At 45.3% G+C, this 72,089-nt stretch overlaps 1 protein-coding gene across 2 annotated transcripts; it reads right to left on the bottom strand.

Moving 5' to 3' along the window:
• Positions 1–20,158: 20,158 nt before the first annotated feature.
• Positions 20,159–59,932, bottom strand: LOC148502456 (uncharacterized). Of its 2 annotated transcripts, XM_088449871.1 has the most exons (7): positions 59,842–59,932; positions 57,552–57,622; positions 55,676–55,773; positions 55,464–55,554; positions 51,279–51,376; positions 31,664–31,772; positions 20,159–21,723 (listed from the first exon to the last, which is right to left on the bottom strand). In XM_088449871.1, the coding sequence occupies exons 3-7, from the start codon at positions 55,730–55,732 to the stop codon at positions 20,384–20,386; spliced, it is 1,695 nt and encodes a 564-aa protein (XP_088305997.1). In that variant the 5' UTR covers positions 55,733–55,773; positions 57,552–57,622; positions 59,842–59,932; the 3' UTR covers positions 20,159–20,383. The 2 variants fall into 2 exon arrangements, with proteins under 2 accessions (XP_088305997.1, XP_088305998.1); XM_088449872.1 differs by lacking the exon at positions 57,552–57,622.
• Positions 59,933–72,089: the final 12,157 nt, after the last annotated feature.

Raw genomic sequence — 72,089 nt, 5'->3', positions numbered from 1 at the left:
GTGTCCACTCCAATACGGTCCATCCGCAACAATAATTCCATAAATAAGGACGACACTCAGGGGATTTTTGTAAAGCATATAAAAGTACATTGATAATTCAAATTAGATCCATCAATGTTTCGGTGTTGTTAACACCGTCTTCAGGATGACACACTGATGTACAACACATCACACATACATGATGACACCTACAGCAATTATACAAGTGGCTTGTGACTTGTATAATTGCTGTAGGTGTCATCATATATGTGTGATGTGTTGTACATCAGTGTGTCATCCTGAAGACGGTGTTAACAACACCGAAACGTTGATGGATCTAATGTGAATTATCAATATACTGTTATATGATATATATATATATGTATAATCCCAAAAGCAGCACTCAGCGGTCTGGTTTAAATAATTCAAGATGGCACAATAGGTGCTGCAACGTTTTGTGCTTTATTTGCCCGACGTCAGGCTATACTTGTTCATTTATATAGCCTGACGACGGGCAAATAAAGCACAAAACATTGCAGCACCTGTTGTGCCATCTTGAATTATTTAAACTAGACCGCTGAGTGCTGCTTTTGGGATTATATATATATATATATATATATATATAGTGACCGCGTCCCAGGGACCCCAACTTTAAATAATTGGGGCCCTATTCCTCTGTTTCTGGGTCCCATCACATATTATAGTACAATGCTGGGGGCAGGTAGCAGTTGGGGTAGAGGGGGCTAAGAGTATGCAGTGGCTGTCACGAATAGGGTTTCTCGGCATGGTGGGCGACGGGTATTGCCTGTGAGGTCACTGTGGCGGGGGGCGTCTGGCGGTGGCGGTGGTGCTGGTGTGTGGCGAGGGGCATTGGCTGTGCATGGTTCTGTGCGGGCATGCTGTCACGTTGGGCTGGTGAGGCCTGGCAGTGCTTCCGTTCCGTTTGGCATGGGCGCCACCATCTTGCCTCCGGCCATGTGATTTGCTCGCCCAATCCTGGTTTGTCACATGCTCTCTCTGGCCAGTCACGGCACAGCACTTGGTATTTAGGGAGGTTCAGAGCTTCACTTCATTGCCAGTGCAACATGTTTCTCAGCATAGCTGAGAGAGAGTTCCCTGTGCTCACCACCTGTTACCTGTGAAATGCTACTTGCCTGCCTGCTTGTCTGATCCAACCCCGCTGGACTACCCTGCATCCTCCATTACCTTTCCCTTGCCTGAGTACCTGAGTCCTGCTGTTCACCCTGCACCTAGCCTCCACTGACACTCTGCTGGATATTTCTTCCTCAGTCTGCATTCTTCATTAATCAGTCACCACCTGGACAGTTCCCCTTGTCTGCCACTACCTGGACATTTCTATTTAACCAGTCACTACCTGGACATTTTCCATTGCCTGTCACTAACTGGACTTTCTCCTATTTGCCTCACTACAGCTCCAAAGTGCACTTTAGTGCTATACCCGGACTTTCTGTTTACCACATTCATGTCTGTTAAGCCACTCATTAAAAACTCCACATTTACTTTTAAACCTTCTTCAGTGTCTGCTCCTATTACCAACCCGGGTCCACAACAAAACCAGAACCTCACAGTAGCTGGGGTAGAGCTGGAGATAGAGGCAGGGAGAAGTGGGGGGTAAGGGCCGGCAGTGCTGGGGGCAGGGAGGAGGTAAGTGCAGACAGCAGTTGGGAAAGTGCTGGGGGGCAAGGATGGAGCTAGGGGCAGACAGTGCTAGGTGTAGTGGGGTAAGGGTAGAAATCAGCTGGGGCAGCATTGGAGCAAGGAGGGGGTTAGGGGCAGGCAGTACTGGGGACAGTGCTGTGGGGGTAGGGAGGTGATAGCAGCTAGGACAGTACTGGGGGCAAGTATAGCATTAGGGGCAAGCAGTACTGGGGGTAGGGAGGGGGCAAGGATAGATAGCAGCTGGGGCAGCATTGGAGCAAGGAGGGGGTTAGGGGCAGGCAGTACTGGGGACAGTGCTGTGCGGGCAGGGAGGTGATAGCAGCTAGGACAGTACTGGGGGCAAGTATAGCATTAGGGGAAGGCAGTACTGGGGGTAGGGAGGGGGCAAGGATAGATAGCAGCTCGGGCAGCATTGGAGCAAGGAGGGGGTTAGGGGCAGGCAGTACTGGGGACAGTGTTGTGGGGGTAGGGAGGTTATAGATAGCAGCTAGGACAGTACTGGGGGCAAGTATAGCATTAGGGGAAGGCAGTACTGGGGGTAGGGAGGGGGCAAGGACGGGGTTAGGTTAGGAGTAGGGAAGGGGTAAGGGTAGATAGCAACTGGGGCAGTACTAGGGGGATGGGGTAAGGATAGACAGTAGCTGGGGCAAGCAGATGCCTAGGGACAGGCAGTACTGGGGGTAGGCTCTAACGCACTGCAGGCACAGGGGACACACACTATTGCAGGGGATACACATATCCCTACCATACAGGGTCACAGCCATAAGCCTTAACCGTCTCTCCGGGCACAGATACAAGGCAGGGGAGTGTAGGCAGGCATGGGGGGGGACGCATCATGGTGCAGTGACAGAGAGCAGCGCTTTCCTTTACGGAGGAGGAGGGTGGCTGCACTGCACTGGGTGAGTCAGGCCAGTCTCCGAGGCATAGGTACATGCTGCTGGTGGCGGCTAATGGGGTCAGTGAGCCCTGTAGAGGATGCAGAGGCACCTCTGGAGACTGACATGAGCTGGAGGAAAGAGACCAGCAGATCAACGTACTGCGCTGGCAGGCACAGAGAGGGGAAGGAGGATACTCCAGGCTGCGATTGCCTGAAGAGATGAAGCCAGTGATTGGCTGGAGGCACTACTGCTGCTTCTTCCGGGGAGTGGGTGGAGCTGGTCGGAGCTGCCTGGAGATTGGGTGAGGGGTGGGGACTAGATGAGGAAACTCCACTGGCAGCTATTGGTTATGAGGACGCCGCTGGTGACAATTGGCTGCACACATTGGCCGTTTTTAAAATTGGGTTCCCCAACAGCCTGTAGCGCGTAAAAACACGCTGTAGTGCGTATTTTGCGATCCCTGAGATATACATATATATATATATAGTCCACGTTATGCCGGCACTCAATGGTATTATACAGTCAACTCAGGTGCCAGTCTTAATGCTATAATCAAAATCCACCAAAAAATAACCCAAAAATAGACGGCAATCAGAGATTTGCAAAACAAACAATATGTATTCCATATAAGCCTTCAGGCCAGGTAGGCAACGTTTCGAGGTATAACCCTCTTTCTCAAGCCTATAGCATAATAACAAAGGCAGACAAACACAAACATCACTTACCCCCTTAAATGCCTGCCGCTGAGTCTCTCACACCGCGCGCAATTCCCGAGAGGTCCGGTGCCCGGAAGTGCGGTCTGACGTCCTTCCGGCACCTGCGTTCCACCTTTGCCCAGCAACCGGAGATCACTACACAGGAACACTTCCTGGTTAAGTCCATCTCCGCCACAAAAGGGACGGGGATCTCGCTCGTCATCGGTCATATCAGCGCACCCTACCAGGGACCATCCTCTTCAGGGAATGCATCTGTGGATTAGAGACACAGTAACAGTCAATAAAATTAACTCACCATAAACCAATAAAGTTACATACATAAAACATTGAAACATAAAAAATCATTGTCATTAGACAATGATCAATCCCAATCTATAAGGGACCAGGGAATGAGACAAACGACAACCTGACCATAACTAGCTGCAACTCCACATTAGAATAACATACTTATCATCTATATATTAATCGACAGAAACAATTACAGAATGTTCCAATTAATTTTGTCGTTCAGACCATTGGGTCATATAGTGTCCAGTCTAAGGATCCATTGAGCTTCTCTATTTAATTAGACCCTCGAGCGGTCACCACCTCTAGGTGATTCCTTCACATGGTCAATAATCAGGTATTGGAGAGCTGACAGAGGATGACCAAAATATTTGAAGTGGCGCGCCACAGGTTGGTCGGAATCCCTGCCCACCAGCGCTAATTTAATAGAAGAACGGTGCAATGCCATTCTTTCATGAAACTTACGGATAGTTTGTCCTATATAATATAGGCCGCAGGTACATATGATAATATACACAACGAAGGAAGAAGTACACGTCAAGACATAATTGATTTTGTAACTCTTTTCCAAATGGGGATGTTGAAAAACATTGCTGTTAATCAAATATTTACATGTAACGCAATTGGTGCACTTATAACACCCAGGAGCCTTCACATATGTATTAGGTACCAATGGAATATTTCTACCAGTGATATCTGTATGGACCAGTAAATCACGCAAGTTATGGCCCCTTCTAAATGCTGCCAAAGGTCTACAATTCTTCAAAAAAACTGGTAGATCATATCAGTGGCCACAATAGGCCAGAGTGCATGAGTTGCTCTCTTAATAATTGGACTCGCTGTGGTATAGTCACTGGTCCATGGTATCACTTGATTGGTGGCTCTATCTCTGGGTTGTAGTAAGTCCTCGCGTTTCAACTGCATGACTTGTTGTTTTTGTTCAGTCAGCATAGTTATATTATATCCCCTCTTCACAAATTTGTTGATCTGATCATCCAATGCTTCCGATACTTTACAAGGGTCACTGGTGATTCTAGCCACTCTCATCATTTGAGAGAGTGGAAGGCCCCGTTTTAGAGCTTCCGGATGATGACTGGAGGACATCAAGAGTGTATTTCTATCCGTATTTTTTGTAAACACCTCCGTGTGTATTTTACCATTCTTGACCCTAATTGTGACATCCAAAAAATGCGCCAATATATATATATATATATATATATATATATATATATATATATATATATATAGTGCAACAGTGCAGCACTCCTGGCATCTTAGGGGTCTATTCATAAAGAACATGAAGTGGCTACTGAAAAAGATCACTATATATCGCATCTCATTGATATGATATATAGTGAAGTTTAGTAGCCATTCATTTATACTTACCTCCCCGGAGTCTTCGGGCGCTGTCCAGTCCCTCCGCGATCCCTGGAAGCAGTGAGCCTGATATGCCTGCTTCTCACTGTGCATGCGTCGGCGTCTGAGAGCAGCAGGTCAGGTCAGACCTGCTTCGAATCACGCTTGGCAAAAAGGGGCGGAGCCAGCGCAGGGTGCCAGGCAGACAGCAGGGAAGTAGCTCTGTTCGGCTTGCGGTACAGAAGACGCCATCCTCAGATGGCGAATCTGTACCGCAGGTGAGGAACGGAAAGCTGAGCTTTCCGTTCCTTTATGAATTGCACTCACCATACAAAAGTATGGTGATGCGATTCATACACGAAGCTGTGGTGACGCTGGAGAAGGAATAGCCTTCTCCATGGTAACTTGCTGCATGAATTACTGACACACACACACACCTCTAGCAACAGTGAGTAGGAGGATTACCTTCTATCGCAGCACACAGGGGAGGATCATCAGGAAAATCAGTAATTTTTCAGCACCACGTGCTAGTGGTATCACCGCTACTGACATCTTGTGATCTCTGTAGGAAGAAAAGAGCTACAGTATGAGACTGGGCACCGTGATAGCGCTGCCAACCTCCTCCACACCTTCCCAAAAGCACGTCCAGCCATCGCTGTCTACCATGGTACGATAGAACACCATGCACGGCGGAATCTGCCACCTCTTCACCTTAACACGCATTTACACAGCCGCTTCCCAGCGCCACTCGCTGCCTGTCTGGTGGTGATCTCTCCACGGTTTGGACTCCCCTATATAGGTCACTGGTTGCAGCGGCTGGGCACGTAGTGGCGTCATGCCTTTCCAGGCAACAATCAGTCTCCCCTCTGAGTTCTAGCTAACTGTGCTTTCTTCACACAGCACAATGTTTGGGGCAGGCAGTGTTGTTATGTAGGGAACACACATATCAGTGATTGCCCCCCTCGGCCAGTATCCCTGGCGAGTGCCATCTTGGCAAAGGGGTAGATACGCCCCTGCCTCAGGGCCCTCTCATGCCCTAGACAGCTCTCAGTTTGCCAATTTCTCCCACTACCTCAACCTCCACCACCCCCTTACACACACACAAATTCTTCACCAGCATGCACAAATAGAAGCACACATGCAAGTCACGCACTCAAACACAGACAGACGTTTCCCTCCATGTTCTTTTACCTTGACAAGCAGCAGAGTTCGGTCTCTGGAAGGGTCAGCCCTGGATTTGCAGCAACTTTTCCTCTCCCTCTGACAGCAGCAGCCAGTGTCGGACTGGGACTTGAAGGGCCCACCAGGGGAATGCAGTTGTAGGAGCCTGTGCTTAAGAGGAGTGATCTTCCACCAAAGAAGGTGTGGCCAGCCATTAAAGATGCTTGGCTAACCATTAGACAAATCTTTGTGTAGTTACTATAGAAGGGAACCGAGCCCCCATGTTGATCACTGGTCCTGCACCACCAGGCAACTGACCATCTAATAGAGTAACAGTCTACAATTTGAGGTCTGACACCTAGAGGAGGGGGTGGGCCCACAGGCAGTGCGGCCAGTCGGGGATTTTCTCTGTACCCCTATGGGCCAGTCCAACCCTGACCACTAGGCTATCTAGGCTATCTCACCCAATCCCTAATCCTACTGGACTCAGTGAAGAAGGGCACTGCGAGTTGACATTAGAGGAGGAATGATGCTCAGTATACCCAAACACATTCCTCTGAGAACTTAATTGATTGAGATGTGTAAAATTACCTGACTATGAAACAATATCTCCCCCTGGAAAGCAGCGTCTTAGTGGAAACTGAAATAAGGCAGATCTTAATAGAACTTATGTCCAATATTTTATTTTTAGATCTTTATTGCCACAGGTAATGGTCCTTATAAAATTAATGTACAACTGTTTAATAGTACATTTATTTAATGACACATAATGACACCATTATTCAAATGCCACTTGTGGGCCACATTAGGTTCATTGCATGTAAATGGTAATTATGTTGAGCAGGTCTCATCAATACATTTCGGGTCACCAAAAAGGGGGGGCAGGTACAAAGTACAGGGTCCGGGTCTCCGTATGGGCCTAGGAATGCAGGGGAAGCATAACCAAGCTCCACTGCAGTTCGCACCCTAACACTCCATAATAACTAACACCATGATGGTTGTGAAGCGGTGCCCAGGCTCACCCAATGTCTTGGCAACCCTAACTATAGCAGGAGAAGCATATGAGTAACAGACAATTTTTGTGTGTGCTATTTACAAAGACGACTATTCTGCAAAAACCGCATCGTAACTGAAGAAATCCCTGGCAAGTGTAATAAACTCATTTTTTATTTTTCAGTATATACAAAAGTTCCATATTATACAAATTTCATATAAATAACAATGAGGAGGTACTTTTCCATCATTATATGGACAACCTCTCCAATACATATACAAAAAAGGGACACCACCCTGCTTTTCTTACTAAGAAGAGAAATAGGCATAAATATGTATATGGTACTTTAACAAAGTCCAAAAACGAATAGGTCAGCATATACCATTTAGTAGCAATAATGAAGATGATGGCATGACAAAAAATGGCAAGCAACAAAAGCTGTACTTAGATGTGCACGATACGTAGCGTCATACTACACACTGCTCTATTCCAAATAAATGTATTTTAGCAACCTCATTTGGAAAATAAAATCTGTTAAGATAAAGGTCGGGATGTTCTAAGGTTGCAGTGACCATTCCTCCAGTCACCGCAACCTTACTAATCGCATATTAGTACACACACACACACACACCTCTAGCAACAGTGATGAGGAGGATTACCTTCTATAGCAGCACACAGGGAGGATCAGCAGGAAAATCAGTAATTTGTATCGATTAGTATCGCAAAGGACAGCTCTTGCGATAAGAGCTGCCCTTTGCGAAGCAGCCGACGCCGAGTGATGGGGTCTCCTTGGGACCCCGCCTCCTCCGAGACCCAGGAGCTTCCTGCTGGTCATCTGTGCAGGAAGCCCCGGTCTCCTCCTCCTCCTCCCTGCACCCGGAAGAATATTAGGAGGAGGAGGAGGCGGAGGACCTAGGAGGAGCGCGGGCCGATGACCATTGAGAGCAGGTGAGTGGGGGCCAGTGCTGGGCATCGGCGGTGAGGCATTGGTGAAGGGTCTGGAGCGGGGTGCGGTAAGAAGCCCATAGGCTTCTATAGGGTAACGCCAGCTTTTCCTGTCGTTACCCTCTGCACCGATGAAAGGGCGCCCGGGGCTTAGTACATGTGGAATTGCGGTAAAAATCCAGAAAACTGTGTTTTTACCGCATTTTTCTTTTAGTACATCCCGCCCATAATATGGCAAAATAATGGACTTACCACATGTTTGGAAGAGATTATTCTTACTACTGAAGGCAGATTTCATGGCGGGCCAGCGTTCAGACAGATCAAACAAAACACCAGGTCTAGTCAGTTTTAGATAGGAAAGGTAGGAGCTTTTAGCCTCATGGAGACGGAAGACATGAATTTAATACCAGCCAATTAGGACAGAGCTATGGTGGAGTTTAACCTTTATAAAAGCACTGTTTCCAGTGGGCGGGGTAATCAGCGTTACACAAGCTGGCTGACATGTCATAAACAATGTTCAGAACTTTCACATTTATCTGAATTATACATTTAATCATAATAAAGAATCAAAAGCCATTATAGGCACCACGTAATCCACATCCCATAATATTTATCAATGTTTGTACATGGAGGTTGGTAGAATATATTTTTGCGTTTTAAACACATTTGTCTTCCTTTGTTACACCAACACAAGTAAAATAACTCTTTTTGCAAAGCTTACCCACTACCATTCCTTTGTTAGGCCTTCAGACATGGCAGAGCGAATTAGGTGGGTGTCTCCGTTTTCTAGAAAATGTTTTTGGGGGCTTATTTAAGTGAATATGTAGAAACATAGTAGAGTGTTGCTCGTCAATACATTCAGAGCCAGTCCTAGGCATAGGCAAATTAAGCAATTGCCTAGGGCACTTGGAATGCTTAGGGGTATGCATTCCATGCCTAGGGCTGGCTTATCTTGACAGTGGCGGGACCAAGATGGATGGACGGTGCTGGTAGCTCTGCTCTGGCTGCCCTACCACGATCGGAGTTCTAGCTCCGATCGGATGGCAACTCATGCAGCTGGCAATAGCGGGAGAGGGAAGCAGCGGGCAGGCAGCGTGATGAAAAGCGCTGCTGAAAGACCCGTGAGGACTCCGTTGCAGAAGACCCATGCATGGAGGATTCCCCCTTGTCCTCAGTGAAAAGGATCGTGGAGACTAAAGGCACTCACCAGAGAGAAGAACCCAGAGGACCCCGTAGGGAAAGAGCTGCCTGGTGCTATGTATCACCCCGGGCAGTGAGTCTGATAGAAGACATAAAATTATGATTAAATTGCCCCCATTTTAACATCTCTATTACATCTCCCTCTCTCTCTAGATTTATATCTACATGTACATACACACAGCACACACACTGATCCAGCTGCTGTCCACCTCACAGCACCATAAACTGCCCCCTTCACTGCCCACCTCACAGAACAGCACTCCTCAGCACAGCACCCCTGACCTCATTATGCACCCCTCATTCAGCACAGCACTCCTGGTCTCCTTAATTATGCTCCCTTTTCCCAGCAGAGCACCCCTCAGTCATCCAGCACAGTCAGTACCCCTGGCCAGACTAGCCTCTATGCACCCCTCTCCCAGCACAGTCAGCACCTCTCAGTCATCCAGCAGAACCCCTCTACCAGCTGAGAGCTCAGCTGACTTTTAATTGCTGTAGCCCAGTGGCGGAACTAGTGAGTGGTGGGGCTAGGTGCAAATAGCAAGCAAGGGATTATCTGCGCGCACAGTAGGTGAGCGGCTTAATAATGGGTGTGGACGCGTGGGGAATGGGCATAGCCTCACAGCACAAGGTATCAGTAGAGCCATATAATGCAGAGTGTGTCGCAGTGAGGGCCTTATAATGCAGAGGCACAGTATAATACAGAGAGCGTCACAGTGAGTGCCATATAATATAGAAAGCATTGCAGTGAGTGCCATGTAATTCTGACTACGTCGTAGTCAGAGTCATATAATACAGAGACACCATATAATATAGAGAGCGTCACAGTGAGCGCCATATAATATATAGAGCATGGCAGTGAGCGCCATATAATGCAAAGTGTCACAGTGAGTGCCATATAATATAGAGCATTGCAGTGAGCGCCATGTAATTCTGACTGCACCATAGTCAGAGCCATATAATACAGAGGCACCATATAATATAGAGAGCATCACAGTGAGTGCCATATAATATATAGAGCATGTCAGTGAGCGCCATATAATGCAGAAAACGTTACAATGAGCGCCACATAATGCAGAGATCACCATATAACACAGATAATATAAACAATCCCCTCACACACATACACATAAATTGAATACACCCCCCTACACACACTACATTAATACACCACAGACAGTAAAACACACTCCAACCCACCCCCCTCCCAGAAAAAAACCCAAATACACCCCTCCCCATTGCATACAGATACCACCCCCCTAAATGACACTGGCACTTACCTGTCCTGGAAGAGGATGTGTGGTCCATGCTGGAGCTGGTCTCCATGGCACATGAAAGGAGGGAAGAGACTGTGAAGTGACAGAGGACTAGACTAGGGATGGCCATCGACCATTGATGATTCAAAATTATTGATGGTTTATGGCCGATTTCAAATGTTTTTGACATCGATGGGGAGAACCAGATGGTTTCTCTCAATCAATGTAAAAGCATAACCAATTTTTTTTTTTTTCACCAAGTGACGGGATACCTGTGAAGTCCCGCCCCCATGTTCTGATTAGCTGTGTGTTTTGGTTGCGGCGAGCCCGGTCATGTGCATCAGGGAGGCCCAATGCAGGGCGAGCAGATGGATAGCAGTGCGGGAAAAACTCCTCGACCGTTGCTCAGCATGGCTGCTGGAAGCATTTCCCCGGCGGAGAGGCACAATCTAGGTGAGGTACAAATGAGCCTTGGATAAGAAATAAAGAGCGCATGCCTCCGAGAGACTGATAAAAGGAGTGTCTCAGGCATTATGAAATTATACTGACTGAGGAAGCTGCTGAAAGTTAGGCGGAGAAACGCGTTTTATATCTTCCAGAGACGCCGGCAATACGGATCCACATTCACTGATTACAACCTCCAAGGGTACCCCTAGAGACCAGTGACCATTACCGAGGAAAGCCGCAGTGGGCTAATTGCCCGGAGGATCTCCACGGAGTACGGACCTGGGCACCTTGATACTACACAGGTGTAACAGCACAATCAACAAAAGGTGTGTAGCCGCAGCAAGCCTATTGCTTGGAAGATCCCCAGATACGGCAGACTAAAATCCCGGTAAAAGAAATATTTTCTCTATCTCCTTTTTTATATAAAATATTTTTTTTATTTTTCTGGTTTGAAACATCACATGACCATGTTGGACATAAAATCAAGATTTATATTTTAATATAATTGAGAGGAATTCCTTGGTTGAAAACGTAGCTTAAGGCTCATGAAGGAGACTGTGAATTGATTGTACCTATAACAGCAGGTAACAAATACTGCTTAAGGGAACAAACAAACTGCTTGAATATATATATACTTTTTTTTAAATTAAGGATTATACCTGAATTAAGACTGGTGACAGTCTGAAACAATACACTGCCCGGATTGAGTTAGGCAGTAAAGGATTAATACTGTGTATCAATTTGGATTTTAGTACATTATCGTTACAAGTGTATCCGTATAACTATACAAATAGTGGAGGTTTTCTGCTGAAAGAACATCTATGGTTAATATCTAATGGGGGGTATCCACTTAGCGATATACAAACGTGAGCACGATTGCGACATTGCAATCATGCTGTCGTTTGTATAGCTAGTGATGTGCCTAGACTGAACGTTCACTTGTTCAGTCCCGGCACATCCCTCATCCCCGCACATGCTGAACCTGACGAGATCCGCAGGTTGACCCGCATGTACGGGCGATGTCGGAAGCGACCTGCGGGCACGCGCATCGCGGGTCGCTTCCGTCCAAAACATGCACAATGCATGCGCGATTTGCAAGCGATTGCACGATAACGACATCGTTATCGTGCAATCTCTTGTTTAAATCGCTAAGTGGATACCCCCCATAAGACAGATTTAAATGTGCATGTGCACATTGTTTGTTGTATACTACAGGTCCGACCAAGGTTTAAATTCTTTTTAATGTTTTAATATGTGTTATGGGGCCCATTATTTTGAGATATATGTTGGAATAGTGAATATATATAAAATTGTCGGTTTATATCTGGTATATGGTTATAATTAATATTATATTTTTATTGAACCAATAGGGATGTATTAATATATATTAAACTATTGAGCTGATCCAGCGCTTTCTGTTTTTACTTTATATTTTTTTCATGTGTTTGAATAGGCGGTTTGAGTAGACTGCCTATATAGAGAGCTGCAGATTCAGCATACACTGTTTAATTAGTAAGATCAGTGCCAGGTTTAATTATTTGCTTATTCTACTATGTTGTTTCGTTTGATGGTGCCGGGAAGGCCGGGAAATCTGGGCCTTATAGGATACTGGCAGTGAATTAACGATCATCTCTGCTAACCTGGTTCCACCCAAGTCTCATCAAGTGCTACCCCCGGTAAAGGTTATATGTGTACATGGGGATGTAGAAGAATGCCCCTTAGTGCACCTCCCAGTAGCGATAAAAGGGCAATCTCTGAAGGTGGTAGCCACAATAGCTGCCAGACCACACTACCCATTGAACCTAGGTCGGGATTTTCCGTTACTTCAAGAGGTGGTTACTTGGCATGATGACAGCAGACGAACCACGTCAGAGGTGTCCCAAGAGCCAAGTTCAGCAGTATCCCAAAGTTTAGTGGCTGTAACACCCTCCTTGGCCAGCGAGCAGCAGGAGGGGAGTGAGACCGAGGCACAGTGGTTTCCCATCGGCAAGGAAGTGTCTTTACAGGACTTTGGCCAAGACCAATAGAATGATGGGAACTTGAAAACTCTCCAGCATATTCAGTTAAGATTCTTTTGGCCTGGCATTCATGAAGCAGTAAAAAAATATTGTCAGGAATGTCCAGTGTGTCAGAAGACAGCTCCCTGACCAGGGTTTTGGGCACCTATGGTTTGGTAAGGATCTGATAGGACTGGTGGAAAAATCTGCTTGTGGGCATCAATACATATTAGTGGTAGTAGATTATGCCACAAGGTACCCGGAGGCCATACCACTACATAATATGAAATCTAGCACTATTGCCCAGGAGTTATTGATACTATATACCTGTCTGGGAATACCAAAAGAGATCCTGACAGATCAAGGTACCCCTTTTGTATCTAAATTGATGAAAGATTTGTGCCGACCATTAAGGTTAGATAGGATTACCACTTCAGTTTATCACCCGCAAACAGATGGCCTAGAAGAACGTTTTAACCAGACCCTTTAACAGATGATAAAGAGGGCGGTGTACAAGAAAAGCGAGATTGGGATTTACTCCTGCCCTATTTGATGTTTGCAGATCGAGAGGTGCCCCAATGTCTAAGTGCCTAAGCCCTTGGGGGTCTCTAAGATTCTGCAATTACTTTCTCAGTTTGATTCCTACCCTATGCCCCGGGTTGACGAGCTGGTGGAGAATCTAGCAAAAAGCCAGTATCCCACCACTCTTGATTTGACAAAAGGGTATTGGCAGATTACTTTTACTGAAACTTCTAAAGCAAACACAGTCTTCTCTACCCCAGAGGGCTTGTTCCAGTACAAAATTGAAGGCAGGCAAGCAATGCACCAAAGCAATGAGGAAGGCAAGTCAGATGCTTAGTTGCAGAGGGAGAGGAATCAGTAGCAGGAAAAAAGAAGTGATAATGCCACTGTATAGGTCCTTGGTACGGCCTCATCTAGAATACTGTGTTCAGTTCTGGAGGCCATATCTCCAGAAGGATATAGACACATTAGAGACGGTACAAAGAAGGGCAACTAAAATGGTGCATGGCCTACAGCACAGAACTTACCTAGAAAGACTAAAAGATCTTAATATGTATAGTTTGGAACATAGAAGGGAAAGGGGGGACATGATAGAAACTTTCAAATACATGAAGGGTTTTAGCAAGGGACAGGAGGGAAGCATTCTTCAAAGGAAGAGATGTACAAGAGCACAAGGACATGCATGGACACTGGAGGGAGGTAAGCTCAGAGGAAATTTGAGGAAAAATTACTTCACAGAAAGGGTAGTGGATAAGTGGAATAGTCTCCCATCAGAGGTGGTTGGAGCTAAAACAGTGGAACAATTTAAACACGCTTGGGATAGGCATAAGAATATCCTGAGAGACGTAAGGAGTAAATAGCGTGGAAGTTGCCTAAAGGATACATGAAAAGGGGCAGACTAGATGGGTCAAGTGGTTCTTATCTGCCGTCAAATTCTGTTTCTAAAATGCTGCCTATTGGTTTGCATGGAGCCCCAGCAACTTTCCGGAGGGCTATGAATAAGTTACTTCGGCCTAACAGGGAGTATGCAGCTGCATATTTAGACAACATCGTCATCTTTAGCTCTGACTGGGAGTCACACCTTCCAAAGGTAGAGGCAGTGTTACAGTCTTTACGGGCACACAAGTTTACCGCTAACCCTGAGAAATGTGCCATTGGAATGGTGGTGGCGAAATACTTCGTATATATCGTAGGCAGAGGGCAGGTTAAACCTTAGCCCAGTAAAGTGGAAGCAGTCCTCACCTAGCCTAAACCCAAATGTAAATCACAACTCAGAACTTTCCTTGGTCTGGTGGGTTATTACCGCAGATTAAGAAACAATCCCAGACCAGATAATGTGATCTAGGCCAGCATAGACTGCTTGGCAGGATTTAAGACAAGCCTTGTGTGTAGAGCCTGTTTTGCAAGCACCTGACTTTAAGAAGCAGTTGCAGACTGATGACTATGGGACAGGCTTAGGAGCAGTTCTTTCCCAGGAGGTAGATGGGGAGGACAAACCTATACTCTATCTTAGCTGGGAATAGATGCCCAGAGAACACAAGTCCTCAACTGTGGAACAGGAGCGCTTGGCAATTAAGTGGGCAGTAGAGTCGCTAAAATATTATCTGTTGGGGTGAGAATTCCGGCTAATCACAGATCTATGCTCCCTTACATTGGATGCACACAAAGCGGTGAATGCCCGGGTGACCCACTGATTTTTGGCTTTACAGCCATTCAAATTTGAGGTACAGCATCGACCAGGGAAACAGCACCTCAATGCTGATGCCATTTCCAGAATGTTTGTGGATCCCGAACCTCCGAGCAACCGTATGGTGAAGCTAGGGGAGGAAGAGGGGGTGCAAGGCGAGCTCTGGAAAGTGGTAGGGATTGTGTTCCTGGTCGGATGATGCAAATAGAGGTGGGCGAGGCAGAGAGCTTGTCTGAAAACATTTTAGCTTCACCAGGGTGGTTGAAGCTAAGGGGGAAGAGTGTGATAGGGACAGCATGCTTTCACATGAAGTTAATGTGGAGCAGCAGGTTTGTGCAGAGATGGAGCAATAAACAGCGTGGTAATGAGATCCAGTCCAGGTTTTCCTGGGATGGCTTGTAAGCCACAAGCAAGGCAAATTAGCAGCACCTGTTAAAGGTGTGTCAGTGCAAATCCACAATGATCCTGACAGTGAATTAGTAGCCCAGGTTACAGGCCCGGAGGTGACTAGTGTTAGGGATCCTGGACCTGAGGGTCCATTAAAGAACTGTTTTGCTGTATGGAAGATTCTGTGTACCTGCTGTAACATCTTGGCTGTGAACACTGCCCTGACCTGTATCTCTGCCTTTGGTGAGAAAATAATCTTCTGTTGGATTTTACTCCGGTCTATGTGATTATTGTCACAATAGTTATATAATGCTTTCAAAATGTACCAGTAAGAGGGAAATTAAGTTTCAATAATGCTTCAATGGTATTGAATCAGTGAAGTCCCAGCAGCACAGTAGTGAACAAAGGGCCTGATTCAGAGCCGGTCGCTATTTGCGCTCGCTCGTCCAGAAAATAGGGGTGGCTATTCAAATGAACCGTTCGCTGTTTGCGGTCTGTTCACGCCTCTAGGTCTGAACGAGCGAACAAAACTTGCAGTCGTTTTTTGGGAAACTACGCCCCCTGGCCGCTCGCATCCTACGTCATGTCCGCTATTTATTAGATTAATCGAGTACATCGAACAGGGTATGAGCTGCTCGCTATTCTTGTGGTTGGTTTTTGCTACCACAATTTTGCGAGCAGTTCTGGCTATAAAATAACCCAGTGACGTGGTCAATGACGCTGCTGTTTTAATTATGCACACCCATAAAACGCCCGTTTTGACCTTTAAGCACGCCTGCGTTCTGATCTCCACTCCCCGTTTTCAAGCACCTTCCCCTGTTACTACCCACATACGCCTCCTCCTGTCACTCATATTAGCAGGCATTCGCTATTTTGCGAGCACATGAATTTCGGCCGCACTGACTGGTTCGCGCATGCGTATAACGATCCATACGCATGCGCAGTTGGGCAAACATCGCTCGGAGCGAACGAGCGGCCGCTTACAAGCAGCTCTGAATCAGGCCCAAAGTCAAGGTCACGCTCACACAATAGGACAGGTTCAGAAAGTAATGCTGGCCATACAATAGTGCAATGCGATTCATCTTACGATTACCCTTGAACTCCCCGGCAGTCCCAACCGCATGATTTGGTTCTTTACACACGATATGTATACGATTACGATAAATAATATGGGCTGCATATCTGATCATACGATACGATAGAACAGCGTCGGGAGCGTGCATCGGAACATATCCTACCTAAATACTACACGATTTCGACACAATTCATCATACGATGCATCTAAAATCGGCCAGCATAAGGGAGCCAATTCCAAAAGCGCTGTCAGAGACTATCAGTGAAAGGCCAATGGCACCAAAGCTAAGGTGGGAAAGAGCTGAAAGAAAACATTGGGAAAAATAAACAATACACATCATAGAAGTTTTGTCGCCAGCCCAGGGGGCAGGGTCATTGGGATATTGTACTGGAGGGATGCTGGTATTATTGGTTACGTAAATGGTAACACTAGACCATCATCTGAGGCAGCAGCACCTCGGGACACATAATATGTCTCAGGCAAAACAGGTTTCCAGAGGCAGGAAGCTGGGTCATCAGGACATTTTATTGGAAGGATGCTGGCATTATTGTGTTATTATTTTTTATATGGTACAAGTAATGTTATCTCAAGCATGCTTCGGCACACATATTTATCAAGGGAAATATGTCTAGGGGGTGAGAGGGTTATTTCACACCCGCCAGTTTTCACCAGCCAGCAAAAAAAGGGGCGTTTTTTTTCCTGTGGATATTTTCCTTTCACACACAATGGTTTTTTGCCATATGTGATGGTTTTGATGTGTGTATGTTTTTTGTTTCCAATCTTTAACATAAAACCGTGGGCGGCAGCAGTCCTTATCAATGGATATTCCCAGCTGTAACACGGTGACCATGCCTTTTTGTGCTATCTGAAAGGACCCATCTTTTTTCATGTTTAATTAAAATACATGCCCAAAAAAAACAACAGGTTTTTTGCTGGACGGTGAAAAATGGCGTGTGTGAAAAAGCCCAGAGGGGACGCTGGGGCGTCCGGACATGTTATTAGAGGGATGCTGGTATGTATGTGGTCTGAAAATTTTACCTAAAGCAAAACGTAGTGACACAAAATGTCCCTAAAAAAACAATCGGCCATTTTAGAATAGGAACCAGTGTGTAGATGGAAAGTCTTCAGGCCCAAAGCATGCCAGCCCATTCATGTAACTTGCAGCTGAGCCTTGTTGTAGTACCAGCCTAACTGTCTACACCCAAACCTCTCAACCCCATCGAGAGAGGTCTATCCCTAGACGTGGACCCGCCGCCATTAATAACTATGCCGAGGGTGGCGGTTGGGTCGCGCCAAGGACCCAACCGCCAGGAGTAGACAGATCGTAATTGCGGGATGTAGACAGGGGTGTTGTGGGCATGGAAAGTCTTTAGGCCCAGAGTAAGACAGTCCATTCATGACGCTTGCAGCTGAGACTTGTTGTACTACCAGCCTAACCACAGAGTGGGCTGGAATCGGTATGTTACACCGCCGGCCGCAAATCCTGGCAGCGACAGGCCGACGTGGAAGGAAATCACGATCGTCCGAAAGGTATTTCCTAACCTAATCTACCCCCCTAACCCTCCTTTAGGGTGCCTAACCCTAACCCCCCCTTTCCCCAACGTCTAAACCCAAGTCCCCCACGGGGGTGCCTAAGCCTAAGTTCCCCCGGGGGTGCCTAACCCTAACCCTCCCTCCCCCTAGCCTTAACCTAACCTCCGGGGGGGTGCCTAACGCTAAGTCCCCCCCCCACCCCCGCGGCTGTCCGTGCTCGGCATCCCTTCGATCGGGATGCTGGGCGCCGGTCTCCCGGCGTAGGTTATTTAACACACGCCGGGATTCTGTAGTGGAGATGCCGGCGGTCGGTATAGCGCATACCAGTGGGCCAGACCATTTACAACACTTGCTGATAGATAGCTGTTAAGACTTGTACTACTATGTAGTGTCAAACTTTTAACGGTCTACGAACTATTGTCATTCTACCTTTTTAACAGTTGACCTATATGCATTCTCTTTTACTTATTAAAGTATTTCTTGTCAATCTTTTTTATTGTCTAATATTAGTAATGATGAACTATTGACCATCGACCTTTTCTCATGTCTAACTTATATATTCAATTTATTTGAAGTCGATGTATTGAATCATTCTAAGAATAACATGTCGATCTATTATTATTGTCGATCTACAGTTTGCCATTCTAATTACATTGCCGCTGTAACGTTGTCGGTCAGTTAATTGCCGATCCAGACGCTATGGATCTCTTAATCCACACCCCTGTAACGTAGCATTTCCCACACAGATACTGCACACAGACCATAAGCATGCCGCATATCATTTTAATCAGCAGAAGCTGCTCGTGCGTCCTATTCACATTACTGTGTGAATAAGACATATTTGAAGGTGAAACATTGCACGAAAAGACGCTCTGCGCTACAGAGTCACGCCACGGCATGGCGCGACTAGAAGGGCTGTTTAACGCACAAGGAAGTAAGATGTATGTGGACACATCGGTAACTGGCCCATGGTAATTATTATTTTAAACAGAGACTGCAAACTTTATTTATATTAATGGCCATTCAGCATACCAATCTGTATGACTTTACTGTATCATGTAATTGCAATTTTGATTCAATACAAATAATTACACACAACTATATGGTTTTGTTGAATTAATTTATTTAGACAGAAAATATGTTTGCTTTATCACAGCCAGGAGTTAACCATCTAAATCAATGGCCACATCTTGGCTGGCCGCAAACAACAGTAACCATGAGATGCCGACAGTCCCAGAAGACGCCCTGGGTTCATCAAGGTACACCAAGGTTTTCTACTTGGTGGACCCTAGATAACGTAAGGATAGAGTCAGTAAGGAGATCAGAGATACTAACCATGCCAGCCAGCCTTTACTCCTCACTACTCAGTATGGTAGCTGACCTATGTTTATGGTTTCCCTGTCAACAAGCTATAGAAGTAAACACTCCTTAATTTACAGAATGTCCAGGCTTGCACCTATTGGATGCATTCCATCCGTGTGGACTAATCAGCAACCCACACTAGTGTCCTGGTAAAGCAGTGACCTTGTTTATTATGTTGTTGGTTTATGGATTTGGTAATGTCCTAGTGACATGCAATTTTTTTTTATCGTCTTCTGTGTGGATCATATACCTCACCACTGTTTTCTTTTGCTGGATCATGATGTTTTCTGTACACACCTTTGATAGCTGATCCCCACTTTTTCTTCTAGGGTTTAATGATATAGATTTAGGACTGGTATCCCCATCCCCCATAGGGACAGTGAAGTACGGGTGTTGTCATGTCACTTCTGAATCCATATTCTTCCAGGACTCATAAAATAATGGAGGAATGGACTGTAACAAATGATGGAAGTACTGTATTTACAACTTCAATCAACACATCCCAGGATAGAGGCAATAAAGGACAGGGGCAACTGGAGCCAAGCTTTGTAGTACCCAATCCTGTATTCAAGCCCTTTATATACAGTTTGTTTTTAAATAAATTGAAACAGTGAAGACATTAGTGTTCATTCTAGCACCCTACACCTGTCACAACCTGTGCAGTTCCACTTTCCTGCCTGGGGTGTCGCTCTCTGCTCCAGTGCTTCTAGCACACTGTGGTCTGAATATCAAGTTGTTGCATCAGCTGAGTATGGTAGACAAACCAGAGCAAAGAGCGACACCCCAGGCAGGGAAGAGGAACTGCACGGGCTGTGACAGGTGCAGGGTGCTAGAATGAACACTAGACATGAACATCGTTTGTCTCCTGTATTAATTATTTCATGCAAGATCAAAATTAGTATGAAATTAGTAAACCCTTTAAACCTTCATGCTTTCTCTCCTATGTGGATTCGCTGATGTCCAGCAAGATGTATTTTCTCCCTAAAGCGTTTCCCACATTCAGAACATGAAAATGGCTTCTCTCCTGTGTGAATTTTTTGATGTCTAACGAGACAATAATTGGTAGTAAAACATTTTCCACAGTCCGAGCAGGAGAACTCTCCTGTGTGAATTTTTTTGTGTTGCATTAGATTTGAATTGGTAGTAAAACACTTCCCACATTCAGAACAAGCAAAGTCCCTTTCACCGGTGTGGATTTTACGATGTAGGGCAAACTGTGATTTCAACCTAAAACATCTTTCACATTCAGGACATGAGAATGGTTTATCGCCTGTGTGGATTCTGTGGTGCAGAAGGAACTGTGATTTCACTCTAAAACATTTCCCACATTCAGAACATGAAAATGGTTTCTCTCCTTTGTGGACTTTCTGATGCTGAAGAAAATGCAATTTCACCCGGAAACGTTCTCCGCAGTCAGAACAGAAAAACGTTTTCTCTGCTGTGTGGATTTTCTGATGCTGAACGAGATGAACATTAGTGATGAAACACTTCCCACAATCGGAACACGAAAAGGGTTTCTCTCCTGTGTGAATTCTCTGATGTCCAACCAGGTGGAGCTTCCTCCTGAAACACTTTCCGCATTCAGAGCACGAGAATGGTTTTTCTCCTGTGTGAATTCTCTTATGTGCAACCAGATTGGTCTTAGTGGTAAAACATTTTCCACACTCTGAACACGAAAATGGTTTCAAGCCTGTGTGAATTTTCTGGTGCGCAATCAGATGAGAGTTTGTAATGAAACATTTCCCACACTGAGGACATGAAAATGGTTTCACACCAGTGTGAATTCTCTGATGCCTGACAAGACATCCATTACTAGTAAAGCATTTCCCACATTCAGAACATGAAAACTCCCCTGTATGAATTTTCTGATGTGTCACGAGCTTGGAATTACTAGTAAAACATTTACCACATATAGCGCATGCAAATTTTCTCTCTCCTGTGTGGATTCTACGATGCATTACAAATTGGGACTTCAGTCTAAAACATTTCCCACACTCTGAACAGGAAAAGGGTTTCTCCCCCGTGTGAATTCTCTGATGCCCAACCAAGTGTAATTTCTTACCAAAACATTTCCCACATTCAGGACAGGAAAATGGTTTCTCCCCATTGTGTTCTTTCTGATGTGCCATAAATTGGGCACTACCAGTTAAACATTTCCCGCATTGGGAACAAATATACTCTTTATATTCGTATAGCTTTTGATCCAAGGATGAATCCACATTGTGAATCTCTGGTTGTGAAGCTTGATGATCATTTTCCTCAAAGTCTGGAAAGCAAGAAAAAACAAAACTGATCACATAAACAATCTAAATACAAATACAATAGAGGGAACTATACATTGAAAATAAAGAGCTTATATAAATTTTACCTCCAAACAACAAGTTGTCAACATTGAGATATTTTCGCATCAGGAAAAAATAATAATTTTTTTTTGGTTCAGGAAATGTAAATAGGGTCCAACAAAATACATTTTTGGAACTTTGCTGGAATGTCACTACTGTTATACACATATTGATGACAACTTGTAAAGGTGGGCAAAGGGACAGCATGGGAAGGCAGGCAAAGGGTCAGCATGGGAAGATGATCATGGTGACAGCCAGAGAAGGTAGCAGATAGCAGGGTAGCGGGGCATAGGGATAGCTGGTGAAGGGACAGAACACTAATAAGGGGGCCCGGAGACACTGCTAATGAACTTCTAAAGTTCCTCTTTCACTGCGTTGCAGCTGGGGCTACTCACATCATAAACCTATTGCCTCCTATTCCTTAGGAGTTTTGCAGTGCACATTCAAGGTCTGACCAATGGAAGCAGCAGGAGGATGGGAGCCTGGGCAGGGACATATGGGAAGGCAGGAAGTACAGCTGGTCCAGAGCTCCTCTGTTGCTGAGGACAGGGGGCCCCGCTTATGGCGCTGATGATGGCGGCGTGCTGATAACAGGTGCCCCCTCTGGTGCTGATGACAGAGGGGACAGCTGCTGCCAGCGACGATGCTCCCAGTCATGAACGGCTTCTTATTCAGAGGCAGACATCTATCTGTAAATAAGAAGCAGTTTGCAACTGAGATCATTGAGATCGACAGTAGCAGGCCTCCTTGTCACTTCATGCCCTATACAACAGTACTGCCTGTATCCCCCCCTGATGGCAGCCTATGCTCAGGGCCAGGTCCCAGCTTTATGGCATAATGTGCATTAAAATTAACTATCATCACCTTGATCGGTTTAGACCTGTCTACTCTTAGACACCAGTAATTGGTTAATATGCCTGACTTGACTGCACAGTTTCCATTGGTTATGCCCATTGCTGACCTCTGCAATCTTTTTGACCACCTCTTCAGTACCAGGGTACCACTATCCATCAGTTTGTGTCGTACTGATGAACTGTGTTGTATAGGGCCTTGGAGCAACAATGCAAATCTAGCTCTATTGGAAATGGGGCTGATATAGGTGAAGATTGTGACTAGCTAACTTAACGTTTCACACCGACCGGTGCTTCTGATTTTTAACTTTGACAGTTAAAGTACAGCACCTATGATGATATCAGCAACCTAAGAAATTCCGATTCCCTTTCTGTAATTCTGAAATAGTAGGCCAATTACAAGATTCCTAAGTCCCATAGATGCAGGTTGTTAGTCACTAAATGCTTGTTTGCTATTGTTATCTCCTAGAGGTGTCACTAGAAATCAGAAGCACCGGTTGGCGTGAAACGTTAGGTTATGCTGGGTACACACTGGCCGATCAATTGATCAACCAATATATCTGCTGGCCATCGGTCAGTGTGTACAGACGATATGTCTGTGAACCACGTCGTTCACAGACATATTGCATTGGTTGTGCTGCACAGCCGATGGACAGATATGTCTGCAGACCTCCCATACACACACAGCAGCAGACGCGGGGAGAGGGGCGGCCCCGCTCCCGACCAGCCCCCCTGCCAGCGGCACCCCCGGTTGCCGGATAGATAATGGTCGTTCAGTGTGTATGAACGCCCATCATCTAAAGATATATCTGCAGATCACTCCATCTGCAGATATATCTTTCAGGTGTGTACCCACCTTAATCTAGTCACTATCTTCACCTGTAGCAGCCCTATTTCCAATGTCACTTTACAGGCTGTGTTTCGAAAATGACAGTAAAGCTGGGTACACAGTGATAGATATATCGCCCGTTATACCTAAAGTGCATCGCCGGGTGTGTACAGCGCATATGTCTGCAAACGACGTTGTGTATACACTTACCAACCGTCAGATAGGTCGGCGGTTGGCCCAACGGCCGACCCGTCGACCTAGTGTGTACCCAGCTTTAGGAGCTGATTGGTTGGTACTTTATCTCAGTCCACTTTCTCTCCAAGGCTTAGCACATAGACCCCCCAAGTGTTTTTAACCTGTAGTTTGTCTGTAGAATCATCTTACATTACCTTACACTTTGCTTGACAGATTCACAATTGGATTATAAACCGATGTGCCCTAATATTGTATGCAGTGCTATTAGATGTCCGATATTTAGGACCTGCCCGTATTATGGGGACTTCCCTGCCTCTGAACAGTTCTCCCAATGACCGCTTTATTCAAAGGATCAACCTACAAGTTCTCACAGGCAGGGGAGAAGGAAAATGGACAATGCCTCATGCACACGTATTGTAGTAATGGGTTAGGAAAAAAACAAGAGCACTATCACTAGCAGCTGGAAAGAGGTTGTCAGCCTGATAAGGTGAACAGACTATAAAATAAGAAAAAGGAACCAGCGCTCTAAATTATACAGTAAAAATTATACAATAAAACTAAAATACTCTTAGAGGATGGATGAGTTATTAATGTAAATATGTATTAAAACATGTAGATAATATAAAATCTAAAATAAGGACAATTAATAAATGGTCACGGTTAAATGAGTCTCATATATATGTCAAGTCATTAGATCACTCATGAAAATATAGCTGAAATTAGGACTTGCGCCAAACGTCCCTTATTAATTCGTATAAGTGGCAGACAGTTAGCAAATGGTGAATCAACAGATCCAGACAGTCCCTTAGCGTAATCGACACCCAGCTTCATCAGAAGCAGCTTCTAATGAAGCTGGGTGTCGATTTCCCAGCGAATCGTGGAAGTAGCCGCTTACCTTTGGTAATCAACCCCATGTTCTTTATACCTGCGGTGGTCTGACCGCTAAACGTTGGTACTCGCTTTGTATTGTATTGTTTGATTGCTTGTAATAACATGTTTTGATGCACTATGGTGCGCCCCCTTTATCTTATTTGGTTCTAGATTTTATTTACTCATGCAGTGGATTCGGGTTCAAAAGGGGAGGACGCCGGTCTTTGAACTCATGTGACCTAAGTGCAAGTGGACCAAGCTGTGGGTTTACAGGTATAACAGCCTCCATGTAAAAAGACATCTAACTGGTAGCAGAAAGCAGACCTTCCTGAAAAGGGCCTCTGGCATAACAAGTTGTACACTACTGGACTACCAGAGTGTGTTTAATGGTAACAGTCCGGAGTCTTTGTGGAAATGTAACAAATGAACGTAGAGAATCTTCATTCTCCATGGAATTTGATGTTGAGATGTTGCAACAACTTCAGCCCATACCTCCTTCTCCTAATACACCACAGTATCTGATGTCTGACAGACTAGCTTAAAGAGAGGAGGACCAAGATGTTCTGGCTAACTCAACAAAATGAAATAAATTATATTTAAATAATAGTCGTTTCCTGTCCTCTCAGCCAAAATACCAAAAAAGAAAAAGAAAAAAGGCCTCATTCAATGATGCCAAGAGGGAATTTTCTGTTCTATGACAAACATCTGCAAGTAGAGGCTGAAGGTAAATCACATTTTTCCTCTGCCAAGAAAATAACTGAATAGCTGGGGGCTCCACTCACAGGTAGCATAAGGATTTGTTAAGGAGTTGAATATTGTCAGTACTAGACCACAGCTGAACTGTTCCGACTTTTGTGATGTCTTTTTATAAATGTTCGTGAAACCTAGGCTTCTATACGTGTTGAGATGGTTACAATACACACCTAAATTCATACTTATATGGACACATGAGCTATAATCATAGCCTTCAAAAAATAAGAAGCTGTGATCATATTTAGATATACAGTAGTCCAATGACCTCTATTATAAAAGGGTCCATAGCAGTGGCGTAACTAGGGCAGGGCGAGCGCGGTATGTGCCCTGGGCGACGTGGGACCGGCGGCGCGGGGGGAGGGTGTGGGGGTTTGGGCGCCGCCGGCCACGGTACCGGCCCGCCCTAGTTAGCCAGTGTAGCGCCAACCGCAGTGTGCGCGGTCAGCGCTACACATTTACACAGGACCGGCGCTAGGCTTCCAGCGCCGGTCCTGTGCTGCACAGCTGAGCCCCTTCCCTCCCCCTGAGCGCTTGCCCAATAGTGCGAGGAGGAGGGTGGCAGGCGGGCGGGCTCAGGCTGTGCATAACACACACATCGCTGCCAGCACGGCAGCGTTGTGTGTGTTATTCAGCAGCCAATGAGAGTCAGATAGACTCTCATTGACTGCTGCGCGCCCACTGCAAGAGCCGGGCTTCCGTCCGGCTCCTGCAGTGGGTAATGGGAGAGATGTCATGACGTCATTACGTCTCTCCCATAATGCATAGCGCGCCAGCCCGGGAGGACTGACGTGCGGCGGCGGGAGCAGTGGCCTGAGCAGGAGCGTGGATTCAGGTAAGTGTATTTTATTTATTTATTTGTAACTTGTGTGTCTGCACTACGGGGGGGGGCTACTACTGGGGACACTGTCACTTGGGGGGGGGCTACTACTACTGGGGACACTATCACTTGGGGGGCTGCTACTACTGGGGACACTATTACTGGGAGGGGCTGCTACTACTGGGGACACTGTCACTTGGGGGGGCTACTACTACTGGGGACACTATCACTTGGGGGGGCTGCTACTACTGGGGACACTATTACTGGGAGGGGCTGCTACTACTGGGGACACTATTACTGGGAGGGCTGCTACTACTGGGGACACTATTACTGGGAGGGCTGCTACTACTGGGGACACCATTACTGGGGGGGTACTACTACTGGGGACACTATCACTTGGGGGGGCTGCTACTACTGGGGACAGTAATCCTGGTATTCATGCCCTGTACACTGTAGACAACATCTGAACACCGCTAATTCCCTATTGCATAGATGAGAAGCTATGTTGCTATCTTTAAATCTGCTAGGCGCCACAATGTGTCCGCAACGCCATACAAGAGGTGGATACAGTACAGTAACCAGCATACATACAATGCGCAGAATGAACGATAGCAGGAGTGCAAAGTAAAAATACAAATTGCAGTAAAACCATAGACAAAGGAGTAATAAGTACAGGGCAAATTGCTGTAGCTGTAATCAGCAGGCAATGGGTTAGTGGCAGGAGAAAGGACAACATAGCCATGATCCTGTACCCAATGTAGGGGCGAGCAGACAGTGTCAGATCCACTGATGTGGAGGAGGAGTCATAAAAGACATGCTACAGTTGGAGGGTGAACTTAGAAGGAAACAAGGAGGGAGAATTATATTGGTTGCTATGGGTAACAACTCCACTTGTCCTCTTTAGAAGGTCTGATGAATCTCCCCCAGGGTGTGTAGGAAGAAGGAGCTACAAGAGGAGTTGAATGGAGGGCTTGTAGGCTATAGTTAAAAGGTGTGTCTTAAAGGAACATGTGTTCCAGAGGAGGGGGGGGGGCACTGCAGAGCAAATCTTGGAGGACATGATCACACCAGAGGTGAGGCAACTGTCAAAGTACCAGTGGAGAGTGAGTGTGGACAAAGAGGACGTTGGATATGTATGTGGGGGAGGAGTGACTAAGGGATTTATATGTAAGGGTGAGGAGTTAAAACTGGCTTCCAAAGGGGATAGGTAGCCAGGGATGGCGAAAAATAAATCCAGTGGGTGACCAATTAGTGGGAGTGTCAGGTGGTCCATTGGGTGAAGTCAAAAGAGGAAGACAGCGGATTACAAGCTGCTCCATCTGTGGAGTTGTCAAGTGAGATATGAGATATGTAAGTTGCTCAGTATGAGGGGAAATGTCAAAGAAAAGGAAGTAGGGTAGCCAGGTGGCAAAGTTGTCTAGAAAGTAGGGGAGGGACCAAGGGGGCAGAAGATGAATGCAACACAAAGGTGAAAAGGGGAGGTGGGGAAGAGGCGGATAGAGTGGACCTCATATGTAGCAGACGGAGAGGGAAGTCTCAAGAGGAAGGAAGGACTCCAGCTTCACCACTTCGTTGGTCACCTGGATGAGGTGTGTAAGAAAGAGAGGGGCCTCTGAGGGATAGAGCCGCAGAGGAAAAAATGCCAGTATAATAAAGGCAGTATAGTAAAAGCAATAATGGCTATTTAATGAGTCATGGAGGCAAAATGGTAATTTGATACATAAAAACAAGATGGTAGTTAAATGCTGAAATAAAATGGTAGCGTAAGTGATGTGGAAAACAAAATGGTACTAATGTGCTGGAAACACAATGGTACTAAATACAGATAGGAAAAAGTGGCAGGGTGAAAATGGGACAGAATGGGAGAAATAACGTTGGCGATTAATGGCAAAATATGCAAAGTAAAACAATAGGTTATATTAAAAAGCAATCAGATCTATTTTTACCCTTGTACTTTCTCTGTTGGCTACTGCTTTAGGCCCTGTATGTAACTGCCCCCCCCCCCTCTTTTTCCCATCCTTTGTTTTCTGTAATTTAAAAAAATAAAAAAGGAAATTATGGTATTTGTTTCTATGATGTCATCTATTGTTATGGTTTCCTTTAATAAATAAAGATTATTATTATTTTTTAAACAATGAGAAAACTGATGGCAATTTGATGCTAGCAAAGCAATGAGTGCCACAACAAAAGTAAAATTAAAAAGGAAGTGAACAAGTGAACTGTCCTGAGGAACAATGAGGAGGGGACAGCAATGGCAAGTCCAGAAAGGTGGGGAAACTGGGGTGAAAGGCTAGATGATGAGTGGAAGGATTCCAAGACTGATGAGATAATTGATTTACAAAGCAGAATGAGCCTTGCCCAGGAGGTCGGTCTCTGGATTCGATGGACAGAGAGGTCAGGAAAACAGTGCTCAGTTTCAGTGTCCTGTGTCCAGTGTGGTGCAGACAGAGGTTCAGTGGGTCCACGAAGTTGTCATATTCATCAGGTTATAGTCCTGGTTATAGCTGGCGTCGTAGTGGGCTAGAGCAGGAACCACTCTGCAGGTCCAGAAGAAGGGCTTGAGATGATTACAGCAGGTTAAACTAAGCAGGTAGCAGGGAGGGTAAAACTCAGACAGCTGGTAAAGCAGGTCAGCAGGCATCCAGGGCAGCTAGGCCAAAGCCACAGACTAAATTACCATAGAACAGCAGCACCATGCTTAGCCGTAGATCCAAGCAGATGGTCAAGAGGTGTGCAGACGGGCATCAACAGTGAAGTCAGAGACCAAGGGTCACTGAATGCTGTGGTGCAAAGCATGAGAACAACCCCATGGAGAGTAGCCCAGTGTCAGAACCGCACCCGCAGTATACAAAGTGGTAGTCTACGATGACCTTTGTGAGCAGATATTATGAGGACCTACCAAGAGGAAGAATGGTAGGTAGGAAGGAGGGCTGAAGAGTGGACCTGGGCTTGTCCAAAGGCTACGGAGTCTCCAGGTTGAAGCAGGACCGCGAGAAGAGCTCGCCAGGCACTTCTACTCAGTCCAACAGCCAGAAATGTGAGAACATATAAGATTGGGTTTCAAGCCAATCTCATGTTTATAGTTTGATAGGAAGGGAAAGGGATGATGATGGAGGATGGTGATGGATGATTATAATTGTTTAATACTGGTGTATGATTGTGTCTACTCACCACACTAGACGTAGCTACTGTGACCATGTCAAATTTCGATATAGGAATTTAATTCTGAACATAAATGTTCACTGGTATTCTACTGTGTAGAATGCTACCAACCATTTAGACCTTGTTTATAAGAGACAGGTATATGAGTGACAATCCAGAGTCTGTCCATCAGAACATACAATGTATAAACTCGGGAGAGATGGGGAGATCCACAGTTATGGCAGTCTAGGCTAATACGATACCATACCACCCACCCACCCACCATGTAAGTACTCACAATGGCTAATGTGTCATTCTCTTTAGATTTTAACCAATAATGTGATATGCCATGGAGAGTTTAATGTGAATGGACACTAGTTGAACTAGATTCCATATTTCCATAGACATACTTTGCTTCAAAAGTTTATTACTGAAATAAGACAGGTAGTGGGGAGTTCGATACCAGTGGGTTTGCCTATTTTAAACATCAGCCAGACCTGTTGGGTCTTTATTGCATAATTGTTACTGTATATCTCACAAACTGTATACCGCTCACTGGTGATTATTGTTTATTAGAGCATCTGCTCTTGAAGATTAAGCAGCATTAGGGTGGCACTGCTAGGCCCATCAGACCATTAAAAGTCTTTTGACAGCATCAACATGAGGAGATTGTCAAGGACTGAACTTTGGATGCACCTACCCTAGATGAGGTTTCTGGTTATATATGAGGTTTATTAAAAGTTAAAACCTGTAGTTTAGAACTCAGGATTAAGTCATATTTCTATGACTTAATGATAACCTTTACTTAGCTACAGCTACAGAAAATAGAAACCATTTTTAGAATATAAACAAGTTTGCAGTAAGTAGTCCAACATAAGTACCTTTTCATTAAGCAACTGTTTGGCTTTCCTCCTTTCTCACCAGAACAGGTAAGGAGGAGAGAACAGATCTTGTGCTTGATACAGCCGATTTTGGCTAGAAGTTATATTGATTTCACTATTTAATGCCCATTAATATAGACCCAAAGTTCCAACTGCTGAGCTTGGTATATAAGAGATGCAAACTCCTTTACTAGCATATGGGCTTGTTGGTGATCTAAGGACTATCAATGACTATCCAACCCAGGGAAAATGCCGATTCCAACCAGGTATTCATTTGAAGATAACCACACACGCGTATGACTATTCAAAGTCTGATATGACCGTCATTCCAGTAAGAGTGTAAAAATTCCAAAAGACTTCTGCTATCCTCCTCTAATAGAGACTGGTGGCTCACGACTCCCTCATTGGTAGCATGTCTTGGCTGGTAATGCACAATGACATGATGTGAGGAGGAGAACAGGGGCTGGTGGCTCCTGATGTATGAGATACACCAGAGAGTGTGGGGAGGAGACTGGTGAGATGTCTAGGCTTGTAACACAAAGTGACATGATGTGAGGGGTAGAGCAGTAGTATAATAGGGGCTGATGGCCCCTGATGTATGAGATACACTAGAGAGTGTGGGGAGGAGACTGGTCAGATTTCTGGCCTGGTAACAAACAATGACATGATGTGAGGAGGAGAGCAGGAGTATAATAGGGGCTGATGGCTCCTGATGTATGAGATACACCAGAGAGTGTGGGGAGGAGACTGGTCAGATCTCTGGGCTGGTAACACACAGTGACATGATGTGAGGAGGAGAGCAGGAGTATAATAGGGGCTGATGGCTCCTGATGTATGAGATACACCAGAGAGTGTGGGGAGGAGACTGGTCAGATCTCTGGGCTGGTAATACACGGTGACATGATGTGAGGGGGAGAGCAGGAATATAATAGGGGCTGATGGCTACTGATGTATGAGATACACCAGAGAGTGTGGGGAGGAGACTGGTCAGATCTCTGGGATGGTAACACACAGTGACATGATGTGAGGGGGAGAGTAGGAGTATAATAGGGGCTGATGGCTCCTGATGTATGAGATACACCAGAGAGTGTGGGGAGGAGACTGGTCAGATCTCTGGGCTGGTAACACACAGTGACATGATGTGAGGGGGAGAGTAGGAGTATAGGGGCTGATGGCTCCTGATGTATGAGATACACCAGAGAGTGTGGGGAGGAGACTGGTCAGATCTCTGGGCTGGTAACACACAGTGACATTATGTGAGGGGGAGAGCAGGAGTATAATAGGGGCTGATGGCTCCTGATGTATGAGATACACCAGAGAGTGTGGGGAGGAGACTGGTCAGATCTCTGGGCTGGTAACACACTGTGACATGATGTGAGGGGGAGAACAGTAGTCTTATAGGAACGCTCTAGTTATTTCTTCATTGGACAGATTGGTTGTAATGAAAGTGGGTGTTAAATAAGAAATTGCTATAATGACACAAGAAGAATATGCAAATATGTTCTGTTTTTGCAAATCACTACTCACCTGTGCTGATATCTGTAGGTATTTCGAAATCTTCAATGTTCAAATATGCGTCTTCTTCTCTGTTAAGATCTGCACCAATATCAACTACCACAATATTCAGATTTTCTTCCTAAGTATTTCACAAAATAATATAATGAACAAACCTAGTTAAACCATAATTTTACAACTAATGATTCAATTATGGAAGTAACTCTCAAAAAATGTAATATGTCCTGATCTTTAGAGGCAAAAACCATGAAAAATAAAAAAAAATCAGTTTTAAATCCTGCTGCAAAATCCCCACTTTTGACACATCAGGACCCATAGTGTGTGACTGGACCCACACACATACATATAAATAAGTAAGATACAACTGAATATAGTATAGGCTGCTTAGCATATCTGCAGTGTAAATGTGATTCTGCCTTTGGACCAGAGCAAAAGGTTCATCATTATATGTAAGTGGTAAAATCAGATTAAATTTGCCCGCTGCTACCTTGTGGACGTCCGTTCATGTGACTGCATTTTCCATCATGTCAGATAACTCTGTCACTCCATTCTGCATAGAATCATTAAGGGACATTGCAATTGCTTTTAGGCTGTACACACTGCCATATCAGGCCACATGCCCATTACCAGCCTTACCAATGTAACAGTGCGTGAGACCATCTTATAATCCTAACAACAACGTTTATTTATATAGCACTTTTCTATAAAAAAAACTCAAAGCACTTTAAATTTCTGGATAAGAAACTATGGGGGACATGTAATATGCTGCATTAGGGAGAATAGTGGTATCAGCGCACGTTATATGCGCTGATACAGCTTCTCCCCCATGTATTAATGTGGGGTTGGTTGGTAAATTACAGGGGCGCTATGCGTCCGTCATTATAGGTGTTCCTATCTCCAAGATGGCGCTCCGATGTGCCACCCAATGTATGAACCTTCAGCGGCACTGACCGTCCCGACAGCTGTAGCTGTCGTTCCCCTATCACCACAGCAAGGACAGCACTGCTCCTGGCTCTAGCGGCTGCCGGCTCCGGGCTGCACGTGAGATCTTGCGATGCTTGGAAGATCTCACTCATGCCCAGTGGAGCCGGCTGAGGAGGAGGATACAGCACATAAGCATTAGGCTGATGTGCAGTGTGCTCTGGCGGGAACTCCCTCCCAACCCCTTCTAATGATTAATCAGGCACTTAGATGTTTTAATTAGTTTAATTTAGCCGATAATTATGTAACTTTGGGGTGTTAAGGCCCCCATACATCAGCAATTGTTTGCAGCAATCGTGCAATTTCCAATCGATTGTGTATAAAAATCTTTCCCTCTTTCAATCGATTGTGGCAATTCTGCAATCGATTGAAAAAGAGAAAGATTTTTATACACCATCGATGGCAAATTGCACGATTGCTGCAATCAATTGCTGATGTATGGGGGCCTATAGTCTGTAAAATGCTGGATAATGGGATAATTGCTGTGGGAGAGATATTGGAGGGTGCTGTATTGATGGCAGGTGTTTTTATGCTTGCAGGTGGGAGTTACAGAAAGTTTTAACGCATTTTTAAAAGTGGCTTAAACTGACACAAAAATCAATTTACAGACATTTCTGTGCAAATACATCTAGAGCATTTCATTTGCTTAAAAAACAAAACAAAAAGAAAACCCAGTTGCTTTCTACCATTTGTTTGCTGTACAAATTTCAGCCATTCGACACCTTTTAAGAGCCGCAATTACTTTGCTTTTGGCCACTAATAGACTTCTATACTGTTATCCAATAATAATTAGCACTTTTTTGGGATACAGGCTGATTTTCCCCATTTTTCCCCACACTTAAAACAGGTATTACCAGCCAGTTACCAAGCGACTAGCGGGATCAGCCTTATCCAATGAATTGCCCGTTAAGCGGGAAGCACACATTCGCGTGATAAGCAAAATTACCATCAAGTTGTGGCTAATTGAATGCGGACCACATAATTGTTAATCCTAACTACATAAAATACCAGGCCATCTTGGGCACACTACAAAGGATAAAATGGCTGGGATTAGCGATACGTGGACATATGATGCTTTAAATGAACACTGATACACATTGGGGAAAAAACAAATACAGAACATAGAAAATACTGGCTACCCATGGCATCATTTGATCCACAGATTGCACTTAACTGCTTCTGCAATCAGGTGCTGCAAGCGGTAATGCAAATACTGCTAGTGGCAGCTCCTCACAGTGGGGGATATGTATCAAGCCTTGGGGAGAGCTAAAGTACCAACCAATCAGCTTCTGTCAATTTCTAGCATAGCCTGTAAAATGACAGTTAAGAACTGATTGGTTGGTATTTCATCGCTCTCCCCCACTGAGAGAGCAGCAGAGGAGGTTCCTACAGCTCTCACGCACTGAGTCACCCCCTGCAGACTCAGCTGCTGGGGTCAGAGGAGCATGTGGCTGAGCGGTGAGTGATATCATCAGAGGCTGCACATATGGGTGGCCCCTCTGACAGCCCTGCCAGGCAATGGACAAGGCTTATTCTCACCAAGGTGGGACAATAATATACCTTCCCCTTGATCCATTCTCTCTCTGTCTATCGTTTTTTAGCATCCAAAGTACAATTCTCAAAGGAACTGCATAAAATGCTTTACTGCAAACTCTGAACTAAATATCATATCTACTTGTCTATTTAGTCTTTTATAATTGTTATTATGTACAATTATAGATTACTAGTATATTGAACCTGGTCACCGTTCTCTTTTTCTGGCCATTTGGAGAGTATAATCGAACCCACAAATGTGATGCTCCGGATACTCAACTAGCTCAAAGGAAGGCCAGTTTTATAGCTTCTCTAATGAGCAAACCCGTTTTCAGCTGTGCTAACATAATTGCACAAGGGTTTTCTAATCATCCATTAGTCTTCTAACGCGCTTAGCAAACACAATGTACCATTAGAACACTGGAGTGATGGTTGCTGGAAATGAGCCTCTATGCACCTATGTAGATATTCCTATAAAAATTAGACGTTTGCAGCTAGTATAGTCATTTACCACATTAACAATGTACAGAGTGTATTTCTGATTAATTTAATGTTATCTTCATCGAAAGACACAGTGCTTTCCTTTCAAAAATAAGGACATTTCTAAGTGACCCCAAACTTTTGAACGGTAGTGTCTATATATATGTGTTTATATATATATATATACACACACACAAACATACACACTGTATATTGTTAGTGTTATTGATTATCTCATTACAAGTATTAGCTTCATTAGTTTGGGTGCGCAGTATTGGTGTATGAGGTTGCAGTGTAATTTTTATAGCTCTGTTCAATATCAATTGTGATTGTCATTATGAATAATTAGTGATTAGCACTAAGCTTTGCTTATTGTTTGTTTTTTTTCTGGGTTCAAAATGAAAAATCAGAAGCTCTATATTGATTCATTTTGATATGGTCCATCATACAGTACCATGCATTTATATTATTTTACTTTACGTCAACTGGATCTTGTTTTATAATGAGTGTTCTGCATAAGATGGCTAAGGACGGAGTATAATTACGGACAAGAAATCAATAGTGTACACACCAGGGCCGGATTTTGGCTTGCTTGGGCTCCAGGGCAACTAAGTGTGGGGGTCCCTGTAAAGCCACACAAAGCCTTCCCCCCCTACCAACTAAACAACACGAGCTTACCCCTCTTCCCCCAAGCTACACGGAGCCTACTGGTCCATCCACGGCGCTGATTACTTACCTGACTTCCCGGCAGAGCTGCTTCCTAGTCCCCTCATCAGTGTGACAGATGTGATGTTTCATGTCACGAGGGGACTCGGGAGCCGTTCTGCACTGTATGCAGAAGCACTGACTATGCTGCTGCATGCACTAGAACACAGAGCCATAGCAGCTGAGCTCCCGTCCGGGAACAGGAGCCACTGGGTACCTGTTCTCGGCAGGGTCACACCGACCCTGTGCGGGGGCCCCTCTGTGTGTGACTGTGCTCTAGTTTCCTCAGTCTCATAGTACAAAAACAGGGACTGCAGTAAATATTGAAAACCACCTTTGTAACAGTGCTGTGTAATATGATGGTGCTAAAGGAATAATGCGAATACTTTGCCATCTGAACATTTAAGGCTTGTGAATGCAAAACATTAGAAATTACTGACAGTGATGAGGCACTTTAAATGTTCTATCACTAGTTCCCAGTAAATTTATCCACATTCTCGTGAATATTGTTTTAGCCCACAAGAATGTGATATGGAACACAGCAGAGGTTCCCAAACTCCACCATTACAATCCAGGTTTTAAGGATATCCATGCTTAAGCACAGGTTATTTTTTATTATTATTACCAGTTATTTATATAGCGCACACATATTCCGCAGCACTTTACATAGATTATTTGGCCATTCACATCAGTCCCTGCCCCAGTGGAGCTTACACTCTATAAGTGACTTAATAAGTACCTCAGTCAATTTGATTTAACCATCTGGACTAAAGAATGGATATCCTTAAAACCTGGACTGTAAAATCAGAGTTTGGGAACCTAAGCAATACAGGAATTCTGTAGCATTTACATCACTTCTCCACAGCATCCAGTGAAACTAAATCAGTCAGTTTATTGAACCAAAATAATTTACATTACTTTGCGACCTTATCTTTGCATACATCTGTACCACACTATGAGAGAACTCATATTTTTTGCTATTCTGTCCAGAAAAGGAAGAAATCGTGTTTGGACCGTGTATAGGGACAATAAATAGGGAAAGGGACTAGGAGGGGGAAAGAGGAACCATATTTTGCCTAGGGCTCATTGGTTCTTAATCCGGCTCTGGGTGAGGGGCTCGGGTAAAGCCTATATGGTCTTCTGACTAAATGATATTGATGCCAAGGAAAAGTAAATCGGCAATAGCAGCCCAAGTTACAATTAATAGTCCAAAATGAGAATTCAAACGATTGTTGCATTAATTAAGAATAAAATAGCTTTAAGGAGTCATTTCTATTGGTGTTAATAGATGCATAACCAGCCCGACTTATTTAAAGTCTACATAATCGGGTTTACACGTGTTAAAATTATTGGCCTTATACTGAAGGTGAGCGTTCATCAGTATATATCCCATTTGGACAGACCCCTGGCGTAATAAGTGCGACACTGCATATTATAGTGAAAGTGTAGCTGTTACCACGGCAATGGAATATACTCTTTAGCTATACTAGCGGAAGCTCTTCCTCTACAGAGGTTTAACTGTGCAGAACTACGCTCACACTGCTATGGCAAGTACCAGTTGGTAGTGGATTATTTATTAGTAATTCATGAAAAAAAAAAAGTTCAAACGCTCAAAAACAAAGCAAATCCTGTCACTCAGTGTTCTCCTCACACTATATATCGTGGGCAGCAGGGCCGGCACAAATTCTCTGCTATCCAGCACTGTGACACGGCCAGAAGTTTGTGCTACACCGACGTTTCATATAGAAACGTCAGCACAGCGTCACAGTGCAGCTCACGGTTTGCAACTGCCCCCGCTGGAAGGTGGATGTTGCCCACCCCTTCGGCCCATCCTGTCGGAGCCACCCAAGCCGGGAGGAGGATGGCGGCCACCCCTTCCACCTTGATACTGGCCCTCGCAGCACTGGAGGTATGCATTGCAACATCACAGACTCCCTCTCCTACCCAGTGCTCGCCAATCGGTAAGTGAGATGCCGGATGGGGTAGTACACAATCGGCTGCTGCTTACCTCCCACGATAAGGTGCGGTCCGCCACTGGTCTGCACTACTATTATCCCCCTCCCCAGTTGCCTCATAATGCCGCCTGGGAAAACTTCTGGGCAGAACACTGCCACTCATGCTATAACTTAAGCCAGGTACACACCTGACAGATTTACCAATTGACCGTAGCGACTAGACTGATTTTGAGAGCTAAAAAACGATCCAAAGAGCATGCACACAACTCAGTTACCGGACTGTGCAAAGGGATGGTTGTTCCTAAAGATCACCATGCCAATATACACCAACAGGTGATTGTGTTTCCATAGTGGCAAATGCAAATGATGATAAATGGTCTGGACGGAGCGTAGTGACAGGAAGAGGAACATTAATATTGGCCATTACAGTAGTGCTCTTTGTATTGTGTAGAAGCTGGGTATATTATCTGCTCCTGCACTATACTACTGATACTGGTTTTACCTCAAGAAAGGCGAGAATGTTGAGGAGCCGTACTAGGAGCTGCTTGGCAAAGGAGTGGCTACTGAGGAGAGAGACCAAGTCCTATATGCCCCTATTACATTGAATTTGTGAAAGTAATCTTGAGGACTACAGGAATACATGAATGTATGACCCCACATTTCTGTAGCTAGTGCAACTGGTCTCCCCGTACATCGAGAAGCAAGACACCATTTTAAGGAGAGAGCCCTATCTACAGAACAGCAGCTAGTGGCTAACCTGCACTTTCTGGCAACTGGAATAATGTTCATTCTAGCACCCTGCACCTGTCACTACCGATGCAGTTCCGCTTTCCTTCCATGGGGTGTCGCTCTCTGCTCTGGTGCTTCTAGCACACACTGATCTGTATCTCAGCGGTTTTTGCATCAGCAGAGTGTGCTAGAAGCACCAGAGCAGACAACGACACCCCAGGCAGGAAATAGGAACTGCACGGGTTGTGACAAGTGCAGGGTGCTAGAATGAACACTATAGAAGGTCCCTGGCAGATATCAAGATCACTGCGCCCATCTCCCCACAAGTGCTGGGTCTGATCATACCTGCAACCAACATGCTTAAAGACCAATATTTCAAGAAGGGGGCAAAGAGACTGCAAAATGATGTGAAACAATGCTTTTTTTATGAAAGTAATTTCATCTTAACAAAACCTTTTCGATAAACATACAAACCTTCTAAGTATATCACATTTTACTCTATAACTAAAACATTAAATAAACAGTTACAATTGTAAAAATATAAATATATACTAAAAAATTACACATAACAAACATATAACATTTAAGTCTAAAAAAACAAAACTATTTACACATGTAATAAATTTAGAGGTGTTCGTAGCTGTACACCTGGTGTGGTGACACACTGTCCTCAGGCGATGGACTACCACTGTTCCCCAATATACTGCCACTACTGGCAGAAGTAGAGGTGCTGGGCCCAGGAGGAGGGTGAAGAGCATATTGCTGGTCCATTGGGGCGTTGAATTGGGTTTGTGATGTGGGGGCAGCATAGACAGGCCTGAAGCCCTCTTGCTGCTGGTGTGACCTTTGAGTCCCAGGAGTAGCAATGTAGCTGGTTCCATCCAACTCCCCTCTACATCCTTTATATACGGCTTCAATGATCATCCTCTCAGTTTCCGATCTGTTCCGATCATCCATCAGCCTTAACTTGGCACTCACATATGCCCCGAGGGCGTCTGTGGCATCAGTCCTCCTATTTAGCGCTCTGTTGGCTGATTGAAGCACCTGGTTCATGAGTTCGTCTATCGATGCATCTCCCACCTCACGTGGTCGCTTCTTGACCCTCCTAAATGGCAAGGCCGGTGGTAAAGCTGCAGGTAAAGCTGCAGGAGCCAAGATGAATGGTGCGGCAGCAGGTGGATCATCACAGCGTACTGCTGCCTGCTCTGGTTCCTCTTGAAGAGCCGATGCCTGAAAGATAAAACGTTATGGCAATTTGTATTTCGATTTAATTTGTTTTGATTTTTAAATATCAACAGTTTCTTTTTCTAACTGCCTTCAAAAAGAGAAGAATTGCTGGCTATTGCCCAGGGTTTTGAAGGCCGCTGGAATTTCCCCAACTGTGGAGGAGCCATTGTTGAGAAGCATGTCCCCTTAATGCCCACCCGCTAACAGTGGTTCCTATTTCTATTTATTCAGCATTACCATGATGGCAACTGTCAATGCCAACTGTGGCTTCATCTTTGTGGCTGTAGGGAAGAATGGAAGAATCTTGGATGGCGGGGATTTGGAGAATATGGACTATCCTGATAGGCTCAAGAAAGGCAACCGAAATCTACCCTCTGTCAGGCAGACAAAGTTTGGACTATTTGGGCTTTGCTGCGGATGAGGTGTTTGAACTGCACACCAATACGCGTAAACTACACCCTCAAATGTGACTAAATGATAAGACGTGCATCTTCTACTAATGTCCCCCAAGGGCTAGACGGGTGGTTGATAATGCCTTTGGGACTCTTCAAGAATATTCCATATTTTCATCCGGGGAACTGCATGGTATTAGCCTGTTGTGTCTTCCATAACTTTTTAAGGATTATCTATTGCAGGGGTATCTACATCTGGGATGGATGAGTCAATGGAGTAAACAGAAGCAGCTGACAGATGGGCTCCACTGCTGAAGACTGACCTATGAAGAGGCCACTCCGAACAGGCCAAGGCAAAACAAAGATCAGTACCTGACTTATTCCAATAATCTTCTGTCAAAATACAATGCTTTCATTTAAACTGCATTATGTCTGCTTGTTTGGTTAATAAACCATTACGCAATTGGTTGAAAAAGGACACTTCTGGTGTCATTTGTACTTACCAGGCCATTTAAGGATACGTCCTCCCTGTCATCCACCGTCTGAGATGAACAATTTGCTGCTCCTGGATTCCCTTCGAGGCTGATGGAAGTCAGGAATGGCCTCTGCACCTCCTGGTCCACAGTAAAGGTGAGCAGGTTGTAGTACCAGAGGTGAGGCACATACACCTCTCCTGTCCTGGCTCCAGGTTTCTTGGAGGCCTCAATCTTGTTGAACTCTTTCTTGAAAACTGTGCGCATGTTTTGGATTTTCTTGGTTACCCACCCTGCGTTCGCATTGGGGTAATGGGGCTTGCTTAAATTCACAATGTCCTCTATGGCCCTGGCCCTCTGTTGCCTGTTTGAGTAATCGGGAGACTTGCACTTCCACAAGCAGGGATGCGCACGATAGGCCTTAATGAACTCCCTTATAAATTCTGGGTTCTTTTCGGCTGCCGTATAATTCTGCAAAATAAAAATAAAAAAACAGAATTAAAATTTTTGTTTAACATATCCATAATATCCATTCATATTACCCCTTTATAAGCAATTATATGCATTTAAAACCCAACTAGATTACAGCAAGAACACATTATCTAGTTATGCTTTTACTTCGCATATTGTTATATTTTAATAAGGGGTCATGCTGCAGTTAATGTGGATATATAACCCTATTTGGAGCATTACAGCGTTTTTGGTTGTTTCCCATAGGGGTAACATTTGGGTTCACGTGTACTTTTTACATATGTCATAGGCACAAAGCAACTTTACAGTGGTGGAAGTGCAACAGACAATGAACGTACAACAAACCACTAATAAAGCCAATATTAATAACATATGGTGATGGACATTACCCTATCCCTTAATGGGTGTAGATTGATAGATAGCAATTAGATAGACAAGCAATAGGTCGACACTAGATGTTTGACAGTCAATAGGTTAACCATGTCATTAGGACAATTTCAAATGGTCGACGGTGCTTTAGGTTGACAGGGTTAAAAAGTCGATGTGGTCACAAGGTTGACACAAAAAGGTCAACACATGGATTTTTCGTTATTATAGCCTAACCCTAATTCTAACCCTAAGGATAAGCCTAAAAATCATGTGTCATCCATTTCTGTGGCAACCAGTTTTTTGTCGACCATTTGGTGTTGGCCTACTGCTTGTCTAACAAAGTACTGTCTAGTTACCAACCGGATAACCCCTTAATCCAGCCATTTATGCCCCGTATATCCACAGATGCATGACAACATATAACAGCCACTTACCAGAACAAGCAGCAGGTTCATTCAAAAGAAGAAAATTGCTAGAAATGCAATCCAACTCGGGTAACGTCCTGTTTAGGTGACAACCGGTGATCACGAATGAACGTTCGCATGCTAATTAGCACCAAAAAAAACCCCTCAGAAACCCATCTCCTTGCTGACGTCTGCCAGGCAGGTCCCAAATAGGGCAGGATTTAGTACCAAAACCCTGTGGAGACATGATATCTAGCAAGGGAGATGGTGGAGCTAGCGCCTCGGAAAGAAAGATTGCTCAGGAGGGGGGTTGGAGAGCCAGGTGAGCTCTTTGGAGGGTCACTGGCTGTGGATAAAGGCCTGGAAAGGCCATATGTAAAAATATCTTCCCCCATGACTGATAGGGTGATGAGAGTGATGATCCAGATCCTCAATCGTTATGATTGCGTGAAAAAGTTCTATGCCAAAACCAACTACCGAAAAGAACGAATCAATCAGTCATCGATGTCCTGGATTATAAATTCGGGGGAAAAAGAAAGCAGCAGATCCAGAAAAGTTGGTCCGACTTTAAACACAAAGAAGAAAAGAAACCTACACACACTTGCTGATGCGGGCAGCGACGGAACGACGGTGGGGGGGCCATGCAGCATTCGGCAGCATGGCCCTCGCTAACGACCTCTCCCATCAGCCCTGCATGTAGGGCCAATGGAGGATAGCGCTGAAGATGCACGGGAGCGCGCACCATCAACGACATAATGGGTACACACTAGACAATGTTCCCGAATGTCAGTCCAATTCGCCAGATCGGACGACACATCGTCTAGTGTGTACCCAGCATAACTCTTTAGTGTGCTGTGGCAGAGTGGGAAGAGGCTGTGTGCCAGAGTGGCAGAGTGGAGGGAGCGCCCCCAGACCCTTCCCATCTGCGTGCTGGGCAGCTCTATGCAGGGATCATTTATTTGCCTTGATCCCAGCTCCCTCTGCAGGCTGGCGCCCTTCCGCGCCAGTGTAAACAGGATATATGTTGGGCCAACCCTGCATTAAATATAGTAGGGACGCCCACTCTGTGCTAGATTCTCCAACTTGTCATGATAAATCTGTGTACTGTGTATAGTGATGTAATACTGACATCCCTGTTCTAGAACAAAAAGAGGCATTGTTGTAGTTGTCTTAAAAAGAGACAACTACAACCACAGGTTCACAAGAGGAGGAACAGGGAGTGGAAAAAAAAAAATTTCTTGTCACCATAACATTTTAATGTGGAACTCTATATTGTTTTATCTTTTCTTTTTGTTTTTTTGTTGTTTTTTGTTGTTTTTTTACAGGTGATTGCAGCATAATGCAGTGAGAAAATGAAACACCTGATCCTACAGAGCAGGGGTTCCCGAACTGGATGCCACGGGTTGGTGGTCCAGGACCAGATCAAATTATTTAAGGTCAATGTGATTTGCAGCTACCAGCACTGGTTTTGACTATCATAAAATATGTGGACAAACCTTGTCCTCCACCAACATAACTGACCCTAAGGATGACAGGTGAGCACAATTTACTTAGTAGAATTATTTTTTTCTGAATTACTCAATAAAAAAACGTTTGTCCTAGGGGTGGTGCCAAAAAAATGCTGGTGCTATAGGGCACCGTAATTCAAGAAAGTTTGGGAACCCCTACTATAGAGTATAGAGGTGCTTCAACAAGACATCATCTCAAGCACTGGGAAAGGGGTGTACAGTTCACTGTGCAAGTAAAAATAGGGGTTTCTTCTCCATAGACTCAAAATAATTAGGGTCTTTTTCCCTCAAAAGATATCATGCCCCTCTCTGACGTGAGTGCAGAAGGAGAAATGATTGGATCATTGAACATAGACAAACAATATAAAGGCACAAATCAACCACATATTTTACACAGAGTCCAGGAGATGTATAAACTTATAAAGCAATGTTGCTATTAAATAAAAATAAAAAAATTTATCAGGAAACCAGAAGTTTAAAATTTTGCCAACTTGTTTTGTTGACATCAGGAATGACAGGCCTAGAGAAGCAGAAATTTAGATAGATTTGTCCGGGGTGTACTGGTATTAAACTGGTAATAGCAACGCTACATAGCACTGGTTATGGCCCCCTATTTTTTTGGTTTGTATTTTTGGGGTGCATATGTATTAAAAATGATAATGGCAGTGCAACATACCACCGGTAAGGGCACCCATTTTATTTTTATTTCCTTCAGTTGGAGTGCATAGATATTAAAATGGCAATACCAGTGCAACATACCACACTTTTTTTACACTTTTTACACCCATTTTTGAATGGTGTGTTCAGATTAGTGCTACATAGCACCTTTCAGTTTTAAACTAAAATTTTGGTACATTTGCAAAATATTGCTTGATTACAGTAGTGTATCTTCAATAACCAGGTAACATAACTGTTATACACATAACTTTCCCTATCTTGTCATATTTCAAAGTGGTATTGTTATGACACTGGGAATACCATTGCAAAATTGCTCCATGATACATGTTTATGTTTTCAGACCCTCCAACATGGCCACTTCCACCTGGTACAAAAAAGCTCTGCTCCTGGACATCCATCTTAGTTTATGAACAACGCATGTAACTGCAATCATAAATTAAAAGAAGCCAAGGAGCAGAGCGTTTGTTATCTGGTGAAAGGGGTCATGTTAGTCTTTTTTTTTTTAACCACTTGCCTGGCGTAGTTGCATGAGATGCGACCGCGCCAAGTTGGGCTTTCCCTGACACGGTTGCATCTGATGCGACCTTGTCAGAGGAGTCTGCCTGCAGGCGCCGTGCCTGGCCCTTTGGTTGGCAACCTCCCCCAAGTCTCCTCCTGCCAGCCAAGCTTTGTAAAAGGACCGCCCAACCACGGTTACATGTAGACAGTCTTCCAGCAGCCCAGGCAAACTGCTGTCTCTCTTCTTCCCTCCCCCCCCTACCCCCGGCAACAGGCACTCTTGGGGGGTGGGTTCTAGGGGCGGCTGCTATAGGCATTCCTGATAGGACCACCCACCAGCCTGCACCTTGCTGCTGGCTAATTTGTGAGGTCCTGCAAGAAGTGTTAGTAAAGTTATGTTTTATATAGTTAAAACATTTTTATATATATATATATATATATATATATATACACATACCAAGAGGGGCCCTGTACTCACATTCATAAATAATTACTCGTCGGGGTGCTTCCAAGGACACGAGGTCCCTATACAGTCCAAGAAATATATCCAATAAGGATGGATGCACTCTAATTTTAAAAGTGATGAAACCATCACTTTTAAAAGGAGAGTGCATCCTTCCTTATTGGATATATTTCTTGGACTATATATATATATATATATATATATATATATATATATATATATATATATATTATTATTATTATTATCAGTATAGAATTTTTATTTTTTTTTACATTACCCCCATATGGATTTTTTTAAAAATGATCAAGTTCTATAAATAACAGCTATTTAACCTTGATAATTTTATTAACAAACCTGAACCAGGTAAAAATTGCTGTCATTATTTGATTATTGGAAAAAAAGAACATTTTTGTGTACATTTTTGGTACAAATATTAGACAGTTAAGTGGTTAAAGGCTTTGTTCTGTGTTGCACTGGTAATTCAGTTTGTTAGAAAAGAAAGAAAATATCATCATCATGACTCTGACATGCAAAATTTGTTGGACTTCATAATATTCATTAGTAAATACTACACCTGTTTACTTCTATCATGTAGAACAGCCACAAACAACCTGACGCCCAAGGACAACATGCGGTCCTTGCCCTCATTACATGCAGCCCCAATTTTTCTCTTCCTCAAAGATTTTTTTCAACCATTTTCTTTTTCTGCACCTGACACTAGGAAGAGGGGTGGTAATTACTCATCGGGATGAGACTCAACAGAGACATGCCTGTGACAAGCAGCCTGGCAGCCAATCAAATTAGCCATCATTCATCTATCTTTGCAGAGAAGTGTCGGCGGAGCTTTCAGTCTCGGTAATGTAGTCATTATATTGGTAGATAGCCGCTAAGTGCTTTCCCGCTCACTGCTCTAGTCCTACTCCGATAGAGACTGAGCCACAGCTCCTAGTCCACGTATGTATATTTTTGGAATGGATCTCCACACTATACAATTATTAAAGTTATGGTACATTGCAATTCATTTACACTTTTTTTTTTTTTAATTAAAAAAAAAATTGCTAAATTAATTCTAGAGAGTTATTTAATTGCTTGCCAACTTCAAATGTCTAGTTTCTGTTGCATCTTTACACATTTTTATATAATTTATATTTATTACCATAGTCAGAGCCAGACTGGGACTTTAATGGAAGCTTTTGCATGCAAAGTACACAAGCCCACATTTACAGTATTGACAAGTCTGAAGCAAGGACTGCATGTGTTTGATCGCACCACTAACGATCCTATACTAGCGACAGCCAAATGGAGACAGTACAGCGGCAGTACAGGAGGATGTGTTACAGTGGGCTGTAAGGCTGCAGAGGTGAGAAAAGGGTAATGTGTTACTGCAAGGGATGCCCACCACCCTCCTCCCCTCCCCTCCCTCCAGTGGCGGCACATCCTGCTTTGTGGCATTGCACACAGCTCTGTCTCCATAGGGACCTATGAACAATAATTAGAAACGTTATGCACTCCATTCATTTGGGAAGCTACAGGTGCCTGGAGAGTACATACACCCACAGGTGTAGCAGTGTCACTATACAGTGAACCCTTTTGGATTGGCCCCTACATCCTGGCCTTTGACAGGCAAGAAGTACTTGAACTCAGGTGACTGCACTCGTACATTAATATGTGGGTAAGGGAGTTTGGGGGTGTAGAAGACACATTGGCAAGACTCCTGACATAATAAAGGGCTACACCAGAGGTAGGCAAGGCGCAGCACTACAGCTGCTGTAAACTACACATCGCAGCATGCCCTAACAGTAAAACGGTTTGAAGGCAAGCTGGGATGTGTAGTGCCAAAGCATTCGGAGTGCCGCACGTTGCCTACCCCTGGACTACGCACCAGTCAGTCGTCATTTCACATGTGACTAGCAAGTGTCACAAAACACATTGAAAAGTATAAACGGAAGATATCAGGTGTTTATAAATGTAAGTAGTATAAAGTTTGACCCCACTCATTGATGAGAGGACATATGATCTATGAATAGATCACTGAAGACTGTCACATGACACAGCCTGCAGACTATGGGACATCCCAAAGCAAGTCTTATGACGCGGGATACACTCCAGCAGTGCCATGCACAAAACTTCACAGTCAAAACTGGCAGCCGAGGCTGGTGAAGGTGTGCAAAGAGGACTCGGTAGCTGCATAGCTGCTCATCTGAGATATCCTGCCAAGCCGCCCTAGAAGCACTCATAGCACAGGTGGAAAGAGCTCTGATGGAATCAGACACTGGCTTGCCAAGAGAGATATAAGCCTGTCTTATAGTAGAGGTAATCCACTAAGCAAAGAACTGTTTGGGGCAAGTCTGCCCTGCTTGTAAGCATCACGTATGGCCAAGAAACTAATCAGCCTTGCTAATAGCAGCAGCCCTAACATCCAGGAGATGGAGAGGATTGGCAGCATCAGAGTAATGAGACAGCCAATTGAGAGATCTGACTGGTCAAAGTAATGGGCAGCAAAAACAAGAACTTCCAGGTAAGCAACCTTAGCTCCACAGACTCAAGAGGTCCTATTGTGGGTTGCTGAAGAGCCTCCAAGACCAAACTGAGGTCATAGGTGGAACACATGGAGAATTGGAGAATGAATGTACCACACCCTGCATGAAAGCAACAGGACAGGAAGACTAAAACTTGACCCTTCAAGGAAGAAGGTCGAAGACCCTGGTCCAATCCAATCTACAAGAAGGAAAGGTGTGGCAGTCTGAACAGAGAGGCAGGAACACCCTTGTGCTCACACCACTCAAATGTTCAATAATCGTCAGACCGCACCTGTAGTTGTAGGATAGTAGCGGCATTCTTCAGGTAGAGATACTTATAAACAATGTATGTCCTCCAAACCCAATGGTAAATGACCACCATAGCTGGTTTGAGACCTTTAATCATTGTGTGGTCCACAGCTTAAAAAAAAACAACAACAAAAAAAACAAACACACTGGATTTCAAGATCTAGACAAGTTTCATGCCTTTAAAGCCAGAAGAAAAAAATCTGGGTGTAGAAACGGTCTACCAACATTGCAAGCAGGTCTGTCTGCCATAACTTTCTGGGCGAATCCAGAGCGATGAGGAGAACGTGAACTCCTCCCCTCTTGATGTCCCAGAGCACCCGTGGTAACATGGAGATAGGAAGAAACAGGTAGCCCAGACAAAAGGCCCGTCTGGCGGTCGGAGCATCCACCAAGTTTACTTGAGGGTCACTGGACAAAGAATTCTCTTTGTTCAACCTTGAAGCCTTGAGATTGATATCCAGAGAACCATATAATTTCACTATCAAGTCGAATATCTTTGCATGAATTTCCCACTCTTTTGGGTGAACAGTGTTCCTACTAAGGAAATTCACCTATCAGTTGTCCATCACTGGGATGGAGATGGCAGAGATTACTGGGGCAAGCCGTTGAGCCCGACGCATGATGAGAGAGATCTCCAACATAGTCGGGTGATTCCTAGTCCCGCAATGATGGTTGATATACACCACCGCCATGACATTGTACAACTGGACACGAAGGAGTCTGTCTTTAGAAAAATGATGATCTAGCTGTGAGACTCCATGGTTGTCACGACTACCTACAGGTGAAAACTGAGAAGCTGCATTGACAACTAGTAGGAGGTAGAGATTCCTTTTGGAGCTAAACCCTTGATGAACACTCACAAAGCTGTTGAGAGTCCAATGGACAGAGCTCTCAACTGAAAATGTAGGCATCATAACATGGACTGGAGAAGTCTGTGATCCCCTTCCCAGATGAGAACATGCAAATAGGCATCTTTGATGTCCAGAGAGACCATAAATTCACCACCCTTCCATAGAACCTATGACGGACCAAAGGGATTCCCATCTTGAATTGTTCCACCTAAAGATGAGGGTTCAACCACTTCATGTTGAGGACTGGCGGAAAGACCAGTCAAGTTTTTGCACTAGGAAGAGATTGGAGTAAAACCCAAACCCTACCTGCCCCACTGGAGCTGGAACGACGACTCCTGAAACCAACAGTGTGTGTAGTGCCAGTTTTAGGTCTGCCCCTTTGATCGGATCCCTTGGAAGGGGACGAAAAAAAAGTCTGCATAGTTGAGAACCTGCCAAGTCTGAGATATTTCTTGAGAAAGGATACCCCTGAGCCAAAGATCATATATTGATTAAAACAATCCAATCTGAAAATGAAAGAAGTGGGCCCCCACTATTTGGGTCCTGGGACAGACCTGAAGACCATCATGCTGATTGTTTGTCACCTGACTTAGAGCCAAGGCTCCTGGATCCCGTCCACAGATTTGGACTTAGGAGGAAAGACTGGAAGACAAGGACTCTTACCTTCGGTGGATTGAGAATTTATACGGTCCAGTTGTGGAACCACCTCAAAAGTGCCTTTTGGATTCAGATTCCACCAGCCATGACTGCAGTCACTGAGACCTTATGGCAGAAACCACTACTGTAGACATCCTTGAAGGAAGGGAAGCTACATCAGAGATGCATGGTCCACCAAAGCAAGGAGGCCAGCTGAATCTTAAACATTAAGACTATATATTGGACAGTAACACCCAACCTCAAGTTTTTGCCCACCTGAACTTGCTTCCTGGTATTAAACACACGAGGATATGTATACGAATATTTGGAGACTTCAATACGATTAAGCCATTATACCATTAAGGACGCTATCTACCCAATTATATATATATATATACATTTAAGTTCATTGAGACACACTAAACACTAGTCTAATTTACACATTTGGATAACACAGAGCGCTTTTCTCCATTTCAATTTGTTTTCGAGTCTGGACTAAAGGCCTGCACATACCCGATACGTCCAGGATTCAAATGCCTTAGCAGGGACCAGCTGAAGAGCAGTCTCTGTAAGGAAAAGATTTTAGGATAGCCTCACTTTTATGGTCAATGGGATCCTGCAATGTAGCAGAACTTGGTAGTAGTGATAACCGTAGATTTAGGCAACAAGGCAAAGGGAGAGTCAACAGTGAGGGGAACCGCCCAGCAAGCCATATCTGCTTCTGCAAAAAGGGCAAGAAATTTGAAAACTGGAGGAACATCCTCAAAATATGAGAAAGAAGGGAAAATGACCAACCCGCTTCTTTTTTTTTCTAAAAGAAGCCACAGTGGTATAAGCTCTTTCTCCGAGATCTGAATGGTCTGGCGGATTGACATAAACAGATCCAAAACCACTACACTATCAGGAGAATCTTATTCCCAAACTGGTCCAAGGCCTCCTCTTTCTTCAGAGAGGAGCTCTGAGAATCCTTCTCTACCCTGAATAAGACAATAGGATGAGCCTGACTCTTCCTAGAATCTGCCCCAAGAAGAAATAGACTGTGGAGAGTCCCCTCTCTATATTTAGGCCCACCCCAGTTCTCCACCCTCTGGTGGGTGGAGACTGGGCAAAAGGAAACGACTGCGCACAGGAGGGAGTGGATCTCTTACTTCTGGCTACCCACAATTGACTGATCCATGATCTGAGCAGAACTGGGCAACACCTCTGTAGATGGGGAACTCTCAGACATGCACTGACTGCGTGAAACAGTCTCACATCTGCACAAAGAGCATCCGGTTCTGTGCTGCCATTTGGAAGCTTATTAGTACATTTTGAGTAGCCATAATGTAAAACATTGGTGGCCCCTCTGCTTAGCCTTAGGATGCCTGTCTCGCTCACCAGCCATACTGACAAACAGAACACAGAACAGAAAAACTGCCACACTCCTAGCCGGCGGATGTTTGACTTCCAGGCAGGACACAGCGGAGCCTGATGTAGGCTCTGGTCCAGGGTGGGTCCTATGTACAGCAAGGCCCTTCCCCTCTACAGGAAACAATGCATCCAAGATGGCGGCCACACAGAAAGAAGCCAATATATAATTGAAGATGGAGACAGCCTGCACACAGCAGCACCCTCCAAAACAGTACGATCGGTAACTGAAGCTTGAGAGGCAGAGTCGGGTACCCTTACCTGTCTGCCTGCTCTGCACTACCACATTAGGCTGCGTAGATAAGAGTTAAAGCTGCAACTTACGGGATGGTGGCTCCTACGTAAAGATACGCAGTGCAGATTTGGGACTCAGCATACCTGGAGGTGCCTGATGTCCCTCCCAGTGCTAAATTAAGCAGAGAAGCAGCAATCGACAGGCGCAGACTTCCGGTCGCTGATAGCCCGGTCCAGGGTGCCTGAGTCACATAAGGCAACTGAGGCAGACATCTAAAAATAAAACCTCCTATAGACCTCTCTCTTCAAATATTCTCCAGACACTAAATATAAAAAACTAAGTCTAAATGGTGGGAGGAGAAATTTTGAAGCCCCAATAATTTAACCATTTAGTGCCTACTCATCAGCCTCCCATCTAAACCCACAGTCTACAGTGTCTCCGAGATAGGACTAAGGAGAAAGTTAGTCTTTTCCATTGACTAAAACAATGAAAGGCCGTGACCTCACACAAAACCATTTATTTCGATAAGCATCACTGGCATTTTTAAATGAAATAAGAACAGGTTAATTTAAACTATGACCATGCTGATGTGTGTATTATGTTTTTTTATGTGTTTTATTTGAGTAAATATAAAAGGTTGTGGTGTAGTAACAGCTTAGCCGCAGAGTGCTCTTCTATTTTTTATATCATTTCAAATATGACCATAGCGATGTCACCATTGCCAAACCTCAGCAAATCAATGAAATACAGAATAAAAAAAGGCAACATTATAAAAGAGAAATATTCTTCATGAGCTACTGGTACCTTAATGCCCTTATCTGGTTTTATATCTTCCTCATTACCATCCTGTGAATAAAGAGGGCTTGGACACCTCTCAGGTGTGCTTCTGCTACTGGATCCATCTACAGGAAACACACAACAGGAAGGGTTATGTACGAACATTGCAGAGAGATGCAATGGCACAAAAGTGCAGTAACCACAGTAACTAGCTAGCAATCAAATTTTGGGCCTCATTCAGACGTGGACGGTATTGACAGCAGCAGGGAAGCAGTTGTGCAGTACCATCCAACTAATGTGCTAAAGCAGCAGGAGGTGTCTGTAGGAAATACACCTCCTGCATGTGTATGCGATCCGAGTGCAGTGTCTGTAGACGCTGCTTCGGGTCACCATCGCGGCCATCGGAATGAACGGACCTGGTTGCTGCCCCCAAAAGGCGGCAGCATATCAATCGGGCAGCGGCTCATTAGGCACTGCGACCGTGATCGCAGGACCAGTTCAGCACATGCGCACAACGGGTCCTGTGCATGTTCAGACACCCCACCATCGGTTATGTACGTAAACCATCGAATTTACGTACATATCTCTATCAGGCCCTTTATCAGTCAAGTGCAGGTTACATAATTAAATCAAATGTCTGGTTGCTTTAGGCTGTGAACTATTCAGCAATGTTAAGAGGCCTATCCATTGGGCGACCTGAAAAACTGAACGTCTAGCGTTCAATCCTTCAGGTCGCCGGGTGCGATGCCCGCACTAAACGGCGTTCACTGAACGTCATTCAGTGCAGGAGTCCGGAGTCCGACCTCCTATCTGTGAACATGTGAACCTGACGATCATCGTCAGGTTGACGAGAATGTTCCACAGATAGTAGGGGTCGGCAAGGACCCAGCGTACACGCACATTGCTGGTCCTTGCTGGCTATCCATTAGCTGACTTTCTGAAATTTCCGACCTAAACCTCCTGGTTTTGACCGGATCCATTTAGTAACTAACATTACTACTGGTTGAAAACATTTTTATAAAGTTATTTATCTCTATATTTTATTTTTAACAGACTAATAACTTTCCGGCCAAAGTTACAGTGCAATCCAGTGCCAGTAAAAGAAATAAAAGCCTGTATTCTCTACTTGGGAGTATACAGGGCTACGTAGGTGCTGTAAGGCTATGCACCTGCTGCATAATTACACTATGCGTGCTCCCGCAGGTTGTCCATTGGTGTCGTTCCGTCGGCCTGCATGCGGAGCCGACGTAATGACCCAGTTGCCGACGCTAGGCAGGTGATTGGAGCTGGTGTCCGACATATCGGGCGCCAGATCGTGTCATTGGTACCGGGAGCCTGATAGGTCGGCTCATCGGGCATCACATCGCTGGGTACACACATCGTTAAGTGTGTACCCAGCTTTAGTCTGGCTCTACCAGCCGGCAGAATCAGTGATAGTAGCATCACAGTATCTCACTTTTCTTTATGTAAAAGGCAAGCAGTGAAAACTGTTACAGTGATGTGTACAAGAGAAAAGTAGGAGAATAGATGTTTAAGGGAAATAATAGAAAAGTTGAAAGAGAGATCAGTAGAGGAAAGGGAGGCAGAAGAGTGGAGATTAAAGGGGCACATCCACTAGACGATCTACTCCCTGTCCAATCTCTAAACGATTTTCCCTTGAAATTTTATCTTTCAGTCTGAACGATTTGCAAACGATCTTTAATAGATCAAGTGAAATTGACCTGCATGTTCAGTCGACAGACGAGACGATCAAACGATCAGCGGGAGCGAGCATCGTTGATCGTTAACGACCAAACACTGCACGATTTATAAACGATTTTTAAACGATTGAACGATAACGCCGTCATTATCGTTCAATCGCCTACTAAAATCGTGTAGTGTAGTAAACCCTTAAGGTTTATGGAAGGAGGTGTAGGAAGAGACAACGGGGCTAAGGAAAGTGCGATAAAAAAAACAAAAGGCTTCTAAGGAAGGAAGTCGGAAATGAATGGAGCAGGATTGGCCGCTGTGACTGGCACATGTGATATTGTTAAGGTGACTGGCACATGTGATATTGTTAAGGTGCAAACAAGGTGAAGGAGTGAAGCCGCATAGGGAGGGTGCGGGCTAAGCACTGGTAATGACAACTGATGAAGAGCACAAATGTGAGGAACTGGATATCAATAAAAAGAATAGAGGAGGAGAGAAGGACAGTTCCTATGAGTACATGAGTGAGAAAGTGATGGTTAAAAGACTAAAGCAAACTGTGGGGTGTACAGTGATGAATAAACCTGATTTGATGCTCTCATAAAATGATTATTATTAAACTTTATTTATAGGGTGCCACAAGTGGACTGCAGCACCGTACAGAGGGAAAAAAACAATTAGACAGTACAGGGAGAACTGTACAATACAGTTAACAGACAACAATTTAAAACAGCCACTGATGCAAGGGGTGCAATGGAAATATTCAGCGTAAGCTGGAAGCTGTACCTATTAGCGTGGGCGCAGATAATGGGTCTAGTCCCATTGGCCAGTACTAGGAACACGCTAAGAGCAACTGCTCTCAGTATAGTGAGAAGGAGCAGAGTATCTATGCTGTAGCACATCTGGGCATTTGAGGACTTGTATCTCTAGTTCTGAGTAGGGATGTGCAGACTCGGATTAGTTCGGATTTTCACGCCAAAAATCAGGTCTCAGAAAGAGGCAAAACGTCATCTTTCATGGACTTTTGTCCAGGAATGATGATGTTTGTCCATGAAAGATGACGTTTTGCCTCTTTCTGAGACCCGATTTTTGGCGGGGAAAAAAAATAAATCAGAATTTGGCGGGAAAATCCTAAATATTCCGAGCCTGCACATCCCTAGTTCTGAGCCTGAGAAATAGTTCTAAAGCCTGACCTGAGTGCACATACATCAGAAGCATACATTTAAGGTAATCTGCATATGTAGTCCTTCCCCATACAGACTACTAAATTGTTTACAAACTTTTAAAATAGCTCAGATCTATTCTTCTGCACCATAATCATTACAGCAACATCATCCCAACAGAATAGAAACTACAGGAGTCACGGACTCTCCTGTGGTCGGGAAGGACTTGGGGTACGGGAGCTACGGGAGCATCCCTGACAGGCAAACACCCAGGCTCCATGGTTGGATAACACAATCAGTATACCCTGCGGCGGTACACCTGTCAAACCGTAACGCAGGTGTCCTAAGGCGAGCTCAGGGAGGACAGAAACCTCCTGTGAAGCAGAAGACTAAATAAAGGATGAAATTGACTTTAAATAAAGGACAAAGCATTTAAAAGAAATTCAGCTGTACAATTCACTTAGTGCTGCTGGGGTGGACAACCACTCTCACAAACAAATAAAGACACAGCCTAATGTTCTTATGCAAACTATTGTCTTGCTGGTGTAGGACAGAGCATGGCAGGCTGTGCCATTATTGGTCATGTCCACATGTGAATCTACCAATCTCTACATATAAATTAATATGGTGTGTCTGGGAGGCGGAATGATGATCAGATGGAAGTGTGGGGAGGAGACTGGTCAGTTCTCTGGGCTGGTAACACACAGTGACATGATGTGAGGAGGAGAGCAGGGGTATAATAGGGACTGATGTCTCCTGATGTATGAGATACACCAGAGAGTGTGGGGAGGAGACAGGTCAGATCTCTGGGCTGGTAACACACAGTGATATGATGTGAGGAGGAGAGCAGGAGTATAATAGTGGCTGATGGCTCCTGATGTATGAGATACACCAGAGAGTGTGGGGAGGAGACTGGTCAGATCTCTGGGCTGGTAACACACAGTGACATGATGTGAGGAGGAGAGCAGGAGTATAATAGGGGCTGATGGCTCCTGATGCATGAGATACACTAGAGAGTGTGGGGAGGAGACTGGTCAGATCTCTGGGCTGGTAACACACAGTGACATGATGTGAGGGGGAGAGCAGGAGTATAATAGGGGCTGATGGCTCCTGATGAATGAGATACACCAGAGAGTGTGGGGAGGAGACTGGTCAGATCTCTGGGCTGGTAACACAGTGATATGATGGGAGGATGAAAGTATGAGTATAATAGGGATTGATTGCTCCTGAATTCTCCCCCACTGGAATAAATGGTGTCCTCATTAATTTGTATAGACAGGGGATTGTGTAGAATAAGAGATTGCTGTTGTGACTAGTCAAGGAGAACATGTGGCTATTTTTGTATTTAGTGGTTATTACTCACATGCTGCAATCTCTGTAGGGATTTCCTCTTCCTTAATCTTCACACAAATCATTTCATCCTCCTCAACTTTCACATCTCTCTGAATGTCATTCTAAATGATGTACAAAACATTATAATGAAATAATAAAAATGATGATAAAAACGTAATGTGATCGGAACAACATGACTGTTTATAAACTTTACATTTATTGGAATAAATCAGTTCCAATTACCTCCAGATCTTGTGAGGGGATACTGCGATCTCCTGGCTTACACCGAATGTCCTCCATTTGGGGTCAGGGTAAATCGAACATATAGTGGAACACAAGGGCTGAAGTTCGAAGGAAGAAAAAACTATATTAAAAACTTTTGATATAGGGTTACAGGACGTGTCTGAGACAGTAAAAGATTAGGGAGTATATTTACTAAAGTGCGTTTTTTTTCAGATTCTACTTAACATTTATCTAGCACCTTCTAGAAGATAATAGCTAGAATCTGATTGGTTGCTGTGGGCAACATCTCCACTTCTAAATATCCGCACTTTAGTAAATATACCCCTTAGATGTATTAAAAAGCAAAATGTGGGGCAAAGTGAAGCAATTAATGGGGCATATTCATCAGCAATCACAAACATTGATTCACGATTTAATTGAAATTATTATCAAAGTGAACTATTCTCCAATTCACCAATATGCGCCTGTACATTGCCGATACGTACCAATGATTCGCAGATCATTTTCACCAAAGTACGGATCTGCCAATCGTGAAAGGCTCAACATTTTACTAACAACGGTCGACAAATTGGCAGATCGATACCATACACTAGCAATCTACAGCCTGATTGGTCAGCGAAATCCAACATGTTGGACAATCTGATTCACAGATTCCGACCACTTTTTGGTCAGAATTGGCAATTGGTGAACCACATACATTGCCGATTTTTTTTTTCTTTTTTACACAATCATATGCAAAATGCAGATTTGCCCCAATTGATTGCTGATGTCCCATAAAAGTGAACTGCACAATACAGTTGCTACACCATGGGCACGATTCAATTATACACGAAGAGAATAGCACCGGGAATGAGCTCCGAGAGCTATTCAATGCTGCGCAAAGTTAGGTCGGGAAAGGCTCGTTCTCGCGCCTTAAACAGGGTGTTTAGGCGCGAGAACAAGCATTCTCCGACTAAACTTCCCGGCGCGATGCTGTTTTCCCGGCGCTAATGGCAGAAAACAGCATCACGCCTTGACTTTTGTCGGATTTCTGCTCGCATCCCCGGAGGCATGCAAGAAGAAATCCTTACTTGGGGGGAGCTGATATCCGGCGCTATTCACTTCGCGTTGAATAGAATTGTGCCCAGAGTGATTTCTGCACTAAAATTAAGTTTTGTTTATTATTCATTTTAGAACATTTACATTCTACATATGTTTTTATTGAATGGCAAGGTATCAATTTTTGTGCCATAAAATAAATAGCATTTAAGAATATTTGTGGCAGTTCTGTGCAATCCATAACTGGGCCCAGCCTAATCGAACATTAATAAATGCAATACTGAATGACTAGTTAGTAGCCGTTTTATATGCAAACTCCTGGGCCCTGGTAACAATTCCTGTCATGTATAACAGAAGCTGGGTACGTAAGCAGATATTAGTTATAGTAATTGAGTCATGCTGATGTGCAGGATATTTGGAATGGAGCTGTAATTAAACCCTCTGGACTGTTTTCACAATGCACTGGATGCACATATCACTGGGAAATCTATTAATCAATGATCTAACACAGTGTTTCTCAAACCCGGTCCTCGTGGAACCCTAACAGTGCATGTTTTCTATATTATCTAGCTGCAGCATAGACGTGTTAATTGACTAATACAGTAGATCTAAAGGTGGTATTAATTATTCCTGAGTAAACCTTGAAAACATGTACTGTTAGGGCTCCATGAGGACTAAGCTAATGTATAGAAAAGTTCCCTCTAACACTTGTATTACAATACAACAATTAATTTGGGAGATTAAGCAAATTGTGGATTATTAAATCCTGTAATTCTGGGGGGAATTCAATTGCTTTTTGGGGGCCTGACGGAGCTATTCATTGACAGTGTTTCCTTACGTTATTTCAGACAGTCTTCCGACAGCTTTGTTGCTAAGTCCTCATTACTCCTGCCATTCTTTCTGTCACTGCTGCGGGTACATGTACAGAAAAGAATATTGCTACCATGCAACATAAAATGGTCACTCCTATAGACGTACTAGAACGCAGTAAGACGTAACCACACAACAAATTCTCCACATACTATAACACCTCCACAACAAATATACACCCACTTAGAACCGTATTAAAATAAAAGCGAAAAGCCGAGATCCGCGAAAAAGTATCGCCGATTGCGACTTTTCGCCTGTCGGAAACTTATCTCCTTATTCAATTCCATACACTTTTTGCGTACGCGGAAAGTTAATGTAATAGGCAAAAATTATTTGCCTCTGAATAGTAGGAGAAAAGATGTGCAAAATTTGGGTTTTGGGGTGCAAAGGTGGGGAAACCACTCAGAACCCTAAAGACAGCCCCCCAATGGACAACTGCGTCACAAAAAAAAAAATCGTAAAAAAAAAACAAAAAAACTTATGAACACTACAAAAAAGTACTTTGAATTTGGGGATGAAAAAGCACAAAGTGGGGGGGGAAAGTCCGCAAACTAGCAAAATAAGGTTCTGGGGGTGGACTAAGAAGGGGTCAAGTGTTTTTGGAATTGCAGGGGCTTTATGAGGGTGAAAATTTGCATTTTTTATAACTGCACTTTAGAGACATTAAAAGATGCTTGCACCCATTTTCAGGTACCCCAAATTTGGCAGGACTACTTATTTTCTCAAAAAAATACTGCTTTATGCCATTCTTCACCACTTGTGCAAATACGCTAATTAGTGGCAATTGTGCAAACTTAAGTACCCCAAACAGTCCTATTAGGGCTAATCTGGCACTACTACATTGATCCCCAATGTTTCTGCATCTTTTTGGGGGGTTCAGGCTGATGACCCACTTGTCAGGGGCACCACGGCTAATAACGTGTGCTTCGTCTATGAGGTCTGAGGGCCCATCCAGTTCACTGACCATTGCCAAGTGCTCAGCTGTGGCCCGTATTCAATTTGGAGCGAACAGCCGTTTTCGCCTGTTCGAGTGAAAACTTTTCGCCGATGACGTAATTTCGCCAGGCGGAAAAGTAATGCCGTATTCAGATTGGAAGACTTTGTGCCTAGGCAGAAAGTCAATGCAATGTAATAAGCGAAAAAGATTCGCCTATGAATGGGAGGCGGAAAAAAGTGCAGAATTGGGGTTTTGGGCTGCAACGTTGAGGGAACCCCCCTGCAGCCTTCAGACAGTCCCCCAAAGGTAAACTGTGTGAAAAATAAAAATAAAAACACTTAAGGACACCTAAAAAAAAAATCGCTTTGAATTTGGGGGCGAAAAAAAAAAAAGTTGGGGGACAAAGTTAAAAACTAGCGACCTTGACTCTGGGGGGGTCCCCGAGTATGCCCCAGGTGCTTGTGGGTTTTTCACATTTTTTTAAACTTAACTTTAGCAACTTTAATATATGCTGACCCCCATTTTCAAGTACCCCAAATTTGCTGGGATAAGTTAATTACTGCAAAAAAACCTCCTGAATACTATTCTGTACCACTTATACAAAAACGCTATTTAGCAGCTATTGAGGCCATTTAAAAACACCAAATACCTTCACCGAGCCAAATCGGGGGGTACCATAGCTAACCCCCATGTCAGAGCATCTTTTGGGGGGTGTCAGGCTGATTTCCCCAAATCTGACAGTACTTTCCACTTGTTTAAGTTTCGCCGGGTCCCGTTTTCGCGTACTTTCATATTGAAGACAGGGATAAGCGGGCACGCTCGCAATACTTTTCCGCCTGCAAAACACGAGATGTTGGCGAAAAAGTATCGCGGGTCCGCTCAAATTGAATACGGGCCTATGTTGCTTTTATTGTTTTTCAGGCAACTTGGCTGAAAATAGCAATAAACTACATTCCTCAATGACTTCCTCCATATCTAAACAACTGCAACCCCAAAGATGTATCCATTAAGACAAAATAATGTATATTAAAAACGTACACCCATCCCCAAAAGAAAATAAAAGTGCTTCCAAGTAATATGTGTGTGTCCTTTTAAAATATTTATTTTCTCATTGGGAGAATTATTTTCATTTTAATCAAAGGAATTTATGATCATCTCTGCTGTGTATTATGTAGAATAACAGAATAGTAGGATAATGGAGAGGGGGGGAGAATCTCTGTTCCATACAATGTGTATTTCATGTAAATAATGCATATAAAAGCGTATCTGCTGCCTATGATATGGATATATCGCACATTACACAAGAAATAGCAGCACTTACTAGGAGATGATTCTACGCCCTTGTGGAGGCTCATTAAAAGACCGGAAAGGAATGTGTTTTTGTGCCACACACTTCCTGACCCGAGCGCTATTTCACGTCCCGATCCCGATTCTGCGTTTCACTTGTAGGCCATGTTTTACGCCTGCGTTCCGGCTTACTTCCGGGGATTGCGTTTCAGCTCACTTCCGGGTTTTGCGTTCCAGCGCCTTCTCTCTCTCACTGGCGCTGGAACGTGCTATTCGGTCGTGTAACACATTCTATTCTACAATTGTCTCCCACCAGCACTATTTTATCCACATATAGATAGAGGTGATTGGACTTCGGTTATTTATTTTTAATTTTAGAATATAGGAACCTGGACTACAATTACCAGCATGCACTGTGCATACTCTTTAATAAAGGGTATTGCAACACAAGAAGCAAACAACTATGTGAATGACATACCAGCTAGGGATGGACATAGGAAGTCCACCATCAAATGATGGCTGCCTTCCACCATTGACACTTTGTTTGGCTGTATTTGCGATGGTAAGAATTTGATGGGAAATATTAATATGATTAGCGCATGCTCAAAAAAATCCGTGCATGCGCAATAGCACCCTTTGTCCGTACCTGATGTTAAACAGCTGAAGTCAGCTGTGTTTTAACATCGGATGGCAATGACTTCCGCTCCATTCGATGGTGGCTACCATCAGAAATCAGTAATCGAATGGTGAAAACACTTAATCGAAAGGAAACCATAGATTGTAGAGAAACCTTGGAATCCGATGTCCATCCCTAATGCCAACATTTGTGGCTGACATGGTAAAAAGTGTCAGCTGTAAGGCCGCAATGGGCTATCATAATTGCCTGTATAAAAAGCACAACGGTATAAAATGATCACTAAAGGAAACTATGACTGTATAACGTTACAGTTTATTAAAAACATACACATAAACACTCCAAGTACGCTATGCATACAATGAACAAATGTTAAGACCATCATAGAGATATATGAGATATAAAAAGTTCTTGCAAGGTAAATATACCAACACAAATATGTACAAACATACACTTTGTATTTAAGTATCCACACTGTCCGTGGAGGGGTGTAGTAGGTAATACCACCAGCCGCATCCCCCTCCAAGTGCCTAACCCTAACCCCCCCTCTAAGTGCCTAAACCTAACCCCCGTCCCCCTCGTCCCCGCAGCCTAAACCTAAGTCTCCCGGGGTGGTGCCTAACCCTAACCTCCCCCCGGGTGTGCCTAACCCTAATCCCCCCTCTAGCCTAACCCTCCCCCCCGCGGCTGCCCACGATCGGCATGCCGGGTGTCGGTCTCCCGGTGTAGGTCTAATGACAGGCGTCGGGTTTTCGACGGCCTGTCATTAGTACTTTGCCGGGATTAGACAGTCGGGAAGCCGGCGGTCGGCATTTAGATCGTCGGCTTCCTGACTACATCCCCCGTGGAGAGAGTAATAAATCTTTAGGCAAGTCAGATAATGCAATCAACAAACGTGCCTTGAGTGCACAAATGTAATGTTGTTAATAGTGATAGTACAACTCTCCCCCCTCTAGAAAGAAGCTGTAGTTTGACGTCCAGCAGTTAGGAAGCGAGCTGATAATGAACACCGGAACCTCTGTCACAGCCTTCTAAGGGGTCTATTTACTAAGCAGTGTTAGGAGACAGAGTGAAAAGTGATAAGGTGCCAGCAAATCAGCTCCCAACTGTCATCTCACAGGCTGTGTTTGAAAAATGACAGTTGGGAGCTGATTGGCTGGCACCTTATCACTTTTCACTCTGTCTCCTAACACTGCTTAGTAAATAGACCCCTAAGTGAGCAGATGACCTGGGTAAAAATATTCAACTCCGGCTGTGGCATCCTTATATAAAATAGGCTTGACCGAAGAAACGCATCAGGTTTATTAATACTTATCCACCACATTGGAGATCTGAGACACCCCAAAATCCATTGGGAACCTTTACTACATTAAGGAATGCTGTGGCCATGAGATTGGGGAGGGGGGGGGGGAATTTACTAAAGTGAGAGTTTCTAAAAGTGAGTTTTAGAAGAGATGTTGCCCATAACAACCAATCAGATTCTAGCTATTATCTTCTAGAAGGTGCTAGTTAAATGTTAAGTAGAATCTGATTGGTTGCTATGGGCAACATCTCTTCTAAAACTCACTTCTAAAAACTCTCACTTTAGTAAATTTACCCCTGGGTATTTCTATCTATTTTGGACCATTTTATATATAGCATATACCATGGTTAAGGAGACCCTGCTATTGATCACATTATACTCTCTTCACACCAGACGGAGAATAAGACGAATATATAGCTGTCCCCAGGCTCTCCAGAAGCAAAATAATTATATTTCAGCACTAGAGACATTTTTTGTCATTTAATTGCCCAGTTTCCCGAAATGTCCAGGAGACAACCGAATTATAAGGTGCTCTCCTGATCTCCCGAGAGCAGTCGAGTCTCCCTGAATCTTTCCCATATATCTATTTCATTTATTTATTAATTAACAGTTACTTATATAGTGCCAGCATTTTCTGTTGCGCTTTACAATTTTGAACAAAATAGTAATAAAACGAGACTGTGTAATTAAAAGACAAATAAGTAAGAGGGCCCTGCTCGCAAGCTTACGATCTATAGAGAAACAGGCATTTGATACATGAGGATAAGTGTTACCTATTGCAAATGGTCCAGCCATTATTACTTCTACATCACAATATACAATGAAAAGAACAGCCGCACGGAAAAAAGTATTTTCATGTATAATGTAAAGTTATTATCTTTATATATGTGGTGCCACAGGGACCCTTGTGCACCGCACATTCTGCACCCATTATAAAGACACTTATGGATAGAACATACAACAAGACTACATAGGTACAAGATGACCAAAAAAGACAGTTACAGACAAGTTCACACATATGAAAGTAATTACTACCCGCAAAATACATAATTACATAGAGAAAACACAAGGAGTGAGAGCCCTGCTTGTGAGAGCTTACATTCTACAGGGGATCTGGCTGGACGCAAAGGAGAGGGAATTAGAGAAGTGGGGTGCAGGGGATGGAAAGTTAGAAAGGGGTGTGGTATGCTTGACTGTTTTAAGGGCCCATCTGGGAGAGCTCAGTGGGTGAGAGAGAGTGTGTTGTAGGGATGGCCATCGACCATCAATGATTCATGGTTTATGGCCGATATCGAATGCTTTTGCCATCGAAGGGGGAGAAATAGATGGTTTCCCTCCATCGATGTCTAAGCATAACCGAATCGTTTTTTGTTTACAAGGTGCTGGGTCCGGCACCCGTTAAGCCTCACCCCCAGGTTCTGATTGGCCCACGGGCCAGCCAGTCACAAAATAGGGATGACCATCAGTTGGTGAAACCATCGCTGGTCATCCATTGAATAGTTTGTAGCCATCGATGGTTACTTGCTATTTTGCCATCAATGGCAACCATCCATGGCCATCCCTAGTGTCTGGTAATGGGAGAAGAGTGGTTAAGGGCTTTGTTTAATTATTTTTAGGACCGGGAGCCAGTGGAGCAACTGACAGAGGAGGTCAGCAGGGGTTGAGCCAGCAGAGAGAGAAAAATTAGGTGGGCAGCAGAGGGGGGGATGAATTTAAGAGGGTATAGCTGGAGTGGAGTAATGCGGGGATTAGTAGGTTTGAGTGGGATGTAGTTCGCATCCCGGCTTCAGAATCCCAACCGCTGACATCCCAACGGTAAATATTAGGGTTAGGGTTCGGATTAGGTGGATATATGATGTGTTGGGATGTAGTTCATATCCTGGCGGTCGGGATGCCGGCACTCAGAATGTCGAAACCGTAATACCGACATCAGTCAGAATCCCAACTGCCGGCAACCCGAGGTAAGTATTGGGGTTAGTGAGAGGGGTAATGTTAAGGTTAGGCTGCGGGGGGGAGGGTTAGGCTGTGGGAGGGGAGAGTTAGGCTGTGGGAAAGGTGGGTTAGGGGTAGGGTTAGGAGTAGGGTCACAATACTTACCTACAGTACATGCATCGGTATTTGAAACCTTCGGGATTATGCTGCCGGGATTCTGACCACCGGGATTCCATACCCAACCCGGTTCGAGTAATCAAGGCGTGAAATTGTAAGGAGGTGTATGATAGTTTTATTGGCTTCCAGGGTGAGAAAGTGCCTTATACTGGAAATATTACCAAGGTGAAAGTGGCAAGATTGTGAGAGGGACTAAGGCCCTCATTCAGAGCCGTACGCTCTGAGCAGAGCGCACGCTCTGAATGAGGGCCGCCCTCCATGAAAATGGAGCGTCCTCCTGGACGCTCATATAGCTGTGGGTCACCACCCACAGCCTATACGAGCGTGCAGTTTGATGGCCGCGATGGTCTTGACCATCGCGACCATCGAAACTACGAGCCGGAGCCTGCGGTTGAGGTTTTCAACCGCAAGCCCCGGAGTGATTTTGGCTCTATCAGAGCCAAAATCACTCCCACTGACATCACTAGTGATGTCAGTGGGCCGGCTTCTGACGGGAGGCGTTCCCGTGGGAACGCCCCCGTCAGGGAGGCACGCCCACCAAAGGGGGCGTGCTGTCAATCAACATCGACAGCACGCCCCCTTTGATCAGACACAACGAGCGAAGGACTTTCCTTCGCTCGTCGCGTCTGGCGCATGCGCACGACGGAGCTCCCTTCGTCGTGCGCATGCTCAGTGCAGAACATCGACCCACTTGCGAGCGGACAGCCGCTCGCGAGTGGGTCTGAATCAGGGCCTAAGTCGTAAGCGGCCGCTCGGTCGTACGCATCCGATGTTTCCAAACCACGTATGCGTACGGTTAGTTGTGCGCATGTGCGTACGAGACCTTGCGATCCAAAATGCTGTCGATCGTACGGCTTATGAGCAGGAAGTGGCTTCCGAGAGTTGATTGACATGAAAGGACGTTTGTGGGTGTTGACGGGGGTGGTGGTCTAAAAACGCAGGCGTTCCTCACCGTTTTCAGGGCGTTTCAGGGGCGTACATAAATTTACTGCTACAACCGGCATAGAAGGCCGGAAGTAGTAAAACGTCACTCTGCGAGCAAGTTAGAGGCCTGGCTGATCGTACAGCTTGAGGTTGGGTATGTGCTCTCTCAGGGTCTCATTCAGAGCCGCTTGTAAGCGGCCGCTCGTTCGCTCTGAGCGATGTTCGCACAACTGCGCATGCGTACGGATTGTAATACGCATGCGCGAACCAGTCAGTGCGGCCGAAAATTGTGTGCTCGCTAAATAGCGAATGCCTGCTATTTTGAGTGACAAGAGGAGGCGTATGTGGGTGGTAACAGGGGAAGGTGCTTGAAAACGGGGAGTGGAGATCCGAATGCAGGCGTGCCTAAAGGTCAAAACGGGCGTTTTAAGGGTGTGCATAATTAATACAGCAGCATCATCGACCACGTCACTTAGTTATTTTATAGTCAGAACTGCTCGCAAGATTGCGGTAGGAAAAACCAACCACAAGAATATTGAGCAGTTCATTCGCCTTTCGATGTACTCGATTAATGTAATAGATAGCGGACATGACGTATGAAGCGAGCGGCCAGGGGGCGTTTTTATCAAAATTACGACCGCAAGTTTTGTTCGCTCGTTCAGACATAGAGGCGTCAACAGACCGCAAAGAGCGAACGGTTAATTTGAATAGCCACCCCCTTTTTCTGAACGAGCGAGCGCAAATAGCGTCCAGCTCTGAATCAGACCCTCAAGTCCCAGAGTGCAATCGATACTATCGAATGTGACTGATGTTATGTTTGATGTTTCTATTTTGTGCCACACAATGCAAGCAGCTAATAATCGATTGTTGAAGCTAATAACACTGCTAATTGGCTTGTAATTGATTCAGTTGCGTTAGCATTAGCGAATAATAAGAATAAATACATTTCATGGGGATGGCTTATTCTATGCATTTTTTAAATTAATTTTTGATGTAATTTGCAGTTTGCACACAACACAAGCGGCCGCAACCATCAGAAGAAAATTGATTGACTCGATCGCTAACTGCTATCACTCACTAGCTAGAGGAGGTGCTCTGTTCATGTATGGGCGTCACTTTGGTTGCGATCGCCCGGCCGTGCGATTGTTTTTTTTTCTGATTCTCGATTGTTCTCAGCCGCTTACGACCAACTCTGAATGAGGTCCTAAATGTGGGGGTGTGAAGGAAAAGCCTTCCATACAGACATGGCACATAGCGGAGATGGAGGTATTCTCATTGGAGAGGGGTGTAACATACAGGACCTTGGAGAGAGGAAATATAAGGGAGATGGTGCATAGTTGCAGGTAATTCCATTGTACAAACGGATCTTGCGATTTTCCACACTGAGCAGACATTGGAGCAGAGCTTATGCAACTCAGGGCCCGATTGAGACCCGCTCGCTAGAATGCATTCACATGCAGCCTGCCGATGTTTGCAATGTGCGCATGCATCGCAGTGTGCCTGCGCGAACCAATCCATGCGATCGCCCCTTGTGCATAGATGCCTCGCTAGCTTGAGTGACTGGACAAGGTGTTTGTGGGTGGTGACAGGGGTTGGTCAATGGAAACGGGGGAGTGGTGGTGCGAACGCTGGTGTGTCTGAGTGTCGTAACACCATTTCATAGGCGTGCATAATTAAAACGCAGCGTCATAGTACACGTCACATGACTGATTTTTACACTGAAGCACTCGCAGTTCTTGCGGTAGGGTAGGGTCTGCCACAAGTGCTCGTATGTATCCAATGGTTCTCGAGGTTACCGATTGTTACTTACACTTCCTGGAGATGACGTGTATTGCTAAGGAAAAATGGGCGTCTTAAGACAGGCTGGTGGGAGTCTACATACACACTGCGATCGCACGCCAAGACATAGCGGGCGTGCTAATGCCTTGCTGTGCGATCGCAGGATTTGCATACTTTGACAGCGTACGAACGCATCTAGCGAGCGGGTCTGAATCGGGCCCTCAGTTATCCATGTGACTGAACAGGTGTAACTACGCGGCAAACAAGGATTTTGCACCTAGTGTCTGATTCATTACCGATCGCAACTGCGATTACACACGCAATCGGCCGAGTGTTGCGTACTGCGCATGTCTTTGCATTGCAGTGTGCGTGTGCGAACCAGCCACTGCGATCACAGTGACCACGCAGACCCATTGCAGAGTGATTGGCAGGAAGTGCCGTTTGTGGGTGGTAACGGAGGGGTGGCAGCCGAAACGTAGGCATGTCAGGGCATTTGAACACCACCGCATGGGCGTGCATAAATTAGCCACTGCAATGCGGTACGCCGCCTGAGCTCTCATAGCGTGCGATGAAGCTAGCAATTTCTGAGTAAAGTCTGAACTTGTGCAAGTGTGTGTGATGCTGCGATTGTACTCGATAGTACCGATGGTTTCGCAGTCGTGCTAAACATTACGGATGTGTGTAAGGTAAAGTGGGCTTCCTTATGTTGTGCTGCAATGGCATGGCGATCGCAGTCAATAGCATACTATTGCAGTGAGACTGCATGCATAATCTCTCTTGCAATCGCAGTTGCGATCCATAATGAATCAGGCCCTGAGTACTGCCCACGCAGAGATCTGTTTGATTCCAGACGTCTTGCACCAATTATAGTGCTGGTGTAAGTGCTCCCTGATGATTGCAACTAAGGATAACCATAGAAACTAATATGTAAGAAACATTCTATATTGTGTGTGCATTACAAGTACAAACTAAAAAAAAATCTGACCTAACCCAAGAGCTCACTGCGGCTATCCGTGAGGTTAAATCAGACCTTTCTACTTCAGGGTCCATAGGGGGTCCACAGGGTTGACCTTGGGGTATAGCTGGATCTGGATCCATGGGCACCACGCAGTTAAAGCTTTAGCTGCTCCCAGGATGCACTTGGGTCCGTCCTCCTCTATACCCCGCCCCCGGCCACAGCACCTCAGTTTGAGTTGGTGCCCGGCCGGAGTCGGGTCACCTGTGCAGGGGGGCTGCATGAGCAGCCCCCAAAAGCTTTCTATTTTTATTTAAAAAAAAAAAAAAAAAAAGAGCCTGTTAGATTTTTATTTTAATACAGAGGCTCTAGTGTGGCAGCGACGGGCTGTCTATGCAGACGCCCACGCTGCCGCTCTCCTTCCCCGCTGGCGCCGCGACGCCAGTACTGCACTGGGGATCGCGGCGGGAGGCCAGAGTCCGTACTAGCCGGACTCTGGGTCCCTCCCTGGACTGCTGCCGGAGTCGCCGGGGACAAGGTAAGCCGCGAGTCGCCGATTAGCGGCGGCTCGCGGGTTTTGCCTGCAGATGCAGTCCTTTGCCCCCGGTCCTAGGGGACAGACCGGGGGCCGCTAGCGGTGGCGGCGGGCTCCCCCTCTGAGGAGGAATAACCCGTGGGACCACTAGACCACCAGGGATATATGGCAAGCGGGATGCCAGCAAGCCCTGGGGTTAATATGCTAGCCAGGGGAGGAAGCCTTCCCTGTCAGCGGCTCCTCCCCTCAGCTCAGCGCGCCTTTCAGCACGGAGTCTGGCGTCGCTGAGCTGCAGCTACTCGGCCACTCCTCCTCTGAGGTCTCCAACGGCCATTTTCTCACAGTGGCAGCGCAGATCTTCAGGGAGCACGCGGACCGGTCCCCCTGTGTACCTCTCCCCTGATTAAGGACAGCGTACACAGCACTATAGCCCTCCCAGACACTGAATCTGGGCAGGTTGATTGTAGTGGAAAGGTGCAGTGAGTATATCTTCCTGTATGGTATGTGACTTTTGCTAGTGCTGCCTGTCTGTGCTTATTTTCTACTTACTGTCAGCTTATACCTATCCCTTTACTTCTCCTACAAGCCCTACAGGTGTGTGGGGGAGGGGCGTTTCTACTGACCTCACTTATATAGACCACGTATTTGTGAGGTCCGTCACATACAGTTGTGTGCTACTCAGTGCCATATTGTGGGCTGTTGTTCAGCACACCGGTGAGTGCGTTTTACTTCTACCCTGGTGCCAGATATATAATATATTCTGTCATGTCAGACGAGGAGGTTGAGCGCTCAGTGGCTCCGGTGTTGGCCTCCTGCGGACGCTGTTCTGCAGGAGTAGATAGGGAGGATTTGTCACAGGATGGCCTGTGTAGTCGATGCCAGGTGGCTCCTGGCCCATCCAGACCTTCTCTGGCGCAGGAACCACCGTGGGCGATGTTTTCTCAAGTGCTGGTGTCTATTGCGGACCGTCTGTCGGTCCCGACTGCTCTCCCTACTAGGTCGTTGTCCCAGCCAACCATCCCCCATTCCCCGGGTGTCCCGCAGTTATTGCGGAGACCTCCTGGGTCTCAGTCGGTGGGTCCCTATGCGAGGTTGCCTATGTATATACAGGCTTCCCCTGTGCCGCAGCAGCCTGTGGTACCTTTTCAGGCCCCTATGGTGACTCCTCCACCCTGGGTGGATGTGCTCTCCAACTCCGTGCAAAATTTGGCGGCCGCTTCCTCGGCTTTTCAGTCAATGTTGCAGACTGACATGCCTTCTAGGATTTCAAAACGCCCACTCACGACACGGGCTGCTCAGGTATCGGACTCAGAGGGTTCCTCAGATGATGGGGAGGTCCCTGATGACACTGACTCAGACGCCTCGGTCCAGGAAATGGATACCAAGTCGTCCATTAATGTGCGAGCACTAGTTAGGGCGGTGCGAGCTATTCTTCTTATAGAGGATGAGGCACCGGTTCCTAAGTCGAAGTTTCCTAGTTTCAAAAAAACTAAGGTGGCTTCTGCGGTGTTTCCCCTGTCGGATCAGTTGACGGATCATATGGCGGTAGCTTGGCAGGCGCCCAGTAAGAGATTCCTTCCTCAGAAGCGGTTGGCTTCTAATTACCCCTTCCCTGAGGCACATTGTAAAAAATGGGAAACTCCACCGGCGGTGGATTCCCATGTCACCCGTTTAACTCGGGGCGCCACCTTACCATTACCGTCGATATCCTCGCTGAAGGATCCCACGGACAGGAAAGTTGAGACTTGCTTAAAGTCTATTTACTCCCTCTCCGGGGCGGTGGCCCGACCGTCCATGGCCATCTCCTGGGTGGCCAAGGCCATTGAGGGGTGGGCCAATGCATTGGAAGATACCTTCCCGGACGACGCTCCGGATGTCCAGCGGGCGTTGTTGGGACAAATGAGGGACGCTGCTTCTTACATTGGAGAAGCTTCTTTAGATGCTAGTCTGCTGACCTCGCGGGTATCGGCTGCAGCGGTGTCTGCCCGCCGATCCTTATGGTTGCGGTCCTGGAGAGCGGACTCTGATTCAAAGAAAGGTCTGGAGGCCTTACCTTTCAATGGGGAATTACTATTTGGTCCGGACTTGGACAAAATAGTGGACACCCTGGCTAAATCCAAGTCGGCCTTCCTCCCTTCGGCGGCACTGCCTGCTAAGGTTCGGAGTTCGGCTTTTCGTTCCTTTCGGGTTCAGGGTAAGGCGAAAGGTCAGTCCTTCCCGAGACAGTCTGCGAGTAAGACGGCCTCTAAACCCAAGAAGCAAGCCTGGAGTGCTCGGCGCCCTTCTTCCAAGCCGGAAGATAAACCTGCGGCCTGATGGGACGGGCCTCCCTCTGGGGGACCTCAGAGTGGGAGGCCGACTTCTTCTATTTGCCCAGTGCTGGCACAATACCACCACGGATGCCTGGGTTCGAGAAGTGGTCTCCCAGGGGTACGCCCTGTCTTTTCGGCACAGACCACCCCACCAGTTTTTCTGCACAAGTCCTTCTCAGGACAAGACCAAGGCGTTACAGGTTCAGGAGGCTATAGAGTCCTTGCTGAAAGCAGGGGTCATTGTTCCCGTTCCTCTATCACGAGGGACGGGGTATTATTCGTCTCTGTTTCTGGTGCAGAAACCCAATGGTTCTCATCGCCCTATCCTCAACTTGAAGTCTCTGAACAAATTCCTCAGAGTTCCCAAGTTCAGGATGGAAACGTTACGTTCCATCATTCTGGCGATGGAACCGGGGGATTACATGGTGTCCCTGGACATCCAGGACGCCTACCTCCATGTTCCGATAGCATCTTCACACCAGCGGTATCTGAGGTTCGCTATCCTTCAACACCACTATCAGTTCCGGGCGCTACCCTTTGGTCTCTCCACGGCACCGAGGGTGTTCACGAAGATTATGGCGGTCATGGCCGCACATCTTCGGAACCAGAATGTACGGCTGCTGCTGTACCTGGACGACCTCCTGTTGCTGGCGAGCTCCCCGGAGGTACTGCTTCAACATCTCCACCTGACGATCGCTTGCCTGCAAGCACATGGGTGGTTGATAAATTGGAAAAAGTCCTCCCTGATTCCATCACAGCGGATGGTTCATTTGGGAGCCCTGCTGGATTCGCGTCAGCAAAGGATCTTCCTGACTCCGGAGAAGGTCGCCTCCCTACAGCTGCGGATACGCAGTTGCCTGAGCCGTTGCCGCCTGTCGGTTCATTCGGCTATGAGAGTTCTGGGGTCCATGGTGTCGACATTCGACATGGTGGAATTTGCCCAGTTCCATTCCCGGCCCCTGCAGGGGCTGATTCTATCAGAATGGAACGGGTTACCTCACCGGATCCGCTCTCAGGTGCTGGTGTTGTCTCCGGACGTTCGGCTATCTTTGGCTTGGTGGCTTCAGACAGCTCATCTGGTCGAGGGGCGCCCATTTTGGATCCCGGACTGGGTCCTGCTCGCGACGGATGCCAGTCTCCGGGGTTGGGGGGCAGTGACCGGCTCTTTGTCGCTTCAGGGTCGTTGGTCAGCGGAAGAAGCACTTCTCCCCATCAACATCCTGGAACTGCGGGCAGTATACAGGGCCCTGCAGTCGTCCGGCCCCGCTCTTCACGGAAGGGCGGTACAGGTGCAGTCCGACAACGCCACCACGGTGGCGTATATCAATCACCAAGGCGGAACTCGCAGTCAGGCAGCGATGTCGGAGGTGTCTCATATCCTGACTTGGGCGGAGGGTCACATTCCAGCGATCTCGGCGGTCTTCATCCCCGGAGTCCTCAATTGGGAGGCGGACTTCCTCAGCCGTCACGACGTGCATCCCGGGGAATGGTCGCTTCACCCAGAGGTGTTTCAGCTACTCGTGGACAGGTGGGGACTGCCGGAGCTGGACTTGATGGCCTCCCGTCACAATCACAAGTTGCCCGTTTACGGGTCAAGGACAAGAGACGCAGGTGCAAGTCTGGTGGACGCGCTGTCGGTGAAATGGACGTTTCACCTGGCGTATCTGTTTCCTCCGATATCCCTGCTTCCTCGGGTTCTGCGGAAATTCAAGCAGGACGGCGGTATGCTCG

Source organism: Taudactylus pleione, unplaced genomic scaffold, assembly GCF_031769625.1.
Source record: "Taudactylus pleione unplaced genomic scaffold, aTauple2 ptg000497l, whole genome shotgun sequence".
Classification (NCBI taxonomy): Eukaryota; Metazoa; Chordata; class Amphibia; order Anura; family Myobatrachidae; genus Taudactylus; species Taudactylus pleione.
The sequence above is the reverse complement of the archived record's forward strand: the minus strand, read 5'-3'. Positions and strand labels throughout refer to the sequence as shown.

Bases quoted from the DNA above. Each gene is read 5' to 3' on its own strand.
- LOC148502456 (XM_088449871.1), bottom strand. From the start codon at position 55,732: ATGGAGGACATTCGGTGTAAGCCAGGAGATCGCAGTATCCCCTCACAA. The intron at 51,377-55,463 runs GTGAGTAATAAC...TGTTTCCTGTAG, and splicing joins CCCTACAGAGATTGCAGCAT to ATGGATCCAGTAGCAGAAGC. The intron at 21,724-31,663 runs GTGAGTAGTGAT...CTTGCTTTCCAG, and splicing joins ACCTACAGATATCAGCACAG to ACTTTGAGGAAAATGATCAT.